At 40.1% G+C, this 72089-nt stretch overlaps 1 protein-coding gene across 1 annotated transcript; it reads right to left on the minus strand.

Moving 5' to 3' along the window:
• Window positions 1-8352: 8352 nt before the first annotated feature.
• On the minus strand, window positions 8353-50958 carry LOC113906253 (membrane cofactor protein-like). Its single transcript, XM_027564132.1, has 8 exons — window positions 50802-50958; window positions 47338-47526; window positions 46932-47034; window positions 28245-28330; window positions 27283-27477; window positions 15161-15346; window positions 8694-8803; window positions 8353-8385 (listed from the first exon to the last, which is right to left on the minus strand). Exons 1-8 carry the CDS (start codon window positions 50956-50958, stop codon window positions 8353-8355), a joined length of 1059 nt encoding a protein of 352 aa, XP_027419933.1.
• Window positions 50959-72089: the final 21131 nt, after the last annotated feature.

A 72089-nucleotide genomic window follows, 5' to 3' on the forward strand; every position in this document is an offset into this window, starting at 1 on the left:
AAGAAAAATGCTTTAATGTACCCTCTCTGGCCGTGTGGAAAATCTGTGCAGACAGGCAGTAACTATTGCAACAGCACCAACTACAAGAAACCAGGAAACACATAGCATATAACTGAAAAATCATTGCTTAACATTCAAAATCTAACATAAGGAAAAAATGTTGGTTAGATTTCCATGGTCAGAAAATGATATTTTATTTAACAACATATACATTTTTATTCTGTCTGGTCTCTTTACTATTTGAATCCAGTTCCCTGGAATCACTTAAACAGTTCACAGTAAGTCAGAGCAGTCCTTGGTTAATTTAGAAAATTACCCAAAGCATATTTGGGATGCAAACTCATATGGCTATGCATCTTGAGACAACATGTATGATTGTTTGTAGGTGGACATATAGAATATAAAAGAATATACGATCACCAACAAAAAGTAGTATATTATATAAAAGGCTATTTTTCATAAACTGCTTTACTTAATTTCACACTATTAAAATTAAAGAAACTGAAAAAACACTAAATAAGATAATGCACTTCACAGTAACATCTCGATTTAAGTTGTATCAAAGTTTGGAATACTTACATATAGAAAGAACAATTGTTGTAATGAGTGCTACATCTGGGGAAAATAAAAAAAATTGATGATAATTAAACACACACGTGTCTTCAAACAGCTGCTGCATTTTAATGATCTGATCATAGATCAGCTATAATTACAGCAAATAAAAACATTACCAATCTAGTTTTAGCATGACTGCTAGTGCATCCAGGTCATTTTGACCACAGAACACTTCAAAATATATTCCGGGGTTAGGATCTATCTCATGAAATTCTTAACAGGAACCTTACTTTTTACAGTGTGCAGTAGCGACCACACCAGGTTATTTAGTAAGGTAGCTGAAACAATTAGAATTCACTAGAAGAAAATTGTTTTAAAATATATTATCCTATTTTCAGTTCAGTTGCTCAGTCATGTCCAACTCTTTGTGACCCCATGAACTGCAGCATGCCAGACCTCCCTGTCCATCACCAACTCCTGGAGTCCACCCAAACCCATGTCCATCGAGTCGGTGATGCTATCCAACCATCTCATGCTCTGTCGTCCCCTTCTCCTATTACCCTCAATCTTTCCCAGCATCAGGGTCTTTTCAAATGCGTCAGCTCTTCGAATCAGGTGGCCAAAGTATTGGAGTTTCAGCTTCAACATCAGTCCCTCCAATGAACACCCAGGACTAATCTCCTTTAGGATGGACTGGTTGGATCTCCTTGCAGTCCAAGGGACTCTCAAGACTCTTCTCCAACACCACAGTTTAAAAGCATCAATTCTTAGGTGCTCAGCTTTCTTTGTAGTCCAACTCTCACATCCATACATGACCACTGGAAAAACCATAGCCTTGACTAGATGGACCTTTGTTGGCAAAGTAATGTATTTGCTTTTGAATATGCTATCTAGGTTGGTCATAACTTTCCTTCCAAGGAGTAAAAGTCTTTTAATTTCATGGCTGCAATCACCATCTGCAGTGATTTTAAAGGCCAGAAAAATAAAGTCAGCCACTGTTTCCATTGTTTCCCCATCTATTTCCCATGAAATGATGGGACCAGATGCCATGATCTTAGTTTTCTGAATGTTGAGCTTTAAGCCAACTTTTTCACTCTCCTCTTTCACTTTCATCAAGAGGCTTTTTAGCTCGTCTTCACTTTCTGCCATAAGGGTGGTGTCATCTGCATATCTGAGGTTATTGATATTTCTCCCAGCAATCTTGATTCCAGCTTGTGCTTCTTCCAGCCCAGCATTTCTCATGATGTACTCTGCATATAAGTTACATAAGCAGGGCGACAATATACAGCCTTAACGTACTCCTTTTGCTATTTGGAACCAGTCTGTTGTTCCATGTCCAATTCTAACTGTTGCTTCCTGACCTGCATACAGGTTTCTCAAGAGGCGGGTCAGGTCGTCTGGTATGCCCATCTCTTTAAGAATTTTCCATAGTTTATTGTGATCCACACAGTCAAAGGCTTTGGCATAGTCAATAAAGCACAAATAGATATTTTTCTGGAAACTCTCTTGCTTTTTCGATGATCCAGCGGATGTTGGCAATTTGATCTCTGGTTCTTCTGCCTTTTCTAAAACCAGCTTGAACATCTGGAAGTTCACGGTTCATGCATTGCTGAAGCCTGGCTTGGAAAATTTTGAGTGTTACTTTACTAACATGTGAGATGAGTGCAGTTGTGAGGTAGTTTGAGCATTCTTTGGCATTGCCTTTCTTTGGGATTGGAATGAAGACTGACCTTTTCCAGTCCTGTGGCCACTGCTGAGTTTTCCATATTTGCTGGCATATTGAGTGCAGCACTTTCACAGCATAATCTTTCAGGATTTGAAGTCGCTCAACTGGAATCCCATCACGTCCACTAGCTTTGTTCGTAGTGATGCTTCCTAAGGCCCACTTGACTTCACATTCCAGGATGTCTGGCTCTAGGTCAGTGATCACACCATCATGATTATCTGGGTCATGAAGATCTTTTTTGTACAGTTCTTCTGTGTATTCTTGCCACCTCTTAATATCTTCTGCTTATGTTATTATTATAGTTTGGTATTCAATCTAGTCCTTATGATTTTATTAAGAATTTAACACACTATTCCAATAGTGTGATTTTTTAATAAATGACAATAAAGCTCTATAACTCTTATCACACAAATGCTATTTGCAGTCTTCACAAACAATGTTTTAACTTAGCATCAACCCTTCTTATTTCCCTGTCCCCAGATTAAGACACAGTCCTAATTACAAGAAGATTTTGTGTAATAATGCTAATGAGACATCAGGGCATGTGGATGAAAATTTTGTGCCAAAATGTAAACATGCATTTTTGACGATCCAGAGGGCAAGAAATAATACTAACATGTTTTTATAAATGTTCGTCAGTAGGACCTCTGCTTCTACCTTTAACTCAGAGTATAAAATGTCATCGTAGTTCTGCTCTTTTTATTTCATAAATGTTAACTGTAACCATCTTATGATGACACCAGGACTCCCCTGGTGGTGTAGTGGCTAAGAATCCGCCTGCCAATGCAGGGGACACAGGTTTGACCCCTGCTCTGGGAAGATTCCACATGTTGTAGGGCAGCTAAGCCCGGGTGCCACCTACTGAGCTCTAGAGCCTACGAACCTCAACTACTCAACCTGCGAGCCACAGCTACCAAGCCCGTGTGCCCAGAGCCTGCACCCTGCAATGAGAGAGGCCACCGCCACGAGAAGCCTGTATGCCGCAACGGAGGAGTGCCCGCTCGCTGCAACTAAAGAAAGTCTACATGCAGCAGTGAAGACCCAGTGCAACCAAAAATAAAAATACACAAATACATCTGAGAGAAGAAAAGCTCAAGCAGCTTTACCCCGCCACCAAAAAAAAAAAAAAAAAAAAAAAAGGCCCTGGGTTCACCTGGCAGACTGGCAACTGGACCACAGTTTTCAGAAGGAAACGTATCAAGCCTGAAGTGCATTTGATGAAAAGATAAACTTGACTACCTCACTCTGATACAAAGGAAAGTAATAGATCTTTTCTTATCAAGAAATCTTTATATTCCAACTAACTTCACCACTATACTTCACCATGTTCTTTAACACATATTGTGTGAACTACAGGAGACAATCTGAAGTGTGCTACCCCTGCCTGTTATAGAAAAACTATCCCAAAATATGGTACATAAGGCTTGTGAATACAACATACCAACAGAAAGAAAATTTATCTACAAATCTCCAGGATAAAAGAACACTATCACATGATAAACCAGTTACATTTTATATATTTTAACCTGCACGTGACCAAAGCATTTAAGAAAGTTATCTCACTCCACTGGGAATCCTCAGTAGGGGCACTTCTTGAAAATCGTGTTAGTTACAAGTCTACACAGGAGAAGGAAATGGCAACCCACTCCAGTATTCTTGCCAGGAGAATCCCATGGACAGAGGAGCCTCGTGGGCTGCAGTCCTTGAGGTCGCAAAGACTCAAACACAACTGAGCAACTAACACTTTCCACTTTACATACCACCACTTAAATTTATCATGGGATCTACACTATTAAAATAACATGATTGCCAATTAACACCAATTTGTGATATGTTATTTCTTCTCTAGTTATTGCAATAGTTCCATGTAGAACTCTGGAGTTTCATAATGCAGGGCTACTTATAACCAAAATAATACCTAAATCTTCAAAACCTTCAGGCTGTAAATCATCACTTGGATTGGGATATGCTGGAAAAAGAAAAAAAAAAAATGGAAATAAGAATAAAAGGTAGAAAAAGAAAATAATAAAGCTTAAAGACCTATACATTTATGGGTTTTGATATTTTTTTTGTTGCCTTTGTACAAAACCCCTGATAATTTCCCTTTCCCTACATGCATTATCTCAATGCATCTCTTTAAAAGTAGTATCATAAAAAGCCAAGGCTGAGCGCCTGAGGCAGGGAACAAAATGGCAGTCTCAGAGGTTGCAGCTGTCAGCAAGCCAGGAACAGGCCCAGGTTATGACGCACAGTTTCCTGGAGCCTGTGCAGCTTGGCTTTGCCAAGGGACACCAGACCCGTGCCCAATCCTCCTGGGAGACCACACGGCCCGCCTCAGACTGTAGCAACTTCCCGCGGGCCTCGGCTGCAGCAGGCACCCTCAGCTGTAGCCTCCACACCCCAGCTGTAGCCTCCACACCCCTTCCTCTCCCCAGGCCGACTGAGCAAGTGGACCTTAATAAGTCTGCTCTGGTCTGGGTGGGGAACAGGCGCCGGAGGGAGGCCTACAAACAGAGGCAGGCGCCAAAGCAGAGCAGAGCGCCAGGGGCTGCGCAAGCGCAAGGAAGGGAACTCACCCCGGCAGCCGCAGGTGCAGCTGACAAGATCCCCGTAATTAGCGAGGCTGTGGACTCTGGGGGCAATTGTGGGCTTTGAGAGCAAGTACAAGCTGGAGTGAGGCCAGATCTGAGTCAGAGCTGACCCCACAGAGCCCACAGCAGGTCCAGAGACCTTCCTAGAAATATTGGAGGAATTTCTGGATAGGTAGATTGGCTGGTGCTCACTGTGCAGATTGGACAATGGAGGACTCAGGAGGACATTCTTCATACTACTGGTCTCTCTCTCTATATATATTTTTTGTATTGTTCTAATGTGGTTCTTTATTATTCCTTTAGTTTTCATTTGTTTTAAATTACATATTTTTAATGTCTTTTAAAAATTACATACAGTTTAGTTTTTTTTTTAAATTACATATATACAATGGAATATTACTCAGCCATAAAAGAATGGATTCCAGTGAGGTGGATGAACCTAGAGCCTGTTACACAGAGTGAAGAAAGTCAGCAAGAGAAAGGCAAATATCATATATTAATGCATATCTATGGAATCTATAAAAATGTTATTGATGAGCCTATTTTCAGGGAAGGAATGGAGATGCATATATAGAGAATGGATTTGTGGACACAGTAGGGGAAGGAATGAGAGAGTGGAAGGAAGGGGGAAATACTATTGCACAGCCGTAAGAACACCACCATGTGTAAAATAGCTAGCTGGTGAGAAGCTGCCGTATAGCACAGGGAGCCCAGCCTGCTGCTCTGTGATCACCTAGAGTCACCTAGATCACCCACCTAGATCACCCACCTAGAGGGTGGGATGGGGAGAGGGGAGGGAGGTGATACATGCATAATTATGGCTGATATATGTTGTTATACGGCTTCCCTGGTGGTTCAGACAGTAAAGCATCTGTCTGCAAAGAGGGAGACCTGGCTTCAATCCCTGGGTCTGGAAGATACCCTGGAGAAGGAAACAGCAACCCACTCTAGTCTTCTTGCCTAGAAAATCCCATGAACGGAGGAGCCTGGTGGGCTACAGTCCACGGGGTCTCAAAGGGTCGGACACAACTGAGCAACTTCACTATGGCAGAAACCAATACAATATTATAAAGCAATTTTCCTTCCAATCAAAACACACAAGAAGATTGAAAAACAAAAGACATACAATGGCCTAAAACCATTTAAGAGCTTATCTGCAATAGAACAAAATTCAACATAATAAAGGCCACTTATTTTAAAAAAAGCATAGATAACATCATACTCAATAGTGAAGGACTGAATTTATTTTCCTTAAGTCAGGAGCCATACTGGATGTTCACATTTGTCACTTCAATCAATACAACAAAATATTTTAACTTATAACTTGGCTAGTGAGAGCAGTGGTAAGAGAAAAAAATTAAAAATCATCCAAACTGAGAAAGAAGAAATAAAACTCTCTCTGTCCCAGATTATATAATCTTTTAAATGGAAAACTCTAAAGATTATGCATGTTCACACACCAAAACACACACACACACACACACATACACACACAGGAACCTATTAAATAGAACTAATAAATTAATTCAACAAAGTCAGAGGTTACAAAATCAACAAAGATCAGCTGCATTTCTATACACTACCTATGAACAGTCTAAAGAGAAAATTTAAAAAACCAACTCCACACACAGTAGCAGCAAAGAGGATAAAGTACTTAGGAATAAACATTAACTAACGAAGCGAAAGACTTACTCCCTGAAAACCACAAAGCACTGCATAAAGAAATTGAAGAAGACATAAGAAAATGAAAGGACATCCTGCATTCACGGATTGAAAGATAATGCTGTTAAGACGTCAATACCGCATAAAGCAATCCACAGATTAAATGCAGCCCTTTGACTATATTGAAAATGTGTTTTGCAAAATAGACAAATTAAACCTAATATGGAATCTGAAGGGAGTAATCTTAATAAAGAAATGGAAAGTTGAGAGGACTCACACTTCCCAATTCTGAAACTTACTAAAAAGCTACAATAAGGATATACTGTACACCACAGGGAAATATAGTTATTATTTTGTAATAGCTTTACCTGGAGTTAAACTTTAAAAATATTGAATCTCTATGTTTGGAAATAATAGAATATTGTAAAACAACTGTATTTCTATTAAAAAAAAATAAAAGAGCAGAGAGACCAGAAATAAACTTTCACTAATATGGTCAAATGATTGTTCATAAGGGTTCTAAGAACATTTAATGGGGAATGGACAATCTTTTCAACAAATGATTTTTGGAAAATTGGATATCCATATGCAAAAGAATGAATTTTGACACCTACCTGACACCATACAGAAAAATTAATTTAAAAGATCAGGAGCTAAACTTAAGGCCTAGGGAAGTTGTTAAGTCAGTAGAGTAGAAAGACTCTGAGTTTGCATCCTTCCTTGGGCACATGAACATCTCCACTATTTGCAGAACAGTGGATGAGAATGACCTGAAAACTAGCATAAATGATCTTCTACAACCAGAGATATGAAGAAGGAACCAACATGAGACAGGAAAGAAGACCAGAGACATGGCACACACAAGACCCATAACACCAGGCAGGTGACCCACAAACTAGGGGGATCATGACAATCGCACAAGTCCTCCCCAAGGAAGGCAGGGTCTGAGATTCACATCAGATTCCCCAGCGCAGGGGCCCCGCAGGAGACAAGCTCCTAGAATGCTGGGCTTTGAAAGCCAACATGGCATATTTTTGGGAGATCCAAGGGGCTGTAGGAAAAAATCTGCTCTTAAGGGGGACGGACAAAATGTCACACACTCTTGAGACCCAGTGCAGAAGCAGTCGTTTGAAAGGAGTTTTGGTCAGACTGACTTGCTCATCTTGGAGAGGCGGAGGACAACGTGGACTCACTCTGCGGACAGAGATTCTGGCAGTAGCCACTGGTGGGAGTGCATACCCAAAAGGAGTCTGGGGCTGGCGAGTGGCAATTTGGAATCCTCCCTCTAGCTTATTAGCACCACGATATGACCTTGCCCCCCAGCAGGTGGGCACAAGTTCTGGGACACCCCAGGCCCAGCAGTTATTGGAGCAGGGACAGAGCCTGACCCACAAGCAGGCTGACTGCCTTAAATCCCCTCATCCTCCAGGTGCCTGGACCTATCCCTGTCCACTAGAAGGCCCAATACACCACAACCAGACCCCCCAGCACCCAGCTCTGCTCACCAGTGGGCCAACATCAGCCCGAGAAGCCCACGGGCCCAAGCCCAGCAGTCAGATTTCAGCTCCAGGAACACTGGGCCCCTCAACCAGCCTCCCCAAGGCAGACCCATCCACCCGTGGGCCAACACCACCTCCAGGACCCCCTGGACACTACGATCAGCCAAGTCAGAAAATGACCTTGCCTGCCAGCAGGGTGACACCAGCCTTCGGATCCCTCAGGCCATAGCCCCACGTACCAGTAGGCCGACACTTGCTGAGACCACAGCGGCTGCCCCAGGACCCAGCTCCAGCAGCCAGGTGGTCAGCACGGGCCACCCTAGTAGCGCACATCTATAACCACAGGAAGTAGCTAAAGGATGAAAACACAGCAAGTGGTAAAATATGATGCTATGAACGTTAAATGTGGGGGTATGGAGAAAAAGTGCTGAGCTGTTAGAATGTGTACAAAATAGAGATGAGCAACCTAAAATAATCATGTGTATATATATATATAGCTACATATAGACCTCATGAGAAGGACAAAACTCTAAAATAGATATCCCACAAGAAAGAGTAAGGAATCCAACATAACATTAAAGATAGTCATTACACCACAAGTGAAGAGAGGAAAAAAAGAAAGGAACAAAAATGAACCATAAACGTAAGAGCTAAAATTACGAAACTCTTAAAGAGAACACGGAGGACAGCTTCAGGGTGTGGGGTCTGCAGGGATTTCGCGGATGTGACACCAAAAGCACAGACATGCCGGGTTTCATCAAAACCAAACACTGATGTTTAAGAAGGGACACTGTCATCAGAGAGAGAGCAGTCCACGGAATGGGAGGGAACTGCATTATATATCTGATCAGGGATTAACCTTCAACATATATTTTGAGCGTTTAAAAATGGAAAAAAATTACATTAAAAAATGGGCAGAGGACTTGAACAGATATTTCTCCAAAGAACATATACAAAAGACCAATAATATGCACATGAAAAGATGATCAATCACTAATAATTGTAGAAACGCAAAGAAAAACCATGATGAGTTAGTACTTCACATATACTGGTATGGCTTTTATCCAAAAAAAAGAAATAAATAAAGACAAGTGCTGGCAAAAAGGTGGAGAAATTGAAACTTTTGTGCATCGCTGGAGGGAAGGTAACATTGTGTAGCCACTGGGGAAGATTCTCTGGAAGATTCCCTGGTTGTTCCTCAAAAAAATAAACATAGTAATACTATGAGGAAAAAGTGAAAGTGTTATTTACTCAGTCATGTCAGACTTTTTGCCATCCCTGGATGGTAGCCCACAAGACTCCTCTGTCCATGGAATTCTCCAGGCAAGAATACTGGAGTGGGTATCCATTCTGTGCTTTAGGGGATCTTCCTGACCCAGGGATCAAACCTGGGTCTCCTACATTGCAGGCAGACTCTTTACCATCTAAGCCATCAGAGAAGCCCAACATACTATTACATAACACAGCAATTCTATTCCTAAGCATGTAACCACCAAAATTAAAAATAGGGACTCAGATAGCTGAATGCCACTGTTCAGAGTAGCGTTATTCAGAATAGCCAAAAGGTGGAAACAAACCAAGGGTCTTTCAAACAAATGAGTGAATTAAGGAATTGTGGTTTATATGAAGATATTCAGTTCAGTTCAGTTCAGTCGCTCAGTTGTGTCCAACTCTTTGCAACCCCATGGACTGCAGCACGCCAGGCCTCCCTGTCCATCATCAACTCCCAGAGCTTACACAAACTTATATCCATTGAGTTGGTGATGCCATCCAACCAGCTCATCCTCTGTCGTCCCCTTCTCCCACTTTCAATCTTTCCCAGCATCAGGGTCTTTTCCAATGAGTCAGTTCTTCACATCAAGTGGCCAATGTACTGGCGTTTCTGCTTCAGCATCAGTCCTTCCAATGAATATTCAGGACTGATTTCCTTTAGGAGGGACTGGTTGGATCTCCTTGCTGTCCAAGGGACCCTCGAGAGTCTTCCCCAACACCACAGTTCAAAAGTATCAATTCTTCGGCACTCCGCTTTCTTTATAATCCAACTCTCACATCCATACATGACTACTGGAAAAACCATAGCTTTGACTAGATGGACCTTTGTTGGCAAAATAATGTCTCTGCTTTTTAATATGCTATCTAGGTTGGCCATGACTTTTCTTCCAAGGAGCAAGCGTCTTTTAATTTCATGGCTGCAGTCACTGTCTGCAGCGATTTTGGACCCCCCTAAAAATAAAGCCTGTCACTGTTTCCACTGTCTCCCCATCTATTTGCCATGAAGTGATGGGACCAGGTACCATGATCTTAGTTTTCTGAATGATGAATTTTAAGCCAACTTTTTCACTCTCCTCTTTCGCTTTCATCAAGAGGCTCTTTAGTTCTTCTTTGCTTTCTGCCATAAGGGTGGTGTCATCTGCATATCTGAGGTTATTGATATGTCTCCCGGCAATCTTGATTCTAGCTTGTGCTTCTTCCAGTCCAGCGTTTCTCATGATGTACTCTGCATATAAGTTAAATAAGCAGGGTGACAATATACAGTCTTGATGTGCTCCTTTCCCGATTTGGAATCAGTCTATTGTTCCATGTCCAGTTCTAAATGTTGCTTCTTGACCTGCATACAGATTTCTCAGGAGGCAGGTCAGGTGGTCTGGTATTCCCATCTCTTTAAGAATTTTCCACAGTTTGTTGTGATTCACACAGTCAAAGGCTTTGGCATAGTCAAAGGGTCTTCCAACAAATGAATGAATTAAGGAATTGTGGTATATATGAAGAAATATTACCAAGTCATAAGTGAAATAAAGTTCTTATACATGTTACAAGGTGGATGAACCTTGAAAACAGTATGCTAAGTGAAATAATCCAGAAGTGATCCAAGTCTATGCAGTATGTAGAACAGTCAAATTAATCAACATAGAAAATAGGTAGTGGTTAGCATGGCTGGGAGGAGGGAGAATGGAGAGTTATTGTTTCACAGGTATAATGTTCATTTTGAGGTGATTAAAGGTTTTAGAGATAGATAGTAGTAATGGCTGCACAAAAATGTGAATATACTTAATGCCACTGAAATGTACAATTAAATTAGCTAAAATTGTCAGTTAAATAAAATAGAAGTTGGTCTAGAAGAATTAGCACAGAGAGTAGCCTGAGCATCTGAAAAGGAAGTGTTCTGCCAGATATTAAAACATATCATCATTCTGTAATCAAAGCGTTGATTTGGTGTTGGGGCAGGAATGGGCAGAATTCAAGGGAACAGAAAGATCAGATCATGTATGAATTTAATGTGTGATAAAAACTGACAGTTCAAAAAAGCTGGAAAGAGAAGGACTTACTCAACAAATGGAGCTACTTCATACTGGACATAAATAAGTGGAGTAAAGAGAAACCCAACCGCATTTCAGATACCCTAAAGAAATGAGATGAATCAATGATTTGATGCAATCACAAAAGCACTATGATGGCAACGTTTACATGATTTCAGCACGGAGAAGACCTGAAGCTTTTATAAGAAAAACACAACACTCCTGGCCTTTAGGGAAAACATCAACACATCCAACTTCCTATTAATATAAATATTCTGTACATTTAAATGGCCAGTGATAGAAAAATCAGGTGAAATATGGTACATATTAAAATCATATAAAAAGATGGGAATAAATCTAACTGCAGCTCCAATTCAAGACATTAAGTGGAAAAAGTGCAAGTTTCAGAAAAATATGAACAGCATGATTACATTTTTGGATAAGAATAAAGCCAAATATGTAAACCTACACAAATAAGGATGTTTATGTGTAGAAGCAGATTAAAAAGACTCCCTAAACTACAAAGATATTAACTTTAGTAATTAGATGAGAGAAAGAAGTAGAGAACCAATCTTTTCACTATTTACGCTTTTGTAACACCTGAACTTTTAAAAATTCACATTAGTATGTGTGCATGTTCAGTCACTCAGTCGTATATAGCTCTTTGCTACCCTATGGACCGTAGCCCGCCAGGTTCCTCTGTCCATGGGATTTTCCAGGCAAGAATACTGGCGTGGGTTGCCATTTCCTCTTCCAGGGGATCTTCCTGATCCAGGCATTGAATTCACATCTCCTGCAGTGGCAGGTGGATTCTTCACTGCTGGGAGCCACCTGGGAAGCCCCTCAGATTAGTATACTAATATAGTTAAAAGGTATAGAAAGCAATCAATTTTTAATAGTGTAAAATCTTCAAAGAAAACTGACTTTTAATAATGACAAACTAGAGAAAAATTCTGCTTCCTGATAAAAGGATTTTAACTTATAATGAGCTTTGTTAAATCAACATGAAAAATATTTCAGAAATCACATAGAAAAGTGAACAAAAGACCAATATAAATGACTGCAAACCAAAAAATTTCAGCTTCACTGATAATTTCAATATACAATTAGTACATGACATTACTTTTCACCCATCATCTTATTAAGTTCTAAACAATGTTGGCAAGATAAAGAGGCACTGAATCTGTAGGACTTGACTCTGGAGCTGTAGTTGTTTGAGGACCTGGAAAAATTAATTTTGATTCAATTTACCAGTCTTACCAATACAAAATTGTAGAATTAACTTTGATTATTTTCATTTTTGAAGAAAATTATTTCTCGCAATGAATTACTTCTCAGAATGAAAATATACATACTTTCCAAATGGTGCTATTCTATTTCTGGGGAGTTAACCTAAATATATATTTATACAAGTACATTAGCATGTATGCATAAGAATATGCACTATGGCTCCGTATTACATAGTGGAAACCCTGGAAATTAATCAATAATAAATCATAGAAGTTATGTGTCCAGAGTAAGTTCACAAATCTTAAAAAAACACCACCCACACAGTGTCATATTACATAATTTGTATTCTTAGTTTGTCACTTTGTATTTGCCCCAATTTTTTCACATTCACATAATTAGATCTATCTTATCAGCAGTATATGTCACTAATGATGCTCTTGATACTCGCTTACTGACAAAAAATGACTGAAAACCTCACAAGGAACTTTGATTTATGATATTTAAAACAAAATCCCTATAGTTTATCACCTGTATAAACTTGTCCTCACAATTCTCCTGTTACTTCCTGTTATTTCTAAAACTGAATACATGTTTTAGAAAATCGTTATGAGATGCTTATGGTCAACTCTCAAAAGAGCACATCAATAAGCATAACATACCACAGTGCACGTTCCCACTAGGGCCATGTGAGCAAACATGAGTGAGTCAGCGAGTGTAGATTTCATATGCAATCTTTATGTATCATCCATAGACATTGCTTTCTTCACAGAACTTCACAGCACCCCCAAGATACTCGAGGAAGTTACGGAGTACCAGATTTACAGGAATTATAAACAGGTATTCTAATTACCATCCTAATATGAATAATTCCCCTCAATCCTTAAAATTACAGGACAATAGGAAGTAAACAAATTGGAAGGCAGTGATTGGCATTCGTTTGAGTCATTCAACAGTGAGAAACTAGAAACCACTGAAATGATGTTACTTGAGTAAGCAGAGCGGTCTGCTCAGGCTAATGCTCTTGCCACTCTTCTCTTGCTTCTGTTGCATCCAAAAAGAAGAAGCCAAAGATAACAGCCTGGACGCAGGAAGATAATCCCTTTCACCGTATCAAGATAGTCTCTCAAGTCTTAGGCAGAGCGGCTGCTCAGTAAACCCTGCCAGAGATCCTCCATTTCATTTCCACAAATAAGGACTTTTGCTGCCCTTCCATTGTTATGCAATTCCCTTTCTGTTGCCAAAAATAAATAAATAAATAAAAGCCAGTAAAGAGAAAAAAATAATTGTATGAGGTGGTTAGGTTGGGATGGGGAGTAGAAATACAAATCTTGTTCTGGAGACAGTAGAAATTTCCCAGTTAAAATTGTACTCTATAAAAAGAACCAAACTGGCTGTTGGCAGGAAAATGAAACATTCCTGGACCCAGATGATACCCTGTACAGATGTCAACAGATCACTTTTACAATGAATAAATTATCAATGTTGATGACACAGAAAACATGCATATTAAAAAACAGAAGCCGTGGACCTTAATTAATATTGATTTCTACATTAATATTGACTCCAATGAAACTGTAAATTAGGTGAGCTACCTTTAAGACCTTTCTAGACACCAGACACTGTGCTCAGAGCTTTAAATGCATCCCGCTGTTAACTTTACTATCACACAGTGAGGGAGGCATTCAATCATTACACACGTATGTAAAGAAGTTTACATAAATTACCTAAGTTTACAAACCTTTTTACATCTGTGGACTATGACCTATAATTTTAGATTCACTAAGTATAATAGCAAAAATGGCTATAAATGCATTCTTCCTCCTTTTATTACTAAAAGTTCTAGTGAGTGTAAATCACCAGACATTTAAAGGATTTTAAAACATCACAAGGAATTTAAAGGATATTGACAAATATAAGCAGGACTTTATGAAACCTGAGGCATTGGAAGTTGCAGACGCCGTAGTGGTAGCAATTGCTTCTGGAAAACAAACAGACAAAAAATATATATAAACTCATTTAATTACTTGGGATTTATTGCTTTCTACTAATATTCACTTACATGAATTATGTTTTTCATACTTATTTAGGTAAAAATGCACATGTGTTAATTTGGGCTTCCCTGGTGGCTCAGATGGTCAAGAATCTGCTTGTAATGCAAACCCAGGTTCAATCCCTGGATAGGAAAGATCCCCTGGAGAAGGGAATGGCAACCCACTCCTGTATTCTTACTTGGAGTATTCCATGGACAGAGGAGCCTGGTGGGCTACAGTCCATCATGGGGTTGCAAAAAGTTGGACACAACTGAGCTACTAACACTTTAATTTACACTAAAAAATGTTTGTGATCTATTTTACATGTAAAGATGTTGAACAAGAGAAATTTATGCATCTGTGTGATGTATGCAATATGCTAAGAGTCTATAAAAGGAAAATCAAAACAAGTTTCTTTGTGAATTAGAAGTCAAACATGTAACATGGAAATGAATATAAGACAGACAAAAGTACTAAAACTGTTTCTTTCCAATTGCTCCATATCATTGAAATCTATTGTGGAAAAAATAAAATCTTTTAAAAAAGAAAAAGGAAACCGACACCTTCATACCTTTTGCAGAGCACTTTGGTAGCTTGGGCTCCCAGGTCCCATTTGCACCACAGACAATTGTGCTACTCCCGTGAAGGTGAAAACCATCATGGCACTGAAATACAACTTGCATATTGTAGTAATATTTTCCTCTAAATCCTGATACTATTGCTCCATTTTCGACGATTGGATAGTCACATTTGACCACTGAAAAGTGGAGAAATTCCATAATTACTGAAAGCTTGCTTTCATATAAGACCAAATATCTAGTGCAAATAATAACTTCCAGTAAAGAGGAAGAAATGAGGAATGAAAGGCAAGATGTTAATTGAAAAAAAGTAAATAAAACAACACAAGACTCTGTGCATTGGAATTCCAGGGAAACAGATGTAGAGAAATCTAATAATGTTTTTCTACCAAAACAGTCTATCATAATAGTTTTTGGCTTTCCTACATTTTTTTTCCAGTACTGACATGTATTGCAAAAGGTCTGACTATCAGATACAAACTCAGGGTAAGTTCAAAAATGACTTTTGATGCTCTTTAGCTCTAGGATTTTTTTCAGGTCATGCTGACACTAATTACAGTACCATGTTCTTTTAGAAAGATAGTAAAGATGTTTTTGAGAAGGAAATACTTGAGTACAAATTTAAAACCTGAAAAGAAGCTAGCCATTAAAAAAAAAAAAAAGGAAATAGTTCTCAGGTGGCAAAAACATACAGGAACTGACGTGCTCAAGAAATACAAAGGTCAGTAGAGTTAGGGCAGTGTTTTCCAAATATTTTCGATTGTAAACCCAGAGATCAACACGTTTTAAGTTTTAAAACACATTTTAAGTGTTAAACCAGTATGCAAACACATGCATAATGCTAGAAGTTAATATTTAGCACCCACAACAGTGTACTGTGGTATATTCCATTCTATCTACCTCTCCAGAAGTAAATTAAAGGTCAGGGCCCTCTAGATTGACTTCAGATCTACTAATGGGTTTTGCAGAATTTGGAAACAAAACAAATCTGTAAAAATGCTGGGCAGGGAAGTGAGTTCAAGAGAACATTTTATGAGATTAATCTGAGCAATAGGCGAGGGCCAAAAATATAGCCTTTTAAGCCAGAAAGATGTTTTCTCCTTTCCTGTGGATCTGAATTTTCATTAGGTCTAATTTTTGTTCAGCCAGGAGAACTTATCAATTCTTTTAGTTCAGGTGGTCTAATGACAAATTCTCTTAGCTCTTCTTTATCTGAAACAGTTTTCCTTTATTTCAGCTTCAGTTTTGAAAGATTTCTCTTTGAGAGGGAATTCTAGGGTATTCTTTCAGCACATTAGCAGAAGTTATTGTCTTCTGTTCTTCACAGTGTCTTGAGAGAAGTCAGCTGTTACTCTTTCTTTGAGGTGAGGAAGAATGTAACATGCTCTTTGCCTCTCTTACTGGCAGCTTTTTCTTTTGTTTTTAGTCTAATGGGGATTCTTTGGTACATTTTTAGAATTTATTTATCCTGCTAGGGTCAATAAATTCCCTGGGGTGAATCTCTGGGGTGAATGTTGTGGCTCAAATTCAAATAATACAGAATAAAATAAATAGAGAATAAAAAATAAATAGAGAACAAACTTACGGGTACCAGAGGGAAAACAGGGGTGGGATGAATTGGGAGATTGGGATTGACATGTATACTCTACTACGCTTACAATAGATAACTAATGAGAGACTACTGTATAACAAAGGGAGCTCTACTCAATGCTCTGGGTGATGTAAATGGGAAGAATACCTGAAAAATCATGGATATATATGTGTGTGTATATATATCTCTCTATACACACACACACACACACACACACACATATATATATACATCTGATTCACACTGCCATACAGTAGAAACTAACACAACATTATAAAGCAACTATACTCCAATATAAAACAGACAAATAAGTGTCTATACTGTACTTTTTCTATGACACTCCAATTACATGTACATTTACTGCTTGCTACTCTTCCACAGGTGTATACATTTCTCTCTCTCTCTTATGTAATATTTCTTTTGAAATCAGGTTACATTTGTATTGTATTGATTTCAGGTTCACTGATCTTTTCTCTGTTGTGCAACACTGCTGATACTTGTGCTAATGATTTTCTTTAAGTTAGGTTTCAGTTCAGTTGCTGAGTCATGTCCGACTCTTTGTGACTCCTTGGACTGCAGCATGCCAGACGTCCCTGTCCATCACCAACTCCCAGAGCTTACGCAAACTAACTTATGTCCGTTGAGTCTGTGATGCCATCCAACCATCTCATCCTCTGTCATCCCCTTCTCCTCATGCCCTCAATCTTTCCCAGCATCAGGGTCTTTTCCAATGAGTCAGTTCTTCGCATCAGGTGGCCAAAATTTTGGACTTTCAGCTTCAGCATCAGTCTTTCCAACGAATGCTGCTGCTGCTGCTAAGTCGCTTCAGTCGTGTCCGACTCTGTGCGACCCCATAGACAGCAGCCCACCAGGCTCTCCTGTCCCTGGGATTCTCCAGGCAAGAACACTGGAGTGGGTTGCCATTTCCTTCTCCAATACATGGAAGTGAAAAGTGAAAGGGAAGTCGCTCAGTCGTGTCCGACTCTTCACTACCCCATGCATGGACTGCAGCCCACCAGGCTCCTCCATTCATGGGATTTTCCAGGCAAGAGTACTGGAGTGCGTTGCATTGTCTTCTCCGTTTCAATGAATATTCAGGACTAATTTCCCTTAGGATGGACTGGTTGCCTCTCCTTGCAGTCCAAGGGACTCTCAAGAATCTTCTCCAACACCACAGTTCAAAAGCATCAATTTTTCTGCACTCAGTCTTCTTTATAGTCCAACTCTCACATCCATACATACTACTAGAAAAACCATAGCTTTGACTAGATGGACCTTTGTTGGCAAAGTAATGTCTCTGCTTTTTAATATGTTGTCTAGGTTGGTCATAGCTTTTCTTCCAAGGAGCAAGCGTCTTTTAAATTCATGGCTGCAGTCACCAGGTGCAGTGATTTTGGAGCCCCCCAAAATAAATTCTCTCACTGTTTCCATTGTTTCCCATCTATTTGCCATGAAGTGATGGGGCCAGATGCCATGGTCTTAGTTTTCTGAATGTTGAGTTTTAACTGTATTACATACAGTTAAACAGTAAAAGTGTACAACTGCTTGCTGTTTAATACATGCAAATAATCATGTATTAACAATACAATAAAGACATAGAAAGTTTCCATATCCCCCCAAATTTCCTCATGCCACTTTGTAAACAATGCCCACCAACAACTCTGCCTTCCTCACCCAGCCTACCACTAATCAATTTTCAATCCCTATAGTGTTGTTTGGTCATCAGGTGCCCAATATATTACTGGAGAAAAACAGAAATGCTCCAGAAGGAATGAAGAGGCTGAGGCAAAGCAGAAACAATGCCCAGTAGTGGATGTGACTGGTGCTGAAAGTGAAGTCCAGTGCTATAAGAACAATACTGCATAGGAACCTGGAATGTTAGGCCCATGATCAAGGTAAACTGGAAGTGGTCAAACAGGAGATGGCAAGAGTGAACATCGACAATTTAGGAATCAGTGAACTAAAATGGACTGTAACGGGCAAATTTAATTCAGAAGAACATTGTATCTACTACTGTAGGCAAGAATCTCTTAGAAGAAGTGGAGTGGTCCTCACAGTCAACAAAAGAGTCTGAAATGCAGTACTTGGGTGCAACGACAGAATGATCTCTGTTCGTTTCCAAGGCAAACCATCCAATATCACAGTAATCCAAGTCTATGCCCCAACCACTAATGCTGAAGAAGCTGAAGTTGAATGGTTCTATGAAGACCTACAAGACCTTCTAGAACTAACACCAAAAAAAGATATGTCCTTTTCATCATAGGGAACTGGAATGCAAAAGTAGGCAGTCAAGAGATACCTAGAGTAACAGGCAAGCTTGGGCTTGGAGTACAGAATGAAGCAGGGCAAAGTCTAACAGAGTTTGGCCAAGAGAATGCACTGGTCATGGCAAACACCCTCTTCCAACAACACAAGAGACGACTCTACACATGGACATCAACAGATAGTCAATACTGATTGATTATATTATTTGCAGCCAAAGATGGAGAAGCTCTATACAGTCAGCAAAAAAAAAAAAAAAAAAAAAGACCAGGAGCTGACTGTGGCTCAGGTCATGAACTCCTTATTGCAAAATTCAGAGCTAAACTGAAGAAAGTAGGGAAAACCACTAGGTCATTAAGGTATGACCTAAATCAAATACCTTACGATTATACAGTGGAAGTGACAAATAGATTCAAGGAATCATATCTGATAGAGTGCCTGAAGAACTACAGTTCATGACGTTGTACAGGAGGTGGTGATCAAAACCATCCCCAAGGAAAAGAAATGCAAAAAGGCAAAATGGCTGTCTGAGGAGGCCTTACAAATAGCTGAGAAAAGAAGAGAAGCAAAAAGCAAAGGAGACAAGGAAAGATATACCCATCTGAATGCAGAGTTCCAAAGACTAGCAAGGAGAGATAAGAAAGCCTTCCTCAGTGATCAATGCAAAGAAATAGAAGAAAACAATAGAATGGGAAAGACTAGAGATCTCTTCAAGAAAATTAGAGATACCAAGGGAATATTTCATGCAAAGATGGGCACAATAAAGGACAGAAACAGTATGGACCTAACAGAAGCAGAAGATATTAAGAAGAGGTGGCAAGAATACGCAGAAGACCTGTACTAAAAAGATCTTAATGACCCAGATAATCATGATGGTGTGATCACTCACCTAGAGCCAGACATCCTGGAGTGTGAAGTGAAGTGGGCTTTAGGAAGCATCACTTCGAACAAAGCTAGTGGAGGTGATGGAATTCCAGTTGAGCTATTTCAAATACTAAAAGATGATGCTGTTAAGTGCTGCACTCAATATGCCAGCAAATTTTGGAAAACTCAGCAGTGGCCACAGGACTGGAAAAGATCAGTTTTCATTCCAATACCAAAGAAGGGAAATGCCAAAGAATGTTCAAATTGATGCACAATTGCACTCATTTCACAGGCTAGCAAAGTAATGCTCATTATTCTCCAAACGAGCCTTCAACAGTACATGAACCGAGAACTTCCAGATGTTCAAGCTGGATTTAGAAAAGGCAAATGAAACAATGATCAAATTGCCAAGATCCATTGGATCATTGAAAAAGGACAAAAGTTCCAGAAAAACATCTACTTCGGCTTTATTGTCTACACCAAAGCCTTTGACTGTGTGGATCACAACAAACTGTGAAAAATTCTTAAAGAGATGGGAATACCAGACCACCTTACCTGCCTCCTGAGAAACCTGCATGCAGGTCAAAGGGGAACAGTTAGAACTGGACATGGAACAACAGACTGGTTCCAAATAGGAAAGGAGTACGTCAAGGCTGTATATTATCACCGTGCTCATTTAATTTATATGCAGAGGACATCATGAGAAATGCTGGGCTGAATGAAGCACAAACTGGAATCAAGATTGCTGGGAGAAATATCAATAACCTCAGATATCCAGATGATACCACCCTTAAGGCAGAAAGTAAAGAGGAACCAAAGAGCCTCTTGATGAAGGTGAAAGTGGAGAGTGAAAAAAATAGCTTAAAACTCAACACTTATAAAATGAACATCATGGCATCCGGTCCCATCACTTCATGGCAAATAGATGGAGAAACAATGGAAACAGTGATGGGATTTATCTTCTTGGGCTCCAAAATCACTGCAGATGGTGACTGCAGCCATGAAATTAAAAGATGCTCCTCCTTGGAAGAAAAGTTATGACACACCTAGACCATGTATTAAAAAGCAGAGACATTACTTTGCAACAAAGGTCCGTCTAGTCAAAGGTATGGTTTTTCAAGTAGTCATATATAGATGTGAGAGTTGGACCATAAAGAAGGCTGAGCACCAAAGAATTATGCTTTCGAACTGTATGGTGTTGGAATAGACTCTTGAGAGTCCTTTGGACAGCAAAGAGATCAAACCAGTCATCCTAAAGAACTCAATCCTGAATATTCATTAGAAGGACTGATGCTGAAGCTGAAGCTCAATACTTTGGCCACCTGATGCAAAGCGCCGGCTCATTGGAAACAACCCTGATGCTCAGAAAGATTGAAGGCAGGCCGAATAGGGGATGGACAACAGAGGACAAGATGATTGAATAGCATCACTGACTCAATGGACATGAGTCTGAGCAAGCTCCAGAAGACGGTGAAGGACAGGGAAGCCTAGCGTGTTGCAGTCCATGGGGTCTCACAGAGTCGGACAACTGAGTGACTACAGTAGTGTCGGTTTTCCAGAATGTCATACGGAATCACATCCTCTGAGTTTACTTACTTAGGACAATGCGTTTCAGATTCATTCCTGTTGTCTGAATTAAAAGCTCATCATCCTTTCCTGCAGAGTATTATAACTATCTGTATGTACCAATGATGTTCCTCCATTTACCAGTTCAAGGACATAAGAGTTGTTTCCAGTATAGGATGATTATGACTAAGGATACTATGAATATTCTCATGCAGATTTTATGTGTACATGTTATCATTTTACCCTGGGTAGCTGAATTATACCTTAAGTATACGTTTAATTGTATAAGAAGTTGCTAAATTGTGTTCCAAATGGTCATACCACTTGCATTTTCATCAGCAGTGCTATCAGAGTCCCAAATATAACACATCCTCTCCAAAACATGGAACTGTTAATTTTTTCTTTTTAATTTCATGCATTCTAATAAGTTCTTAGTGGTTTCTCATCATGGTTTTCAACTACATTTCTGTTATTACTAATGATACTGAGCAATGTTTCATGTACTTTTTTTTTAACATCCACATTCTTCTTCGGTGGGAAAAATTCTATCCAAATATGTTACCCCTTTTTTTGTAAACTGGGCTGCTTTCTTCTTACTGTGTCTTGAGAATTCTTTATCATCATAGCTAGAAGTCCATTCAGAAATGTTCCTGACAAATATTTTCTCCCAGTCTATGACAAGTTTTTTCTTTCTTCAAACAGTGTGTTTGAGAGAAGTTCTCAGTTTTTAAGAAATCCAGTCTTTTTTTTGTTTTTTGTTTTTTTTTTTCTTTAAAGAATAATGCTTTTAAGGCTTTTGAAGAAATCTCTGCTAACTACAAATATTTTGTCTTCTCATAAGTCTTACAGTTTAGGTTTTACATTTGAATCTGTGATCCAACACCTCTTCCAGCCATGATAGTATGAAACTGCAAATCCACCACCAGAAGAAAAATGGCTAAAAACACGTGGAGACCAAAAGAAACATGTTACTAAACGATCAGTAGTTGACTGAAGAAATTAAAAAGGAAATAAAAGATATCTTAAGACTAAGGAAAATAGAGACAATCCATCCCAAATCTATGTAACACAGGAAAAACAGTTCTAAGACAGAAATTTGTAGCTATACAGGCCTACCTTAAGAACAAGAATAATCTCAAGTAAACAATCTAAATTTACACCTTTATACAAAAAATAGAACAACCCTCTCTGCAAGTTTGTGGAAGGTTAAAATAATAAAGAAAAGAGTGGAAATAAATGAAATTGAGACTGAAAATCAATGAAAATAAGAGCTGGTTCATTGAAAAGATAAAATTGACAAACACATAGCCATACTCATCAAGAAACAAAAGAAAGGATCCGAATAAATAAAAAGTAAAAGAGAAGTTACTATCAATACCACAGAAATACAAAGGATCATAGAGAATACTATGAATAATTATATATCCAAAATTGGAAAACCTGGAATAAGTGGATAAATTCCTAAAAAGATATTATCTGCTAATGCTGAGTCCAGAAAAAATAGAAAATGCTGCTGCTGCTGCTAAGTCGCTTCAGTCGTGTCCGACTCTGTGCGACCCCATAGACGGCAGCCCACCAGGCTCCCCTGTCCCTGGGATTCTCCAGGCAAGAACACTGGAGTGGGTTGACATTTCCTTCTCCAATGCATGAAAGTGAAAAGTGAAAGTGAAGTTGCTCAATCATGTCCCGACTCTCAGCAACCCCTTGGGCTACAGCCTACCAGGCTCCTCCGTCCATAGGATTTTCCAGGCAAGAGTACTGGAGTGGGGTGCCATTGCCATCTCCAAATAGAAAATGGGGATAGAACAATTACTAGTAATGAAATTGAATTAGTAAATAATTTCCAGCAAACAAAATCTAGGACTCCGTGGGTTCGCAGATGAATTCTATTACACATTTAAAGAATAGGTAAATTTTGCTTCAAAAGACACTCTATAGGAATAAATAAAATGAGCCAAAGACTGAGGAAAATAGAACTACCATATGATCCAGCAATTTTACTTCTGGGTACTAACCCAAAGAAAACAAAACACTAATTCGAAAAGATTTGTGCAGCCCTTTTTTCATTACAGCATTTTTGTTTTCAATACCTAAGATATGAGAAGACTCTTGAGAACAACCAGTCCATTCTGAAGGAGATCAGCCCTGGGATTTCTTTGGAAGGAATGATGCTAAAGCTGAAACTCCAGTACTTTGGCCACCTCATGCGAAGAGTTGACTCATTGGAAAACACTCTGATGCTGGGAGGGATTAGCGGCAGGAGGAGAAGGGGACGACAGAGGATGAGATGGCTGGATGGCATCACGGACTCGATGGACGTGAGTTTGAGTGAACTCCGGGAGTTGGTGATGGACAGGGAGGCCTGGCGTGCTGCGATTCATGGGGTTGCAAAGAGTCGGACACAACTGAGCGACTGAACTGAACTGAACTGAAGATATGAAAGCAACCTAAGTGTCCTGATAGAATAATGAATAAAGAAGATATGGTGTATATAAAATGGAGTATTACCTAGTCATAAAAAGAATGAAATCTTGCCACTTGCAATAGCGTTGATGGACATAGTGGGAATTATGCAACGTGAAATAAGTCAGTCAGAGAAACACCATGTGATTTCAGTTATATGTGGGATCTACAAAATAAAAAAAAAATAAACTAATAAAACAAAAAGGAAACAGATTCATGAATACAGAGAACTAGTGATTGGCAGAGAGGAGGTGGCTGGCAAGAGGAGGAAAATAAGTGGATTAAAATGCAAAATCTTCTAGTTATAAAATAAGTTACGAGGTTATGATACACAGACTAGACAGTACAGTCAACAATTCTGTACTTATTTTAAATGGTGACAGATGGGAACTAGACATCATGGTGATCATCTTGTTATGTATGTAAATGTGGAATCATTATGTTGTACATCTGGTTTTTGCATTAGGGCAATGCTGTCCTTGAAATGAATTGTGAAAGATTCTCTCCTCTTGTATTTTTTTAAGGCTTTGTGTGTGTGTGTGTGTGTGTATGCATGCTAAGTCATTTCAGTCGTGTCCAACTCTTTGTGACCCTATGGTCTGTAGCCCCTCAGGCTCCTTTGTCCATAGGATTCTCCAGGCAAGAATACTAGAGTGAGTTGCCATGCCTCCTCAAGGGGATCTTCCCAACCCAGGGATGGAACCCGTGGCCCCTGACACTTCTGCAATCCAGGTGGATGCTTTACTGCTGAGCCACTGGGGAGGCCCAGTGGCTTTGTGTAGAACTGCCATTATTTATTGCTTAAATGTTTGGTAGAGTTCACCAGTAAGGATACCCGGTTTGCAGTACTCTTTGTTGAGAAGGTTTAAGTTGTCAAATTTATAGGCATACAGTGGTTTGTTTTTTTCCTTATTATTCTTTTTTTTTAAATTTAAATTTATTTATTATAGTTAGTGGCTAATTACTTTACAATATTGTATTGGTTTTGCCATACATCAACATGAATCTGCCACAGGTGTACAGGTGTTCCCAATCCTGAAACCCCCTCCTGCTTCCCTCCCCATACCATCCCTCTGGGTCATCCCGGTGCACCAACCCCAAGCATCCTGTATCCTGCATCAAACCTGGACTGGCGATTCGTTTCTTATATGATACTATACATGTTTCAATGCCATTCTCCCAAATCATCCCCCCCACCTCCCTCTCCCACAGAGTCCTAAGACCAGAAACTATAAAACTCTTAGAGGAGAACATAGGCAAAACACTCTCCAACATACATCACAGCAGGATCCTCTATGACCCACCTCCCAGAATATTGGAAATAAAAGCAAAAATAAACAAATGGGATCTAATTAAAATTAAAAGCTTCTGCACAACAAAAGAAACTATAAGCAAGGTGAAAAGACAGCCTTCAGAATGGGAGAAAATAATAGCAAATGAAGCAACTGACAAACAACTAATCTCAAAAATATACAAGCAACTCCTGCAGCTCAATTCCAGAAAAATAAACAACCCAATCAAAAAATGGGCCAAAGAACTAAATAGACATTTCTCCAAAGAAGACATACAGATGGCTAACAAACACATGAAAAGATTCTCAACATCACTCATTATCAGAGAAATGCAAATCAAAACCACTATGAGGTACCATTTCACCCCAGTCAGAGTGGCTGTGATCCAAAAGTTTACAAGCAATAAATGCTGGAGAGGATGTGGAGAAAAGGGAACCCTCTTACACTGTTGGTGGGAATGCAAACTAGTACAGCCACTATGGAGAACAGTGTGGAGATTCCTTAAAAAACTGGAAATAGAACTGCCATACAACCCAGCAATCCCACTGCTGGGCATACACATCGAGGAAACCAGAATTGAAAGAGACACGTGTACCCCAATGTTCATCACAGCACTGTTTATAATAGCCAGGACACGGAAGCAACCTAGATTTCCATCAGCAGATGAATGGATAAGAAAGCTGTGGTACATATACACAATGGAGTATTACTCAGCCATTAAAAAGAATACATTTGAATCAGTTCTAATGAGGTGGATGAAACTGGAGCCGATTATACAGAGTGAAGTAAGCCAGGAAGAAAAACACCAATACAGTATACTAACACATATATATGGAATTTAGAAAGATGGTAATGATAACCCTGTATGCGAGACAGCAAAAGAGACATAGATGTATAGACCAGTCTTTTGGACTCCTTATTATTCTTTAAACGTCTACAGGATATTTTATGATGTTCTCCTTTTCAATATTGATATCGGTGATTTTGTCTTTGTTTTCCTGTCAGACTGTCTATGGATTTATCTATTTTATCCATATTCTCCAAAAACCAGGCTGATTTCTTTGATTATCTCTGTTTTGTTTCTCTTTTCAATTTCATGGCTCTCAAATTTTATTATTTCCTTTTGTTTTCTTATTTTAGATTTAATTTGCTCTTCTTTTTAAATTTCTAATGGTAGAAGCATAGATGACTGATTTGAGAAACCAGGTGACTGATTTCTGTTTTTCCAACATAAGTATTTCATATTATAAATATCCTCTGAGCAAAACTTTTGCAAAACTTTTGCTGTATCCCACAAATTTTGGTATGTAAATATGCTGTTCATTTTTAATCAATTAAAAACAGTTTATATTTCCCTTGTGACTGCTTCTTTGACTCATGGGCTACTTAAAAGTGTCTTGCACGCTTTTCAAGTATTTGGTTTGATTTCTACATTCATCCCATTGTGATCAGGTTAATGTACTGGTACTAGTTTCAATGTTTTGGAAATAAATATGTTAAAAATATTACCTAAAAATGATATTACAGAATGTCCCATTGTACACTGGGAGAAACTAAATATTTTGCTATCATTCAGTGGATCCTTCATCAAGAGCCACATCCCCTCCAGTGTCTCCCCACTTTTAGCTAACGTGAAGTTGTTAAAATAAGCTTTATCCAGAGTTTAATAATCTTATCAGTGAGAAGGTTAGTCTTTTAATGCTCCTGAAGCCCGAGCTCTCAGAGGTCTTATTCTACACGATAAAACTTGCTTGTTTTTTAAGCCACAGTGTGTTCAGTTTTCTGATGCTTGCAAACAAACAACAACAACAACAAATCCAAAAGCTCTAGCTCATGCACATACACAGTAGTTCATAACATATAAGTTGAAATGCCAAGAACATGTTGAGTGACTGGTGGGGAACTCTACAATTAGAACTTTTTAAATTTGATTTGAGCAATATTAAATTAAATTAGAGGTCAATTTAGTAGGAAGAGCAATTACATGGGAATCTTTTGTTTACTTGTAGATAAACATATTTTTGAAGTGTTTCCACAGTATTTAGATTCAGGAGGAAATACATGGAAATATTATTACCTTTACACTCTGGTGGGTCACTGCTCCATCTGTTATGATCAACACAAATAAGGGTGGTTTCCCCAATAAGAGAATATTCATCTGGTCCATTAGAAGGATCACACCTGTATATTACCACTTCACTGTATCGATATACTTCCTTATACTGGGTGAATCTTCCGTTTGTTATATTTCCAGGTGTTGCACACAGAATTACTTAAAAAGGGAGGAAAAAGGACATGAAGTAAAAGTAAAATATTAAGACAGCATTAGCAAAGTCCTCTGAATTGCCTTCATATAATTCATTAACATATGATTAATATACTCCAGTTTTGAATTCAATATCTGTTTAGAAGAAAGCCTCTATATGAATATGAGTTATCCCAAATTCAAGCCATTAATGTAGAAAAAACTTATTTTCTGAAATATGAAATACATATTTATCTGCAAGACCATGCTAAGTTTTGCGCTTATCATCATGAAAGATGCTGACAATTTAATGCTAAAATATACTTGTGATTAAAAAGGTAACTCAGTGCTAGCTGAACAATACTTTATGATTTACAAATATCTCCATTCACAAATTGGTTGTTCACATTAATATTGAGTATTACTATCATTTTTCACTTTCATTCCGATGATGTATGCTTAAATTTTTCATATATAGCTGTTAAACCAGATATTGAAGTAACTTGCAAAAATATAAAACAATGACACAATTCCTACTATTTGTTTTGGAAAATCTTGACTTTTCATAAAAATATGTATATATGTATATTTATATGTATTGCAGCTAACACTTCTTAAAAATGAATTAATAATTATTTTTAAAACTTTTCATTTTTAATTGCAATATAATAAATATCAATTGACATAATCCATATGAAGAGAAGTTCTTTGGTGTCTATGTTAATTTAAAAGCATAAAGAGGTCATAAAGTTTGAGAACTGCTGCTCTATATCCTAAAGAGAAGACATACATACTTTCACAAATTGGGAGATTATCACTCCAGTTCACATTATCTCCAGAAATTTCACAATATATAACTTTTGCTCCAATCAGATAAAAACTAAATGAGAGAAAAAAGTTAGCATGTCCTTTAAGCAATTACAAGATGTATATAATAATAAAAAATGTTTTATATGATGGTTTTTCTGTACTATAGTAATTTGAGTGATAAATTTCTTAATATAATGGATGTCCTAAATCTGCAACTCAAAGAGTTTCTGCATGTAGACCCACTTTGGCCTACAGTAAAATGTGTAAATTACTGTCACGCTGGTCAGTGCAGCCCCTCTGCTCCCTCTGGCAAGTGTGTTACACACTGACTTCTACTCTTTGCTCACACCATTTTGCTCAGTAAGGGCTGAGCAGAGAGATCGGGGCCCTAGAACTTGCCTGCCTGGATTCAAGTTCCAGTTCCATGACTGCCTTGAGCTTGGGAAATCCCTTGCTGCTGCTGCTGCTGCTAAGTCGCTTCAGTTGTGTCCGACTCTGTGCGACCCCATGGACAGCATCCCACCAGGCTCCTCTGTCCACAGGATTCTCTGGGCAAGAATACTGGAGTGGGTTGCCATTTCCTTCTCTGGGAAATCCCTTAATGCTTCCTTAAAGCTTCCCCTACATAACTAGTGGGATTGTTCTGAGGATTGGATGAGTTAGTCTCTGGCACATAGTGAGTACTAGGTAAATTTTAACTTTTATTAATATTTTTTTTAGATCAGAATACAAACCCACCTTATTTTATTGCTCTTAAGTTTTTGAGATTTTAACAAACTGAAGGTGTGTGGCAACCCTGCATCAAGCAAGTTTCTTTGTGCCATTTTCCCAACAATGTTTGCTCACTTTATTTCTCTTGTCACATTTTGATAAATATCACATATTTAAAACTTTATTACTACTATTATATTTGTTGTGGTCATCTGTGATCAATGGTATTTAATGTTATGACTCACTGAAGGTTCAGATTATGACCATTCCCTTCTCCAGGGATCTTCCCAACCCACGGATTGAACCTGGGTCTCCCACATTGCAGATAGATTCTTTACCATCTGAGTCACCAGGGAAGCCCTAACAATTTTGGCAATATGCCATTTTAAAATTAAGATATGTACACTTTTTAGACATAATTCCATTACATACTTAGTAGTCTATGGTATAGTGTAAACATATGTAAAAAATTCATTTGACTTGCTCTATTGCAGTGGTCTGGAACTGAAGCTGTAATATCTCCGAGGTATGTCTTCACCTTCCTAGGAGTAGCACAGGAATACTCCTACTTGATGCAATCTTCTCTGATGATTTAAATTCACAGTATGCTCTCCTCCTTCTGGAAGTTCACTGTAATAATTGTGAGTGATTCTATGTATTTGATACTACTTCTTACTTACTATTATGCTTTGATGCCTCTCTGTATATGCTGTATTTCTCAAAAAGGATACAACCTCTTTAGGAAGAACCTATGTATTAAACTTTTGGCATTCCTCAAAGTACCTAGCAGGGTCTCTCTCTATAAATACTCACTGAATGTTCCTTTATTTCTAATTGATTAAATTAAATATACCCTATCTGCTTCCAGCTGACTCTTCTACAAGACTCACTCATTGATTTTAGATTATAATGTTTATTTCTGGTATGATGGCAATTTAAGAGGCATCAGGAATCTGTCTCCCCACCTTGATAACAATTGCACCGGTAGAATCTGCCTGGTGTCACTATTTTGGAACTCTGACTTCTGCTGATGGTTTACAACGTCCAGGTGAAGACTTAGGTAAATTGGCTTATTTTGGTCCATTTCAACTCTTACCTTAGCACAGTGGTAGCTACCCATTCTCACCCATAGCCGTGTGGCAGGGTTCTCTGCATGTGTTCCCAGAGCAGCTTACAAGTTACTTGTGGGAGCCAAGGTCCTCCCAAATATGAGGATCTGTGTTCTTATCACTAATAGCTGCTTCTGATCACAGATAATTAGACAAAGAAACAGGTAGTCACTTTTGACACACCTCCCCCTACTCTTGTAATCCCCTTCTGCCCTGGCTGAAGTAACCTTCAAGGGGCTTAAATATCAAGTGCCCTTTATTCCCCACTTACTTTTTAGTTTTCCCCTTATAGGGGCCAGACATTAACTACTAGGACATTCAAAAGCAACTGCACATGCAGGAAAATGAGAAAGTGACAGTGTGTGCCTAGGGGATGGCTCAGGAAAGACCGGAAATATGTCTCAGTTTGTACATCAGGCTGATATTCAGCACAGAGCCATTAATCAACAATTAAAAAAATTAATCCACCTTGCATTTGGTGCTTTGCCTGTGGGGTGGCATCATTGAGAACTTCCTTCTGCAAGGTTGCCCCAAAATATACTGCTGCAAATGATCTCCCACAAGTGTATGCTCACCTAAATCTTCATGCCGCCACCTGCCACAAGAACAAACGTGGCCGTACCAACAAACTGCCTCCAGAAGGAGGTCAAATAATGCCTCTCCACCAGCGCCTGCTTTGACTTCACAGAGGCCTCCCGCCTAACCCCCAAGGGTAGGCCCTCAGTAATATTTGAAAAATAAAAACAAAATGACTAGCTTAAAGATGTTTAAAGAAGTAAAAGAAGAAATCATGAAGTCAAGAGAATATGTGTGAAACATGGAAATCTCAAACAGGAGGCAGAAGAACTAGAAAGAAAGCTCAAGGAACTTCTGGAGTTGAAAAGCACAATAATGGACTTTAAAAATCCATGGGAGGCACATTTGACCAAAAAGAAGAAAGGATCAGAGAACTCGAATACAGGATGATGGAATTAGTGTCTCTGAGGAACAGAAAGAGAAAAGACTGAAGAAAAATGAACAGAGCCTAAAAAATCTTTGGAACTGTGGAACACCAACAGATTTACCAACATATACAATGTAGGACTCTCAGAAAGACAATGTAGAGAAGACAGCAGAGAGAGAGAGAGAACATTTGAAAAAATAAGGGCAGAAAACTATCCAAATTTGATTAAAGATGTGAATATAAACATGACAAAATCTCAATTCACCCTAAGATGAACTCAAAGAAATCCATAATACTCATGCTTTCAAAAGACAAAGACAAAGAGAGAATATTGAAAGTTGCAAGAAAGAGAGAGAATAATCACATAGAGAGGATTCTAAACAAGATTATGAAATTTCTCATTAGGAACTCAGAACCCCAAGACAGTGAGAATATATACTCAAAGTACTAAAAGAAAAATAAACAAACAAACAAACAAAAAACAACTATCAAACAAAAATCCTCTATCCAGAAAAAAACTGTTCTTCGAAAGTTATGGAGAAAGTAGGACCTTTCCAGGAATAAAAACGGAGAGACCGTGACCACTAGGTCACTGTTGACCCACACCTTCACTGGAGACTCCTGGACATGCACAGACTTCTGGGGAAAAGAGGTGTGTGTGGTGCTGGCCGTGCTTTGGAACAGAGAACCTGGACATGTCTCAGAATTTCTGACCTTTTAAGAATATTTTGGGTTATAGCTGTTGAACATAACAACAAATGTAATGAACACTCATTCTCATGCTCTTAAGTTCAGTTCAGTCGCTCAGTCATGTCCGACTCTTTGCGACCTCATGAACCGCAGCAAGCCAGGCCTCCCTGTCCATCACCAACTCCCAGAGTCCACCCAAACCCATGTCCATTGAGTCAGTGATGCCATCCAACCATCCCATCCTCTGTTGTTCCCTTCTCCTCCTGCCCTCAATCTTTCCCAGCATTAAGGTCTTTTCAAATGAGTCAGCTCTTTGCATCAGGTGGCCAAAGTACTGGAGTTTCAGCTTCAACATCAGTCCCTCCAATGAACACCTAGGACTGATCTCCTTTAGGATGGACTGGTTGGATCTCCTTGAAGTCCAAGGGACTCTCAAGAGTCTTCTCCAACACCACACTTCAAAAGTATCAATTCTTCAGCCCTCAGCCTTCTTTATAGTCCAACTCTCACATCTATACGTGACCACTGGAAAAACCATAGCCTTGACTAGACGGACCTTTGTTGGCAAAGTAATGTCTCTGCTTTTTAATATGCTGCCTAGGTTCGTCATAGCTTTACTTCCAAGGAGTAAATGTCTTTTAATTTCATGGCTGCAATCACCATTACAGTGATTTTGGAGCCCAGAAAAATAAAGTCAGCCACTGTTTCCACTGTTTCCCCATCTGCTTCCCATGAAGTGATGGGACCAAATACCATGATCTTAGTTTTCTGAATGCTGAGCTTTAAGCCAACTTTTTCACTCTCCTCTTTCACTTTCATCAAGAGGTTCTTTAATTCTTCTTCACTTTCTGCTATAAGGGTGGTGTCATCTGCATATCTGAGATTATTGATATTTCTCCCGGCAATCTTGATTCCAGCTTGTGCTTCATCCAGCCCAGTGTTTCTCATGATGTACTCTGCATATAACTTAAATAAGCAGGGTGACAATATACAGCCTTGACGTACTCCTTTTCCTATTTGGAACCAGTCTGTTGTTCCATGTCCAGTTCTAACTGTTGTTTCTTGACCTGCATATAGGTTTCTCAAGAGGCAAGTCAGGTGGTCTGGTATTCCCATCTCTTGAAGAATTTTCCACAGTTTATTGTGATCCACACAGTCAAAGGCTTTGCCATAGTCAATAAAGCAGAAGTAGATGTTTTTCTGGAACTCTCTTGCTTTTTCGATGATCCAGCGGAATTTGGAAATTTGATCTCTGGTTCTTCTGCCTTTTCTAAAACCAGCTTGAACATCTGGAATTTCATGGTTCACGTATTGCTGAAGCCTGGCTTGGAGAATTTTAAGCATTACTTTATTAGCATGTAAGATGAGTGCAATTGTGTGGTAGTTTGAGCATTCTTTGGCATTGCCTTTCTTTGGGATTGGAATGAAAACTAGAAGTGTGATTTATATTTGACTCCAAGATGGCAGAGTAGAAGGATGTGCACTCCTCTTCTCCTCTGAGAACTCCAAAATTACAACTCACTGCTGAACAACCATCAACAGGAGAATGTTGGGTCCCACCAAAAAAAGATACCCCGCATCCAAGGGCAAAGGAGAAACCTAAGTAAGACAATAGGAGGGGTGAAAATGCGTTTAGAATCAAACCCCACACCTGCCAAAGATGCTCAGAGGGCTCAAACAAACCTTGTGCACACCAGGACCCAGAGACCTCACAGAGACTGAGCCAGAACTGTGTTTGAGTGTCTCCTGAGGAGGTATGGGTCAGCAGTGGCCTGCTGCAGGGGTAGGGGCTCTGGGTGTAGTAGACCTGGGTGTGGCATAAGCCCTCTTGGAGGAGGTCGCTATCAACCCCACCATAGAGCCTCCAGAACTTACATAGGACTGGGGAAACAGGCTCTTGGAGGGCACAAACAAAAGCTTGTGCACACAAGACCCAGGAGAAAGGAGCAGTGACCCCACGAGAAACTGACCCAGACTTGTCCGTGAGTGTCCAGGAGTCTCCAGCAGAAGTGTGGGTCAGCCGTGGACTGCTGCAGTGCTGAGGGCACTGAGTGCAGCAGTGTGTGCATGGGACCTTTGGAAGGAGGTGGCCATTATCCTCATTACCTCCACCATAGTTTGGCCTCAGGTCAAACAACAGGGAGGGAACACAGCCCCACCCATCAACAGAAAATTGGATTAAAAGGTTTACTGAGCATGGCCCCACCCATCAGAACAAGACCCAGTTTCCCCCACAGTCAATCTCTCCCAGCAGGAAGCTTCCACAAGCCTCTTATCCTTCTCCATCAGAGGGGAGACAGAATGAAAACCACAATCACAGAAAACTAACCAATCTGATCACATGGACCACAGCCTTGTCTAATTCAGTGAAACTATGAGCCATGTCATGTAGGGCCACCCAAGACGGATGGGTCATGATGGAGAGTTCTGACAAAACGTGGTCCACTGGAGAAGGAAATGGAAAACCACTTAATTATTCTTGCCTTGAGAACCCCATGAACAGTGTGAAAAGGCAAAAAGAGAGGACACTGAAAGATCAACTCCCCAGGCCAGTAGGTGCCCAATATGCTACTGGAGATCAGTGGAGAAATAACTCCAAAGAATGAAGAGATGGAGCCAAAGCAAAAACAACACTCAGTTGTGGATGTGACCGGTGATGGAAGTAAAGTCCAATGCTGTAAAGAGCAATATTGCATAGGAACCTGGAATGTTAGGTCCATGAATCAAGGCAAATTGGAAGTGGTCAAATGGGAGATGGCAAGAGTGAACATCAACATTTCAGGAATCAGCAAACTAAAATGGACTGGATGGATGAATTTAACTTAGATGATCATTATATCTACTACTGTGGGCAAGAATCCCTTAGAAGAAATGGAGTAGCCATTATAGTAAACAAACAAGTCCAAAATGCAGAACATGGATGCAATCTCAGAAATGACAGCATGATCTCTGTTCATTTCCAAGGCAAACCATTCAATACCACAGTAATCCAAGTCTATGCCCCAACCACTAATGCTGAAGAAGCTGAAGTTGAATGGTTCTATGAAGACTTACAAGACCTTCTAGAACTAACACCCAAAAAAGATGTCCTTTTCATTACAGGGGACTGGATGCAAAGGTAGGAAGTCAAGAGATATCTGGAGTAACAGGAAAATTTGGCCTCAGAGTACAAAACAAAGCAGGGCAAAGTCTAATAGAGCTTTGCCAGGAGAATGCACTGGTCATGGCAAACACCCTCTTCCTACAACACAAGAGAAGACTCTACACATGGACATCACCAGATAGTCAATACCAAAATCAGACTGATTATATTCTTTGCAGCCAAAGATGGAGAAGCTCTATACAGTCAGCAAAAACAAGACTGGGAGCTGATTGTGGCTCTGATCATGAACTCCTTATTGCCAAATTCAGACTTAATTTGAAGAAAGTAGGGAAAACCACTAGGCCATTCAGGTATGACCTAAATCAAATCCCTTATGATTATACAGTGGAAGTGACAGATAGATTCAAGGGATCTGATAGACAGAGTGCCTGAAAACTATGGATGGAGGTTCATGACATTGTACAGGTGGCAGGGATCAAGAGCATCTCCAAGAAAAAGAAATGCAAAAAGGCAAAATGATTGTCTGTGGAGGCCTTACAAGTATCTGAGAAAAGAAAAGATGCAAAAGGCAAAGGAGAAAAGGAAAGATATACCCATCTGAATACAGATTTCCAAAAAATAGAAAGGAGAGATAAGAAAGCCTTCCTCAGTGATCAATGCAAAGAAATAGAGGAAAACAGTAGAATGGGAAAGACTAGAGATCTCTTCAAGAAAATTAGAGATACCAAGGGAACATTTCATTCAAAGATGGGCAAAATAAAGGACAGAAATGGTATGGACCTAATAGAGGCAAAGATATTAAGAAGAGGTGGCAAGAATACACAGAAGAACTATACAAAAAAGATCTTCATGACTCAGATAACCATGATGGTGTGATCACTCACGTAGAGCCAGACATCCTGGAATGCAAAGTCAAGTGGGCCTTAGGAAGCATCACTACAAACAAAGCTAGTGGAGGTGATGGAATTCCAGTTGAGCTATTCCAAATCCTGCAAGATGATGCTGTGAAAGTGCTGCACTCAATATGCCAGCAAATATGGAAAACTCAGCAGTGGCCACAGGACTGAAAAAGGTCAGTTTTCATTTCAATCCCAAAGAAAGGCAATGCCAAAGAATGCTCAGACTACTGCACAATTGCACTCATCTCACATGCTAGTAAAGTTATGCTCAAAATTTTCCAATTCGGACTTCAACAGTACGTGAACTGTGAGCTTCCAGATGTTCAAGTTGGATTTAGAACTTGAATTTAGAACCAACTCAGAGGAACCAGAGATCAAATTGCCAACATCTGTTGTATCATGATAAAGCTAGAGAGTTCCAGAAAAACATCTACTTCTGCTTTATTGACTATGGCAAAGCCTTTGACTGTGTGGATCATAACAAACTGTGGAAAATTCTTAAAGATATAGGAATACCAGACCACCTGACTTGCCTCCTGAGAAATCTGTATGCAGGTCAAGAAGCAACAGTTAGAACTGGAGATGGAACAATGGACTGGTTCCAAATCAGGCAAGGAGTATGTCAAGGCTGTATATTGTCACCCTGCTTATTTAACTTATATGCAGAAGACTTCAAGAGAAATGCTGGGCTGGATGAAGCACAAGCTGGAATCAAGATTGTGGAGAGAAATAGCAATAACCTCAGTTATGCAGATGACACCACGCTTATGGCAGAAAGCAAAGAAGGATAAAGAGCCTCTTGATGAATTGAAAGAGGAGAGTGAAAAAACTTAAAACTCATCATTCAGAAAACTAAGATCATGGCATCTGGTCCCATCACTTCATGGCAAATAGATGGGGAAACAATGGAAACAGTGAAAGACTTTATCTTTTGGGGCTCGAAAATCACTACAGATAGTGACTGCAGCCATGAAATTAAAAGATGCTTGCTCCTTGGAAGGAAAGTTATGACCAACCTAGACAGCATATTAAAAAGCAGAGACATTACTTTGCCAACAAAGGTCCATCTAGTCAAAGCTATGGTTTTTCCACAGCCATGTGTGAATGTGAGAGTTGGACTATAAAGAAGGCTGAGTGCTGAAGAATTGATGGTTTTGAACTATGTTGTTGGAGAGGACTCTTGAGAGTCCCTTGGATTGCAAGGAGATCCAACTAGTCAATCCTAAAGGAAATCAATCCTGAATATTTATCAGAAGGACTGATGCTGAAGCTGAAACTCCAATACTTTGGCCACCTGATGAGTCACTGGCTCATTGGAAAAGACCCTGATTCTGGGAATGATTGAAGGCAGAAGGGTAGGAGAAGGGGATGACAAAGGATGAGATGGTTGAATTGCATCACCGACTCTATGGACATGACTTTGAGTAAGCTCTGGCAGTTGGTGATGGACAGGGAAGTCTGGCATGTTGTAGTCCATGGGTTGCAAAGAGTTGGACACAACTGAGTGACTGAACTTACTGAGACCTCTACTGTAAGAAACACTTAAGGGAGTCTTGCAAGGTGAAATAATAGGAAACTAGACAGTAACTCAAATTGTTGTGGAAAAATAAAGATCTCACTAAAAGTAAATTCATAGGCAATTTTAAAAGTTAGCATTGGATTACAGGTGGTTTGCTAGTACAGTTTTTGTAGTTAATTTGGCATTAATTCAACTTGAGTTTCTGTAACTGTAGGAAGTTAAATGTAATCCCAATGGTAACCATAAACAAAATAGCTATAGAATGTACAAAAAAGGAAATAATGCAGAAACTATTCATTTCACTTTAAAAATCAACTAGAAACAAAAGAAAAAAGTAATGCTGGAAATTAGGAACAAAAAAGCTAAAAGAAAGCACAGAGAATTAGGTAAAATAAGGCAAGAAAAGTAGCCTTTAAGGCAAGGAAGTAGCCCAGAAAAAGAACTGCCTGGAGTGGAGACAAGCAATATACCTTATAAAAAGTTCAAGGTAATGATTATAAGAAAGTTCAAAAAAGTCAGAAGTAGAATGTATGAATATAGTAAGAAATTTAATAAGTGATGAAATATTTTAAAAACCTGAACAGAGCTGAAGAATACAGTAGTTGTAATAAAATGACACCAGAAGGATTCAACAGTAGATTACATGATTCAGAACAATGGATCAGCAACTAGAAGATGGAATAGTGGAAATCACTAAAGCTGATCAGAAAAAAAATGGAAAAAAAATGCAGATGGTTTAAGAGCTCTCTGAGACAATATCAAACATACTAAATAATTTGCATCATGGGGCCCCAGAAGAAGAAGAGGGAGAGAAAGAAGCAGAGAATTTAGTTAAAGAACAAATAACTGAAAATTTCCCTAACATGGGAAAGGAAATAGATTTCTAGGTCCAGAAAGCAGAGTCCCAAACACAGTGAACCCAAAGAGACCCACACCAAGATGCATTGCAATGAAACTTGCAGAAATTAAAGATAGAGAGATCTTAAAAGCAGCAAAAGAAAAGCAGCTGGCCGCATATAACAAATTCCCATACGATTATAAGCATTTTCAGAAGAAACTTGAAAATCAAAAGGCAGTAGCATGATAAGGTTAAAGGGATGAAAGCTAAAAATTTATATATAAAAATCCTGTACCTGGCAAAGATATCATTTAGATTTGAAAGAATGTTACAGACAAGCAAAACTAAAAGAATTCAGCACCACTAAATGGGCTTTACAAAAAAATGTTAAATGGATTTTTTTTAAGTAAAAAAGAAAAGACCACAACTAAAAAATATGAAGATTATGAAGGAATTATCTTATTTGTAAAGCGAAACATATAGGAAAGGTAGTAGATAAACCATTTATAAAACTAGTAGGAAGGTTAAAAGACGAAAGTAGTCGAATCATACACACCCACACACATACACACACACACAGATATAAAATAAGGTAAGGGATGCACAAAACAATGAACTATAAAATATGATGTCAAAAACATTAAACATGAGAGGAGAAGAGTAAAAATAAGTGTAGTTAGAATGCATTTGAACTTAAGAAATCAGCAATGTTAAGCAATCATCAAGTTTTATATAAAAATCTCATGATAATCACAAACCAAAAACCTATAATACACACACACACACACACACACAAAAGAAACAAATCCAAACTCAGCATTAAAGATACTCATCAAATCACAAAGAAAGATAGCAAAAGAAGAATGAAGGAGAACTGCAGTAACAAATGATTAAGAAAATCATTAACGATTAACGATTAAGTAAATGATTAAGAAAATGACAAAACATGGATACCTACCAATTATTATTTTAAATGTAAAAGAAACAATGGTCAAAAGACATGGAGTGGGTAAAGGGGTAAAAAAGAAGATCTAATGATATGCTGCATCAAAGAGACTCACTTCAGATATAAAGACACAAAGTCTGAAAATGGAGGAATAAAAAAATGTATTCCATGTAAATGGAAAGCAAAAGAAAGTTATAATACAAATACTTATCCCAGACAAAATAGAGTTAAAACAAAGACTGTAGAAGAGACAAAGTAGAACCATACATAATGATCAAGGGATCAGTCCAAGAAGAAGATATCAGATCAGATCAGTCGCTCAGTCGTGTCCGACTCTTTGCGACCCCATGAATTGCAGCACGCCAGGCCTCCTTGTCCATCACCAACTCCCGGAGTTCACTCAGACTCACGTCCATCGAGTCAGTGATGCCACCCAGCCATCTCATCCTCTGTCGTCCCCTTCTCCTCTTGCCCCCAATCCCTCCCAGCATCAGAGTCTTTTCCAATGAGTCAACTCTTCGCATGAGGTGGCCAAAGGACTGGAGTTTCAGCTTTAGCATCATTCCTTCCAAAGAAATCCCAGGACTTATCTCCTTCAGAATGGACTGGTTGGATCTCCTTGTAGTCCAAGGGACTCTGAAGAGTCTTCTCCAACACCACAGTTCAAAAGCATCAATTCTTCGGTGCTCAGCCTTTTTCACAGTCCAACTCTCACATCCATACATGACCACAGGAAAAACCATAGCCTTGACTAGACGAACCTTTGTTGGCAAAGTAATGTCTCTGCTTTTGAATATGCTATCTAGGTTGGTCCTAACTTTCCTTCCAAGGAGTAAGCATCTTTTAATTTCATGGCTGCAGTCACCATCTGCAGTGATTTTGGAGCCCAGAAAATGGCAATTGTAAATATATATGTATACAATAGACAATCCGCTAAATATATAAGGGAAATACAACAGATACAAAGGGAGAAATTGACAGCAACATAACAATTGAACAGGACTTTAACAACACACATACATCAAAGGACATATAGACAGAAAATCAGTAAGGAAGCATTAGCTTTAAATGATACATTATATCAGATGAACTTAATAAATATGTATGGAACATAGATCCAAAAGCAAAAGAATATATATTCTTTTGAAGGACACATGGAACTTCCTCCAGGATAGGTCATATTCTAGGCCACAAAACAAGCTTTGGTAAAGAAAATTGAAATCACATCAAGCATTCTTTCTGACAACAAAGACATGGGACCAGAAATCAGCTATAAACACTAACAAGGCTCAACATTATGCTAATAAACAATGAACGGACCACTCATGTAACCAAAGAACAATTTTTTTAAAAACTGGAGACAAATGAAAACAAAAATACAATGACTTAAAGTCTATGAGATGCAGCAAAAGCAGTTCCAGGAGGAAACTTTATAGCAATAGAAGCTTACCTTAGGAAACAAGAAAAATCTCAATTAAACAAACCAACTTATACCTCAAGAAAGTAGGAAATGAAGAACAAACAAAATCAAAAGTTAGTAGAAGGAAAAAAATATCATAAAGATCAAGGCAGAAATAAATGAAATAGAAAAAAAAAGATGAAAGAAAAAAAGACCTGGTACTTGGAAAACATTAAAAAAAATGTTAAAACATTAAGTCTGACTCATCAATTTAAAAAAAAAGAGGGTCTAAATCAGTAACATCAGAAATCAAAATGGAAAACTTACAACCAACAGTAAAGAAACAAAGAGGATCATAAAAGGTTACCATGAACAACTATACGGCAATAAAATGAACAGCTAAGAAGAAATGCACAAATTCCTAGAAAGGCACAATCTCCTAAGACTCTACCAGGAAGAAAGAGAAAATATTAACTAATTCATTATCAGTAATGAAATTAAGTCACTAACAAAAAAACTCTCAACAAACAAAAGTCACATGAGGTGACTTCTAACAAACACTGTGAGAAGAGTTGACACTTATCCTTCTCAAACTAACAATATATTGTATAACCCAGGTAATATGGCCAATATTTTATAATAATGATAAATCAAGTCTAATCTATAAAAGTTTTGAATTACATTATTGTACAGGAGATCCAACCAGTCCCATTCTAAAGGAGATCAGTCCTGGGTGTTCTTTGGAAGGAATGATGCTAAAGCTGAAACTCCAGTACTTTGGCCACCTCATGCGAAGAGCTGACTCGTTGGAAAAGACTCTGATGCTGGGAGGGATTGGGGGCAGGAGGAGAAGGGGACGACAGAGGATGAGATGGCTGGATGGCATCACTGACTCGACGGACGTGAGTTTGAGTGAACTCCGGGAGTTGGTGATGGACAGGGAGGCCTGATGTGCTACGGTTCATGGGGTCGCAAAGAGTCAGACATGACTGAGTGACTGAACTGAACTGAACCCCTGAAACTAATAGAATACTGCAAACTAACTATGCCTTATTGAATTGAAAGAGAACACCTATCCTTCTGAAACTATTTCAAAAAATTTAAATGAAAGAAACACTTTCAAATGCATTGTAAAAAGCTGGAATCACTCTAATACTTAAGCCAGACAAAGACACCAAAAGAAAATTACAGACCAATATCCTTGATGAACTTAGATACAAAAATGCTTAGTAAAATATTAGCAAATAAATAAAAAAATACTTTAAAAGGGTCATACACCATGATTAAGTGGGATTTATCTGAGGGGTGCATGTGCTGTGCTTAGTCGCTCTGTCATGTCTGACTCTTTGTGACCCCATGGACTGTCACCCTATAGGTTCCTCTGTCCATGGGGATTCTCCAGGCAAGAATACTGGAGTGTATTAACATGCCCTCCTTCAGGGGATCTTCTCCACCCAGGAATCCAACTGGGGTCTCCTGCATTGCAGGTGGATTCCTTAATAGCTGAGCTACCAGGAAAGCCCTATCAGGACAGCATGGATGGTTCAAAGTCACAAATCAGTCAATGTGATACACTATAATAACACACTGAAGAATAAAAATCATAGATTATCTCACAGATGCAAAAAGCTTTTAACAGATTCCAGATCCATCTATGATAAAAACTCTCAACAACATGGATATAGAGGGAAGGAAGAAAGCACTGCATGCATGCTCAGGTGTGTCCCACTCTTTGTGACTGTATGGACTGTAGCCAACCAGGCTCATCTGTCCATGGGTTTCTCTAGGCAAGAATACTGGAGTGGGCTGTCATTTCCTTCTTCAGTGTATCTTCCCAACCCAGGGATTGAGCCTTCGTCTCCTATGGCTCCTGCATTGAGGCAGATTCTTTACCACTGAACCACCTGGGACATTCCCCATAAAGGGAACATACCTCAGTATAATATAGGTAATATTCAAGATAATATATTACTTAACTTATATGCAGAGTACCTCCTGTGAAATTCCAGGATGGATAAAGCACAAGCTGGAATCAAGATTGCCGGAGAAATATCAACAACCTCAGGTACACGGATGACACCTCCCTCGTGGTAGAAAGTGAAGAGGAATTAAAGATCCTCTTGATGAAGGTGAAAGAGAAGAGTGAAAAACCTGGCTTAAAACTCAACATTCAAAAACTGAAGTTCATGGCATCTGGTTCCCTCACTTCATGGCAAATAGATGGAGAAATAACGCAAAGAGTGACGGACTTTATTCTCTTGGGCTCCAAAATCACGGTGGACAGTGACTGCAACCATGAAATTAAAAGATGCTTTACCCATGGAAGAAAAGCAATGACAAACCTAGACAGTGTATTAAGAAGCAGAGACAGGACTTTGCCAACAAAGGTCCATCTAGTCAAAGCTACAGTTTTTCCAGTAGTCATGTATGGATGTGAGAGCCAGACAATAAAAAAGTCTGAGTGCTGAAGATTTGATACCTTTAAACTGTGATGCTGGAGAAGACTTTTGAGAGTCCCTTGGAGAGCAAGGAGATCAAACTAGTCAATCCTAAAGGAAATAAACCCTAAATATTCATTGGAAGGACTGGTGATGAAGCTGACACTCCAATACTTTGGTCACCTGATGCGAAAAACTGACTCACTGGAAAAGATCCCGATGCTGGGAAAGATTGAGGGCAGGCAAAGGGGATGACGGAGGATGAGATGGTTGGATGGCATCACTGACTCAATGGACATGAGTTTGGGCAAGCTCGGGAGTTGATGATGGACAGGGAACTCTGGCGTGCTGTAGTCCATGAGGTCGCAAAGAGTTGGAAATGCCTGAGTGACTGAACAGAACTGAATAAATTCAGTAAAGTTGAAGGATAAAAAACTAGTATTCAGAAATCTGTTGTGTTTCTATACACTGAAAAGAAGCTATCAGTAAGATAAATTAATACAACAATCCCATTTATAATTGCATCAAAGGAATAAAGTACCTAGCAATAAACTTAAGAAAGGAAGTAAAAGACCTCTACTTTACTTGGGGTACTGTAATGTACAATGAGAGAAATTGAAGATGACAGAAAAATATGGAAAGATATACCATGCTCATTGATTAGAAGAGTTAAACACTGTTAAAATGATTATATTCATTTTAGTAGGCTAACTAATATGAAGCACAGGCTTCCAAGAGAAATATCAATAACCTCAGATATGCAGATGACACCACCCTTATGGCAGAAAGTGAAGAAGAACTAAAGAGCCTCTTGATGAAAGTGAAAGAGGAGAGTGAAAAGGTTGGCTTAAAACTCGACATTCAGAAAACAAAGATCATGGCATCTTGTCCCATCACTTCATGGGAAATAGATGGGGAAACAGTAGAAACAGTGGCAGACTTTATTTTTTGGGCTCCAAAATCACTGCAGATGGTGACTGCAGCCATAAAATGAAAAGACGCTTGCTCCTTGGAAGAAAAGTTATAACCTACCTAGACAGCATATTAAAAAGCAGAGATATTACTTTGCAAAGAAAGGTCCATCTAGTCAAAGCTGTGGTTTTTCCAGTGAGAGTTGGACTATAAAGAAAGCTGAGTGCTGAAGAATTGATGCTTTTGAACTGTGGTGTTGGAGAAGACTCTTGAGAGTCTCTTGGACGGCAAGGAGATCCAACCAGTCCATCCTAAAGGAAATCAGTCCTGAATATTCATTGGAAGGACTGAGGCTGAAGCGGAAACTCTAATACTTTGGCCACCTAATGCAAAGAACTGACTCATTTGAAAAGACCCCGATGCTGGGAAATATTGAAGGCAGGAGGAGAAGGGGACGACAGAGGATGAGATGGTTGGATGGCATCACCAACTCAATGGACATGAGTTTGAGTAAACTCTGGGAGCTGATGATGGACAGGGAGGCCTGGCGTGCTGAGGTCCATGGGGTCGAAAGGAGTAGGACACAACTGAGAGAGTGAATTGAACTGAACTAAACTAATATAAAATGATTATATTCATTTAAAGACCCTTCAATAGACTAACTGGATTAAGAACACACACACACACACAATGGATTATAGGTCAGCCATAAAAGCTGGGAAGTCTTGTCATTAGTGACAATGTGGATTGGCCTATAGAATATCATGTTAAGTGAGACAAGTCAGACAGAAAAATAGAATATTGCATGATATCGTTTATATTTGCAATTTAAATACAAAGCAAATGAAGAAACAAAAAAACAGAAACTGACTCCACCCTCAGTTCAGTTCCGTTCAGTCGCTCAGTCGTGTCCGACTCTTTGCGACCCCATGGACTACAGCATGCCAGGCCTCCCCCCATGAACAGTATGAAAAGACTCCAGTTACAAAAAACAAAACAGTGTTTGCCCTGGGAAGGGGTGGAGGGAGAAATTAATTAAATGAGTGATATTAAGAGGTACAAATTTCTAGTTACAAAAGAGATGTTGCAAGGATATAATGGGGAAAATAGTCAATAAAGTGTAATAACCTTGTATGGTGATAAATTGTATCTAGACTTATCATGTTAATCACTTTGAAATGTATAGAAATATCAAATCCCTATCTGATGCACCTGGACTAATTTAGTTTGTAGGTAAACTAGTCTTTAATTAAAAGTAAGAAGAGAGCTCTAAAATAATCAACCTAATGTTACAACTTAAGGGACTAGTGAACAAAGATATACACACAAAACCAGCAGAAAGAAGTAAACAATAAAGATTAGAGCAGAAGGGAAATTAGTAGAGAATACCAATGAATCCAAAAGTTGGTTTTCCAAAAGAGGAAGAAAACGGATATACCCTTAGCTAGATGGACTAAGACAAAAAGGAAGATCAAATTACCTAAATCAGAAATGGAAATGGTGATATTTCCCTTAGTTCTACAGAATTCAAAAATATTGTGAGACTTCTATGAACAATTTTATGACAACAAATGGACAGCCTAGATATAAAAGACAAATTCATGTAAACACAAACTCTACCAAGACTTCATTAAAAAATACAAAATCTGAATTGATTATGACAAGTGAGGAGATTGAATCAGTAATCAAAAATTTCCCAATAACGAAAAAAGTACTGGATCTGATGTCTTCACTGTTTAATTCTGCTAAACATTTAAAAGAGAAGTAATACCAATTCTTAGCTTAAAGTTTTACAAAAATTGAAGAGGAAGGCAGTCTTCTGAATTTATTCTGATACCAGCGTAATAATGACACCAAAGCTAGAATAAGACATTACAAGTAACCAAGCTACAGAACAGTATTCCTTATAAATACTGATGTAAACATCCTCAATGTGATACTAGCAAACAGTTCATCAGCATATAGAAAGGATTAAAAACCATGACCAAGAAGAAATTATTCCTGGAATGCTAGGATGGTTCAACATGAAGATCAATCAATGCAATATATCACATCAGCAGAAGGAAGAGGAAAAACCCACATGATCATCTCAACTGATGAAGAAGAATCATTTGACAAAATTCTACATTTTTCATGATAAAAAATATTCGACAATCTAGGAACAGATGGAAGCTCCTTCAGGGTAATCAATACCATACACGAGAAACACACAGCACAATATCATACTCAGTGGTGACAAACAAAATTTTTCCTCTAAGATGAACAAAGGCAAAGATGCTTAATATTAAGAAAACCTGTTGCATTCCAGTGTATTACATTTTAATTCTAAAATCATATTTTTCAAATAAATGCCCATTATCTCCAATATGTAATATTAAAGGAGCCCTATAGGGGGAAAAAAAGCTATTATTAAATGCTCAGTACCTCTTTTTGAGATATTTCACTCCTTTGTAGCAGCGTCAAAAATAAAGTTTTCCAATTAAGAGATTATGATCAACATTATCATCCAGGCTAAGCAAATCAATTTAGATCCTTAAAACTACAGATTATCTCAAAATAATAGTATCTTTGGTTGACAGTTCTACTTCCTAATTCCATAAGCCCCATTTCAACTCTAAGAATTGGCAATTTTAAATTATTGTCAAGAATAAAGTTACCATGATTACTACATTTTTAATTTATACAATAGGTTTGTTATTACATATAGTAAGTTATATGGGCTTCCCAGGTGATGCTAGTGTTAAAGAATCCCCTTGTCAACGCAGGAGACACAAAAGATGCAGGTTCGATCCCTGTGTTGGGAAGATCCCCTGCAGTAGGAAGTGGCAACCCATCCAGGTATTCTTGCCTGGAAAGCTCCTTGGACAGAGGAGCCTGGCAGAACCCTGGCAGTCCATGGGGTTTCAAAGAGTTGGAAACGACTGAGCGACTGAACACACACATAGTAAGTGTACAGTTTTGCTTTACTTCAATTTAAGCTTCTTTCTAATTACACATTTTTCAGGTCTTCATAAATAATGCAATAATTGTTTGGCTACAAGTACAACTTGTCACATAGAAAACAAAATGAAATCTAGTTTATAGAAATGTTTAAAAAGAGGAGCAAAACAAAAATGGAATTAGTAATACTGAACCTTAGGTTCTGTAATGAGCATCTTACTTACCCTGGATTACAAGAAACGTGAGCCTGTGAACCAAACAGAACACTTCCATTCACGAAGTTAACTTGGCCATTCGCAGGATCTCCTAGATTAGGACATGATTTTCCTAAAAGAAAATATTCAAATATGTTGGTTTATACTAATTTAAAAAATAGATTTAAATCTAATTCAAAAGTCTATATTGCTTGTTTGAATTCATGGGAATCTTATTATTCATTTAACTATTATTTTCTTTCCATATTATATGGCCAAACAAGATTCATATTTACCCAGGTAAACAATTACCAAGAAAAAGATTCCCTGGGGATTTTTCAAAGCCTGAACAAATGCACAGATATCTAAAAACATAGGCACACTAAGATGTGTATAAATATCCAGTGCTATAAAACATTTTTGTTTGTTTATTTACCTACACAGGCATCCTGGAGAGACGACCATGTATTATTATCTTGACAAACAGCAGATCTGGGGAGAGCAGGAAGCTTGGGCTTGAAACCTAGACGACACTCATATTGTACACATTCCCCAGGATGATAATTAGGTTTAGGCTCACCTTGGAGCATCATAGTTTTAAATCTTGGTGGATCACCACAAGCCTCTAGGAACAGAGAAAATAAGAACATGCAAGTGAAGTACTTTATCTCTTTCATCTGCTGGGGACTGCGGCCTGGCCTCAGGTAGGCACTACAGAATAGATTCAATGACTGTCCCATGCTTTCCCAGGTGGCTAAGTGGTAAAGAATTGCCTGAGGATGCAGGAGACGCAGGAGATCTGGGTCCGATCCCTCAGTTAGGAAGATCCCCTGGAAGAGGAAACGGCAATCCAAAATCCCATGGACAGAGGAGCCTGGAGTCCATGGGGTCGAAAAGAATTGGACACAACTGAGCACGCATACATGCCCATGCTTTTACCCAAGCGGTAGTAGTAGCAAAGGATGCGCCTTGCTTACTTTAAATAACCATCTAGGAGCTTTTTTGGTTTGTTGAGGAATAAGGTGAACTTTTTTTTTAAGGTTTCAACACGATTGAAAAGATAGCATTCAACACGATTGAAAAGACAGCATCTATGTTTTGGGTTTTAAAATGTATTTATAGGTATGTGTCCTTCCCTCTTCTTTCTAAATTCATCATTTCAAAACTCACCTCTCCCTAAGAAGTCTTGTAAGGTATATGGCTCTCTGATCAGATTACTCTTCCATAGTTTGGGCTCAGTTTCCTCTCAGAAGGCAATGTCCTAGAGGGCAGAGATCATATGCCTTCTTTCTGTACTACACTCTGTCCACACTGGGTTAGAGGTAATATCAAATAAACATTGTGAATTTCATAGGTCAAAATCAATATGGACTAAAGTATTTAAAAATGTAACTTCTTTCTATTTGTTTTGTATTAGTGAATTGTTGTTGTTCAGTCACTCACGTCCAACTCTTTGTGACCCCATGGACTGAAGCATGCTAGGCTTCCCTGCCCTTCACCATATCCCAGAGCTTGCTCAAACTGATGTCCACTGAGCTGGTAATGCCGTCCAACCATCTCATCCTCTGTCGTCACCTTTACTTCCTGCCTTCAGTCTTTCCCAGCATCATTTCTAATGAGTCACTCTTCGCATCAGGTGGCCAAAATATTGGAGCTTCAGCTTCAGCATCAATCCTTCCAATGAATATTTGGGACTGATTTCCTTTAGGATTGACCGGTTTGATCTCCTTGCAATCCAAGGGACTCTCAAGAGTCTTCTCCAACATCACAGTTCAAAAGCATCAATTCTTTGGTGCTCAGCTTTCTTTATAGTCCAACTCTCACATCCATACATGACTACTGGAAAAACCATAGCTTTGACTATAAGGACCTTTGTCAGCAAAGTAATGTGTCTGCTTTTTAATACGCTGTCTAGGTTAGTGAATTGAACATTTTATAAATAAATGGATACCCTTTAAATACCAAATTTTATTACTTTGAATAACCTCACATAAAAAATTGGTTTCTTGGATGTTACTGTAAACATGATTTAATCTTCATCCACTGATTAATGGATTGTACATGCCCTTAAAATCTTCCTGCAGTGGCTGTTTATCCAATGTATCCTGACAGTAAACTATATTGCTATGATTTTAGAATTTTTTACCTCTGGCCTTTTTATGTGAGGGGTTCTTCCCTAGAACAGTGTTATTCCTGCTTCAGGAAGTCCTCTTCCTTTTAATTATCTGTGCTCTTGGAAATCTTATGAATCTTCTAGAAATGATGTAAAATATTATGATATTTAAAGTCCTAAAGTGCTAAAAGAATGCAGAGGCCTCTCCTATAAGGTTAAGGACCTAAAGGAGAAGGGAGATAGATCTATTTTGATCCCTGAGGAAACTTTACTGTAATTACTTCTTGGATCTAGGTCTTCAGATTGACAGACTAATCAAGAGAGAACTCTAAACAAGTGAAGTATTATTCTCCTTTGTTATCATTTTCTAAATTCCATATTCCTCTCTTGATACTCTGTCCGACATTTCATTTACACCATGTGCTGAAATCCACCTATCGGCAAAATGTTTTCAACATTTCCAGTATTTTGATCTGAATATATGAATGCACCTCCATCAACTGCCCAAAACAAACGCAAAAAACAAATAAACAAAAAGGATGCAGTTATTAAAAATAGAGTTGGATTTTACTAATAACAGTAAATTTACTCAATTTGAGCTATACGTTCTCATTTTACATCAGGGGAAAAAATGGACTAGAAATGCTATGCAATTCCATTCTAGATAGAAATGTATAACATCGTTCAGAGCTTCCTGGAACCAAGAAAGAAATCAAGTTAATAGCATGCCCATAATTAAATTATACAAGTGTTGTTTGTTTCATGTATTTGATTTGCTTTATGTATCTGAATAATTTCTTCTCTTATTCAAAATACTGGATTCTTTATTCCTGTGAGGATTTTCAAAGTAAACATATCTTGACTAAGACTTTTTTCCAGGTGGTTTACAGTACAATTATTATTGGCCTGCAATGCTATACTTTTACAAGAAGCATTATATAGTATGCCATTATAGAATATGATAGATTTGCATTCAGAAAATCCCCAGTTTTTCAATTTTCCAGATGAGTTTAAAGAAGATGAAACAGTCTCTATACGTATCAAGAGAACTGTTCATCTTCTGTACACTTGCAAAAGTCGGGCAAGGACTCTCTACCTGCTTGCAAAATTTAAAATAATTCTCATACTCAAGCACAAACCCAGATCCATGCCCAGATGGTAACTTCAGGATAATTACGGTCTCTGATCAAAGTGGGACCTCAATGAAACTTGACCATCCTGCCCCTTCTCTCACTGTCCACACAAACTACTTTTTAAAAGGAATACCAAAATCAATTTCACTGAAACTTAAGTCCATGTTTGTATAAACTAACATTCTAAAAGGCGGATAGAATGCTCGTAAGCAAGAACATCTATATCCTACAACACATTTTCTTTTAATCAAACTTGAAAAAAGTGCCACATGAAGAAGATTCTAGTTGGTGGGGAAGATGAAACCGTATTGCAGACACATCATCAGTTGTAAAGGAAAGGTACTGAATGCCAAGCCATATCTTGTCTTCAGAAATCGTAGGTTGGGCTGTCCGAACACCTCTGCTGTAGTGGTCTGACTACTGTGTGCACAACTGTAGGAATGCCGGGCTCCTGGTCTGGATGACTGCCAGGCTCTGTTCTGTGTTGAGGCTGCTAGTCACTGGTGTGTAGGTGTGGATCTTCGTATGATTTGCTGCAAGGTCAGGGGAATCCCAGTCCTGGAGCCAGCCCTTTGATAGGTAGGACCAGGTCACAAAGTGGCTGGATGTGGAGACGTGTGTGGGTGTTTTTGTTTGGGGGGAGGGGAATAGAACCTGGTCTCAGGGTGGCAGCTGCAGGGTTAGGGGCCCCAGAACTGGTGTCAGCCTGCTGGTGGCTGGGGTCACGGCACAGGTGGGTTCCATAGCTGGTGTTGACCAGTTGATGGGTAAGGTCAGATCCCAACATGGCTGGCTGAGGGGCACAAGGCATCTTGGAGGTTGTGTCAGCTTGCTAGTGGGCTGGGGCTCTGTGGGTCTTGGTATTGGTGCTGGTGAGCAGTACCAGGCTCAAGGTGGGCAGGGACAGGGTCCTGGAGTTGGGGTTAACACACAGTGGGTGGGCTGAGGCTCAGGGGCTCTTGGGGCTGGTGTCCATCTTTTCATGGATTAGGCCAGGTCAGGGATCTATGTTGACCTCCTGGCAGACAAGACCCTGTTCTACACCTGGTTTTGGGGTACCAGGGATCCTAGGGTTAATGTGGGCCCACTCTTGGGTAAGGCTGTGTCTTCAGCCTTCTGGTGGGCAAGACTGGGTCTTGGGGTGGCTGGGGGCTCTGGGTTACCTATGACAGTCCGCTTGACGTTATGTGCGTGCATGCTAGGCCACTTCAGTCGTGTCCAACTCCTTGCGACGCTATGGGCTGTAGCCTGCCAGGCTCCTCTGTCCGTGGGATTCTCCAGGCAAGAATGCTGGAGTCGGTTGTCATGCCTTTCTCCAGGAGATCTTCCCCACTCGGGGATAGAGTGGCGTCTCCTGTATCGCAGGCAGATTCTTTACCGCTGAGTCAGCTGGATGGTCCAGCGCCGCCTCTGGCAATCAAGGCAAGTGAGCACTTTTCACCCCCCACTGCCTCTGTCAGGATAATATGCCCAGTGGCCACCTTATCACTTCTTATGCCTCTGTGGTCACTGGCGCCTTGCTGCTGCCAGTGTCAATGGCATGAGCACCCGGGGCACAAGGATGGTGACTTCTTATGCTGCCTCCTGGATTCTGAGCCCACAGCCTCCATCACCAAGCGGGGCTGGGAACGTGGGGGTGTAGGCAGAGTACACAGCGACTTCTCCCACCTGACCATTATATGCACCACACGAGGTTCCCAACTTGGCACCGCTGGGTGGCCACTTCTACAAAAGTCACACTAGAGAACACCCTACACGGACACCGCCCCCCCTCCCCAGCCCAGGGAGCAGGATGCAAATACTCACTCCTGTTAGAAACCTGCCCAGAGTACAGACAGCAAACCTCCCCGCCCACCCTCTCCCCTCCCTCCACACATACACAGGCACAGAACCAGTCTACCAATATCCCCAGGCACCTGAGAACTCAAAAGCAAGCCATCACCACCACCAACAGGCCAGCAGGCCCGTCCCCAAGTGGCTCAGTCGCAGAAACCCTGCAAGCTTTTGCTAGTGACCCAGTTTGCCCCTTGGTAAATCCCGGCTGCGCGCATCACCCCGCACCGCTGAGTGCGCACCAACAAGCAAGGCGTCTCTTCTAGCGCTACGTGGTCCCCTTTGGTCACGCTTTCTACCGCAATTCCTTATGACCCCGGAGTGGACGCAGCCCCACGACTCTCCCGAGAGACTAAAAGCAAATCTCCTCCCACCCTCGGTTCCAGTCGGCCGGCCTCGCGAGCCGCTCCGGTTCCCCACCCTCGCGCACACTCTGCAGGCTCCTACCGGAGACTGCGGGCAGCAGGAGCACGAGGACCGCCAAAAGCATCCCTACGAGGCACCAGCAAAAAGGGGACTCTCGGGGCGACCAGGAGGGGGCTTGCGCGATATGAAAGCCTCTGTCACTTTCGGGGAGACCAGCGGGAAAGCTGAGCCCAGCCGGGCGGAGATCAGCTCGGTTGTCAGACGCAACAATCCCCAAACTCACAAGGTGTCCAGAGCGGTAACGCGGAGGGGCGTGGCTGGGCCGTGCCGGGGGCGGGGTGAGGGTCTAGCGGGGCCAGTGGGCGGGCTGCAAGGCGGGGCCTCGGCGCGGGGGGCGGTCCCCGCTCCCGGAGGGGAGCTCCGTGAGCCTGGAGGGGCGGCCCCAGGCCGGAGGGGAGGTTCCAGAGCCCGGAGGGGCGGTCCCCGCACCCGGGTGGGCGGTTCCCGCGCTGGAGGGGCGGTCCCTGGTCCCGGGCGGCGGTCCGTGAGCCCGGAGGGGAGCTTCCAGTGCCCGGAGGGGCGATCTGTGTGCCCGGAGGGGCGGTCCGTGCGGCTGGACGGGAGGCCCCCGCTCCCGGAGGGGAGGTTCCAGCGCCCGGAGGGGCGGTCCCCGCACCCGGGGGGGGGGCGGTTCCCGCGCTGGAGGGGAGGTCTCCGCGCCCGGAGGGGAGGTTCCAGTGCCCGGAGGGGCGATCTGTGTGCCCGGAGGGGCGGTCTGTGCGCCTGGACTGGTGGCGCCCGCGCCTGGAGGGGCGGGGCGCGGCGCTGCAGAGGGTTCCCGGTGGGCTCGCAGACGTCTGTGCGCCTCCGCCGACACACGGGATGTCTCTGGTTCCTCTCCCTGCAGACCTGAAGGAGAGCCGCGGCGACTCGACCGGAATATCTGGTTCACCGCCTCTTGGTGAACAGACTGTTATCACCCTACGCAGGGAGGGTGGAAAGGAATCAAGGGCTGGCGGGGTCATTATTGTCCCTTTTCTGGAAGTCTGGATTAAAGAATCAAGTGCAGAATCAACCTGATTCAAAGAATCAACCTGAGGATAAAAACCTAAGCCCAGACAGCGTGTCACGGTCAGCCAGACACCCCTCAGGACTGCAGTCTGGACCTGGGGCATTCCAGACTGTCCGGACACCTGGGTCCTTTGTTCAGTCTTTGGCATTAGTTAGGAATAATTCAGGAAACTATTATAGTTGTGGTTGAGCGTCTACTACTGAAATCTCTCATGGCCTGATAGATTTCAGAATCAGAAAAGATTTGCCCATTCCTCTCCCAATTGCTAGGATCAGTCAGTCTCCCACATATTTCCGAGAGAGTGCCCTGGGAAGGTAAATTATTAAATAACATAGGCCGTTAGCATCAGTTCAGTTCAGTTTCAGTTCAGTTGCTCAGTCGTGTCCGACTCTTTGCAACCCCATGAATTGCAGCACGCCAGGCCTCCCTGTCCATCACCAACTCCCAGAGTTCACTCAAACTCAGGTCCATCGAGTCCGTGATGCCATCCAGCCATCTCATCCTCTGTCGTCCCCTTCTCCTCCCGCCCCCAATCCCTCCCAGCATCAGAGTCTTTTCCAATGAGTCAACTCTTCGCATGAGGTGGCCAAAGTATTGGAGTTTCAGTTTTAGCAACAGTCCTTCAAAGAACACCCAAGACTGATCTCCTTTAGAATGGACTGATTGGATCTCCTTGCAGTCCAAGGGACTCTCAAGAGTCTTCTCCAACACCACAGTTCAAAAGCATCAATTCTTCGGCGCTCAGCTTTCTTTACAGTCCAACTCTCACATCCATACATGACCACTGGAAAAACTATAGCCTTGACTAGACGGACCTTTGTTGGTAATGTCTCTGTTTTTGAATGTGCTATCTAGGTTGGTTATAACTTTCCTTCAAAGGAGTAAGCGTCTTTTAATTTCATGGCTGCAATCACCATCTGCAGTGACTTTGGAGCCCCTGCAAAATAAAATCTGACACTGTTTCCACTGTTTCCCCATCCATTTCCCATGAAGTGATGGGACCAGATGCCATGATCTTATGGGTTTCTACTCTCAGGAACCCTTGTCATTGAATGACTAAATGTTTTATTAAAGATGAAATACACTTTTATTGAAAAGGTGAAGACAAGGATGCATTAAGTGCAAAATTCTTGGAAGCAATGAATGTCATTAGAGTTGGGAGGGGTAGGAATTGGTTAGGTGAAGTGGCAAGGGGGAGAACTTTTCTGTTGAAACAGTCTTGCAAAGATGCTGCAAAATCAAGAGTGAGCACAATTTATTTGTAAAGTTATAAGTAAACCTGTATGCTTAGTAGAAGAAAGACAAAAGTAACATGACTGGCAGTAAAGAACAGACAAAAGGAGTTGACAGTTTCTTATTCTTAGTTGAGAAAAACTAAAAAGGGCAACCAATGTGAGTAAACATATTGGGAGACCAGTACTCTCAAATTTTTATATTTAACATAACATTTTATATGCCACAAGTTTTAAAATGAACATGACTTCTTAACAATTTAGCCATCCCATTTAGAGTTTATCCCAAAGAATCATCTATGAGCAAAGATTTATAGTTTTGGGAAAAAATTTAAGCCCTATGTACTTAGCAGAAGTCTTAAGGATTCTATGATAGGTAATTTAAAGGATGGAATTCTGTGCAGCAGCTTAAAAAATATCAATGTGGGAAACTATGATATATTTTAAGTGGACAAAACAGACTCCAAACCACTTCATAACGTTTGTCATTCCTTCCATTAAAACAAAAGTACTACTTGATACACATAAAGGGATTAGCTGGAAATATTCCAAAATTAAGTAATAGTTGATAGGATTATGGATATTTCATTTTCCTTGTGCTTTTCAGCTTTCTATATTGACCCTATGTTACATTCGAACCAGGTAAAGAAAAAAATTTACATGTAACCTGCATTTCAAATGTTACTTTGTTCATAGAATGGCTGGGACAGAGCCTGTATCACAGAGTAAAGGTTTGAGAGGATTGTGAGGAAATGAAAATTCTCCTTATAAAGTCAAATGTATCAGGTGGAACTATTATACTTTATAAACATTTAAGCAATTTTATATCAAATATGCTAAAGATATTCTGGGATACACAAACCATGGAATTTCTTCTTCCTCCCAGACCAACACAATTTTTTGAATTCTTGGAAGAGCATATAAAACCCAAAGTGTTGGTGTGATGTATAAAAGAAATACCTTAGTGTCTTGGGTTGTAAAAGCCAGATATTTCATCCATGATAATGCAATTAATGGAGTTATAATTATAAAGACAATGAAAGGAAACACAATGAGAGAGAACTGAAATTTCTTTTAATTCTTGTATTTGTGGAAGAGTGATATAACAGAAATAATCTGTGGTTTATTGTTGGCAATTATTTGTGAAAGGAGAATCCATTTAATTATATTTCAATAAAACTGAGAACAGTTTCCTGTGTATTTTTAGGTTTGTAAGTAAGTTGTGTGTTTCCTCATCCGATTTTTAAAAGGTACATGTATGCAACATACATATGTTACATACATATGTTACATGGTACATATACACAATGGAGTATTACTCAGCCATTAAAAAGAATACATTTGAATCAGTTCTAATGCGATGGATGAAACTGGAACCTATTATACAGAGTGAAGTAAGCCAGAAAGAAAAACACCAATACAGTATACTAACGCATATATATGGAATTTAGAAAGATGGAAACAATAACCCTGTGTACAAGACAGCAAAAGAGACACCGATGTATAGATCAGTCTTATGGACTCTGTGGGAGAGGGAGAGGGTGGGGAGATTTGGGAAAATAGCATTGAAACATGTATAATATCATGTATGAAACGAGTCGCCAGTCCAGGTTCGATGCATGGTACTGGATGCTTGGGGCTGGTGCACTGGGACGACCCAGAGGGAGGGGAGGAGAGGGAGGAGGGTGGAGGGTTCAGGATGGGGAACGAGGGTATACCTGTGGTGGATTCATTTCAATATTTGGCAAAACTAATACAATATTGTAAAGTTTAAAAATAAAATAAAATTTAAAAAAAGTAAAACAGAAAAAAAAAAAAGGTAGGAAAGAGATAAGGCTATTTTTTGGTTTCCTAGTTTCAGTTGGTATATCAGATTTAAAGGTTGGGTTTTACTGAAATGTTCTTATGATCTCTAAAATTTCTACACCTGGGATCCATCAAATTATTCTAGATTAAAAACTTTCACATGGATTTCTTCAGCTTATTTTGATTTGACAAAAAGGAGGTTCCATTTGCAAGGTTTTGAGTCTTGTTTTCTATTTTTCTGTATGAGTTCCATTGGGCAGAGATAGTTTTCTTGCTGTATCTCCAATACTGAGACAGTTCTGGACCTATATTAGGTGCATAATACATACCATTAAATGCTGAATAAAATAAATGGGTGTTGCTGTCAGATGCATTTAACATGTCTCTACTATTCCTCCCCCAGTGTGGATTTACCCAAATCTTGGGAAGGTTATGAGAGATTTTAATAATGTTAGGTTCTGGGAACAAAGCAGGATTTGCCTCTGAAAAGAATGACCTACAAGTGTCTGCACAGAAAACTTTCCTAAATCAGGCAGACAAGCTGACCTATGAAGTGGATCTGTTCACTGTCTAACCCTTAGCTTTGAGATCATTTTAGTGACAGAGTTCAAAGGGGTGGGGGGTTATTGACTGTGAACTTCCTAAGGTCCTGAGAGGAATAGAACTTAAGAGTCAAGGCTCTGAGTGAAGTAGGGGCTTAAACACTAGTGGTTCCTCCAAATCCCCCTAAAGATTTTGTGAAAGTGCCAATGAGAAAATGAGGAGAGAACGGAGAGTATAGGCTTTGAGCTCTGTAGTAGCTCTCCTGCAAACTTTAGGAATGATGACAGGGTAGAGGGAGGTGTCTGGGGATGTCATTAAATGAAGAGTTGCAGCGACTTCCCTGGAGGTCCCGTGGTTAAGACTCTGTGCTTCCACCAGGGAGCATGGGTTCTATCCCTGGCCAGGGAACTAACTAAGCTCTTGTATGCGACTAAGTGCAACCAAAGAATAAAAATAAATGAACCGATGGGGACTTCATTAAATGAACAATGTTAGATGATCCTTTGCCTCCTCAATGGGTATATTTGCATTCTGCTTTTCAGAAGTGGGCACAGCAGCATGAAGGGACCTGTGAACGCTCTCAGAAGGGGCTTGCCCCCCTCTCTACAGGTTGGGTGTTTGCGGAAACCTGAAAGAGAATGGCTTAACGAAGCATAGTTAAGCCGCCTTCTGATGTTGGTCCTGGGAGCCCCGCCACCTCTGCTTGCACCTGGTAGGCACCTGCCAGACCTCAGGAGGATCCCTGTGGAGCCACACCCGACACAGGGATCCGGAACCGCCAGGCGCAGGGAGGAGGGCCTTGCAGAAGGACCACGCACTCGCTTTCTTTCCTCTTGGTTTTTGGAAGCTTCACACTGTAAATATGTTACGTTACAAACCGTATTCCAGAAGTAGCCTTGCAAAGATAGTATCTTTTATTCCTTTCTCATTATAATGCTGGAGACAGTACATTTAAACATCGTAGACTTAAACTGACTTACATCTCACGCTTAACCACACAAAAAAGCAAATGAAACAAAATTAGAATGCTGTCACTAGGGATAGCTTCCAGACCAATTGTTGCAGTTCCTGCTTTTCAGATAAAAAATGTAAGGCCAGAGGTGAACAGAGTTGCTCAACACTACAAGTAAAGTTAGGCAATATAGTATTTCATCCATAGTTAATACAGTATTTCCATAGATAACTGAAGTTTTAAAAAAATCATGGATCTCTTGCAATTACCTTTTTTCCCTTAAGAAAGGAAAAAACTGATACACTATATATATTACTTTAGTCTGTCTACAGGAAACATATTATAAATCTATAAAATAATAATAACTTTAAGAATAATAACTATAAAAATAATAGCTATTTTAAAAAGGTATATGTGTATAAAGAAATATAAAGAAAGATTACAAGAAAATTAAAGAATTAATAATGGTTATCATTGAGTAGTATAAGTACATGTGACTGATACGTGTTACATATTATCTTCCTGCATTTTCTAAATTCTCCTTGATGACTCCCTTCTATATTATAAACATTTGAACATAAGAAAGATGACAAAGATGTAAGCAGAAACCCTACGAGACATCTTTCTTTTAAGTAATTGAGATTACTTATAAGTCCCAACGGAGAAGGCAATGGCACCCCACTCCAGTACTTTTGCCTGGAAAATCCCATGGACGCAGGAGCCTGGTGGGCTGCAGTCCATGGGGTCGCTGAGGGTCGGACACGACTGAGTGACTTCACTTTCACTCTTCACCTTCCTGCATTGGAGAAGGAAATGGCAACCCACTCCAGTGTTCTTGCCTGGAGAATCCCAGGGACGGGGGAGCCCGGTGGGCTGCCGTCTATGAGGTCTCACAGAGTCGGACACGACTGAAGCAATTTAGCAGCAGCAGCAGACTAGTGTGTCTACATTTTGGGGCAGTTTGAGAGTTTTCCTTGAACACAAGGAACGTATGCTTTGTGTCTATTCTAATGTGAGTCTGTCCTACCCACCTTCCCATCACAATCACCCAAGGGGCCGTCAGAGTAGCGGTTTTCAGGTCCCACCCCTACAGTTCTGATTTGTGAGTTGCCCAGGTTATGCTGCTGTGCGGTCAGCGGCGAGAGCCCCTCTGTCTTAGCTTTTCTGTGGCTGCTTTCACAAAGTACAGCAAACCTGGTGTTTGTCGTAGTGGCTTCGGGCGGCTATAACAAACACTCCAGACAAGGCAGCCTGGAAACAACAGATTTGTTTCTCTCAGTTTGGAATCTGGGAAGACCAAGATCAAGGCCCTGGCGGAGGTGGTGTCTGGGGAGAACCGGCTTTCTGGTTTGCAGACAGTGCCCTCTAGCGGTAACTTCCTGGGGCAGCAGGGTGAGCAAATTTTACTGGGTCTTTTTCCATAAGGACACTAACCCCAGTCATCAGGCCTCCACCCTCGTGACCTAATCACTTCTCAGTGGCTCCCACTGGCTAATGCTGTCACCTCTGGAGTAGTATTTTAACAGAAATTTCGATGTGATGCAAACACTCACACAATTACTGTTTAAAACAACGCATCTGTGTTCTTTGAGTTCTGGAGGTCGGAGTCTGAGATCAGGTTACAGGCAGGGCCACATTCCCCGCAAGATGTACTGGAAGGGAATCCGTTTCCACGCCTTCTTCAGCTTCCAGAGCGGCATGCTGTGGCTTGCGGCCCCTCCTGCGTCCTCCAAGCCAGCACCCTGGCACGCGGCCTCAGCGGTCTCACCACCTTTCTGCTGTTCTCAGGTCTCCCTCTGCATGCTTCTCGTGAGGATTAAATGTGGTTACATTTAGGGCCCCACCTGGGGGTGGGGGGATAATCTTCTCATCCAAGATCTTTTCTTCAAAGACCTTTTTTTTTAATTACAAGAAAACATTCCCAGTTTGCAGGCATTAGGACTCAGATACCTCTGGAGGCTGTTAGACATCCTCCACAAACAGTGTATGGAACACAAAGAAATACAGAACCCCAGCAATCTCAAAAACGATGAGTGATTTCTGTTTTTTGTCAAGGCAAACCATTCAATATCACGGTAATCCAAGTCCCTGACCTGTAATGCTGAAGAAGCTGAAGTTGAGCAGTTTTATGAAGACCTATAAGACCTTCTAGAGTTAAAACCCCCCAAAAGATGTCCTTTTAATTATAGGGGACAGGAATTCAAAAGTAGGAAGTCAAGAAACACCTGGAGTAACACGCAAATTTGGCCATGGAGTACAGAATGAAGCAGGGCAAAGGCTAATAGAGTTCTGCCAAGAGAATGCACTGGTCATAGCAAACACCCTCTTCCAACAACACAAGAGAAGACTCTACACATGGACATCACCAGATGGTCAACACTGAAATCAGAATGATTATATTATTTGCAGCCAAAGATGGAGAAGCTCTGTACAGTCAGCAAAAACAAGACTGGAGCTCACTGTGGCTCAGATCATGAACTCCTTATTGCCAACTTCTGCTGCTAAGAAGCTTCAGTCATGTCCAACTCTGTGCAACCCCATAGATGGCAGCCCACCAGGCTCCCCCGTCCCTGGGATTCTCCAGGCAAGAACACTGGAGTGGGTTGCCATTTCCTTCTCCAATGCATGAAAGTGAAAAGTGAAAGTGAAGTCGCTCAATTGTGTCTGACTCTAAGTGACCCCATGGACTGCAGCCTACCAGGCTCCTCTCTCCATGGGGTTTTCCAGGCAAGAGTACTGGAATGGGGTGCCATTGCCTTCTCCACCTTATTGTCAAATTCAGACTTAAATTGAAGAAAGTAGGGAAAACCACTAGACCACTCAGGTATGACCTAAATCAAATCGCTAATGATTATACAGTGGAAGTGAGAAATAGATTTAAGGGACTAGATCTGATAGAGTGCTTGATGAACTATAGACTGAGGTTTGTGACATGTACAGGAGACAGGGAGCAAGACCATCCCAAGAAAAAGAAATGCAAAACAGAAAAATGGCTGTCTGAGGAGGCCTTACAAATAGCTGTGAAAAGAGAAGCAAAAAGCAAAGGAGAAAAAGAAAGATATACCCATTTGAATGCAGAGTTCCAAAGACTAGCAAGGAGAGATAAGAAAGCCTTCCTCATGATCAGTGCAAAGAAATAGAGGAAAACAGTAGAATGGAAAAGACTAGAGATCTCTTCAAGAAAATTAGAGATACCAAGGGAACATTTCATGCAAAGATGGGCTCAATAAAGGACAGAAATGGCATGGACCTAACAGAAGCAGAAGATATTCAGAAGAGGTGGCAAGAATACACAGAAGAACTGTACAAAAAAGAGCTTCACGACCCAGATAATCACGATGGTGTGATCACTCATGTAGAGCCAGACATCCTGGAATGCAAAGTCAAGTGGGCCTTAGAAAGCATCACTACGAACAAAGCTAGTGGAGGTGATGGAATTCCAGTTGAGCTATTTCAAATCCTGAAGGATGATGCTGTGAAAGTGCTGCACTCAATAGGCCAACAAATTTGGAAAACTCAGCAGTGGCCACAGGACTGGAAAAGGTCAGTTTTCATTCTAATCCCAAAGAAAGGCAATGCCAAAGAATGCTCAAATACCACACAATTGCACTCATTTCACACGCTAGTAAAGTAATGCTCAAAATTCTCCAAGCCAGGCTTCAGTAATACATGAACCGGGAACTTCCTGATGTTCAAGCTGGTTTTAGAAAAGGCAGAGGAACCAGAGGTCAAATTGCCAACATCCGCTGGATCATGGAAAAAGCAAGAGAGTTCCAGAAAAACATCTATTTCTTGTTTATTGACTATGCCAAAGCCTTGGACTGTGTGGATCACAATAAACTGTGGAAAACTCTTCAAGAGATGGGAATACCAGACCACCTGACCTTTCTCCTGAGAAATCTGTATGCAGGTCAGGAAGCAACAGTTAGAACTAGACATGGAACAACAGACTGGTTCCAAATAGGAAAAGGAGTTCATCAAGGCTATATATTGTCATCCTGCTTATGTAACTTCTATGCAGAGTACATCATGAGAAATGCTGGGCTGGAAGAAGCACAAGCTGGAATCAAGATTGCCGGGAGAAATATCAATGACCTCAGATATGCAGATGACACCACCCTTATGGCAGAAAGTGAAGAGGAACTCAAAAGCCTCTTGATGAAAGTGAAAGTGGAGAGTGAAAAAGTTGGCTGAAAGCTCAACATTCAGAAAACGAAGATCATGGCATCTGGTCCCATCACTTCATGGCAAATAGATGGCGAATCAGTAGAAATAGTGTCAGACTTTATTTTGGGGGGCTCCAAAATCACTGCAGATGGTGACTGCAGCCATGAAATTAAAAGATGCTTACTCCTTGGAAGGAAAGTTATGACCAACCTAGACAGCATATTAAAAAGCAGAGACATTACTTTGCCAACCAAAGGTCCATCTAGTCAAAGCTATGGTTTTTCCAGTAGTCATGTATGGATGTGAGAGCTGGACAATAAAAAAGGCTGAGTGCCTAAGTTTGATGCCCAGCTAATATGAGTTTACTACCCCAAACAAGTTTGTTTTCTGGGAGGGTTGCGGGTGGCTAGCAAGTCAGGAATCAGGGAGGTTCCTTTCTCAGTGTGATTCATACTTAAGGCAATTTGGTCACTTTCTTTAGATTTTTAAGCCAGAGGGAAGGAAAAACAGTTGATTGACCACACAGATGTTAGTCTCTTTTCAAAAGTTAATTTCCAAAAAAAAAAAAAGTTAATTTCCTAGAAGGCAAGCAGAAAATAGATAATTAATTAAAACAAAATAAAAAATGGCTCTGGGAATCCGCAATGTCGGAAACCTGACCAATGTAAGGAAGGGACTGTCAAATACCTTAATAGTCCACATGAGGGCAGCAGCGCTAAGACTATAAAGCCGGACCATTCCAGGGTAAGCGTTTCTGAATGGATGAGCCTGGGAAGTGATGAAAGCAATGCAGGTTAGGGGAAAAAATGTGTGTGCTCACTCAGTTTTGCAATATTTCTGGAAGTCAATAGACGATGTTAAATTCTGCTCTTGAGTACAAATATATACACTTTTATTATACAAAATTATTCATTCTTGGTTACAATATTGCCAAGAATTAAAGTTTTAGAATGCCAGATTTGCCTATTTTCCTTAGGCCTAGAATGTTCTTCAACAATTTAAAAATTCCTGCCTACACCAGCTGTCTTCAGAATTCTTGTACAGGACTTTTATTATTCACTTTAAAAGAGCTTCCTGTGTATTTAATACCAACTTAAAAAATAAACTATAGTCTCAAGTTAAAGAAAAATTTTGATAAAACACATTTTAAAATTATAGCCAAACTAATGTTCATCCAGTGTGGATATTAGAAAGATTGCTTCTGTTTTATTTTGTTTTGCTTTTTAAACCACAGATAGTCTCCTTTGGTTAGGCAGGAAACAAGATTTTATTCACGTTTCAGATTTTTTTTAAAAAATTTCTTTAATAAGCTGAATTGCAAAACCATGGTTATATTTTGTAATTATAATCATTTTTACCATATGTCTTTATAAGTTCATATGCAGAAGTGGACTCTGGGACTTGAAAACCAAATAATGAGGACATTCTCACACTTAGCTACATGTTATAATCACTTGGGAAGCTTGTAATGATGCCTAGGTCACACTCCAGGTCAAGGACATGTCAAATCTCAGAGGGGTGGGATCTCAGAGGGGTGGGATCCAGGCATTAGTAAAACTTCCCAGGATATTCCAGGGCACAGCTGTGGTTCAGAAAGACTGAGGATGGATCTCAAGGTATAGCAACGAGATTCAAATCTGCCAAGAAAGCATTTTTTTTTTTTTTTTTGCATAATTTGAAAGAAATTCCATTATTAGTTCCATACAGAAACATGTTATGCTTTCATGGTTGGAACTTGGGATTTTACTCAGCTATAGGCATGCAATAATGTGAAGTGGAAGATAGGTCTTCTACCAAACACATGTACTTAGATACTAAAATGTGGTTCTCTCAAGGCCGGGTGATCATAGAGACTATGAGAGCTGGGTAGAATCCCGGAGCGCACTCCGTGAGCTGGGCCTTGAAGGATGCTCAGGATCAGACAGGAGAGGGGGCGCTTCGGACAACAGTGAGCTAGGATTACCGCGGAGAGCGGGGAGCAGATGGTCTAGCTGGACTGGGAACAGGTTATCTGAAGTGCAGCAGAAAGGCGGCTTGGAAGCGAAAAGCTGGGATTTAGTGGTTCAAAGTCTTCGAGCATCACGAAAGAAAGTTGAACGTCGTGCTGTAGGTAATGTGGCGGGACTGAACGCCTCTGAGCAGGGGAGACACAGGACCGACGCGGAGAGAAGGCTGAACATACTGCCGACTCTGAGACGGGAGGGACCGGAGTGGTGACGGGGCAGGGGGGGCGGGGGGCATGTTCAGAGAAGGTGGGCCCCGTTAGAAGCATTCTCTCATTTGAGTTAAAACGCATTAGAAACCAATGCACCATTCCAAACGTAACTTCTCCAAAAGGACATTTTATTTTTTAAATAGACTTGAAGATCCAATTCTCCAAAAAAAAAAAAAAAAATGAACAATACACAGACATTAGACCACGGGGGATACATTCTTGCAGTTTTAAGACACCTTTGAACTCAAATACATGTTTCCCCTCTCATTTAAACAAACTTTCCTAGAGAAAAAGTTTCACCATATATTTAGGTAATTGACAAATTATTTGACACATAGAACATAATTTATATTAATATACATATATCAATCTCACATATAAAACAAACAACTATGAAATTCAATTTACTTTGATTAGCATAAAACTTTTGTTTGAAGAACTCCCCAGTCAGGGTTAAAAAGATAAATCATACAGTCACCCCTTGCTTCTAAGCAAGTGCTCCGTTCTTGAAAAGGATGTGAAAATGGTTACAGTGCAACTTCAACTCTGTATTTATTTCAGAAATCCTGTTTATTTCTGCTCAAACTTATCTACCTAAAGTTCCTCACCAGAGATTACAAAGGGAAGGACCTCAAATATGTCCTTAAGGAGTAAAACAATATTTACTCTGGTCCACTCTTAATTTCTCATTTATATCCTTCTCAAGGCCCATTTCTTTGGCCCAGTTTATGCTACTACCTGTAAAAGTCTGAGACAACACCCATAAAAACATAATCTGAGTTAGAGCAGAGTCCCTCCTCTGTGGCCGCTGGCATGAGGACAGAGGAGAGGGCTGAGGTCTGTCCCACCCGACTGTCCAGACCCCCCTGAGCTGTTTCCTCTTTCCATTCCACTGCATGCATGCACACTCAGGCATGTCTGACTCTTTTGCAATGCCATGGACTGTAGCCCTCCAGGCTCCCCTGTCCCTGGGATTCTCCAGGCAAGAATACTGCAGTGGGTTGCCATTTCTTTCTCCACATTCTGTTGTATGACCTACAGCAAATCCGCAAAGCCTGCTTTTCTGAAATACGGGGCTTCATTTTCACTCCACCCTTTATAGATGAGGTGAGGAGCTCACAAAGACTCTCATGCAACTTGAGGTTATCTGATGTGGCCCTACAGACTGCTGACATTCAGGTAACATGTTTAAAGTAAGACATCACCTTTATTAAAGTGGGGAGAGAATACCATCTACAGCCAGAATTTAGACTGGATTCCAATTCTCTTAAAGAGTGGAATTCTTTGTTAAGAAAACATCAAGCCTGCTGTGTTCACTTTGGCCTGAGCTGGCATTCCTGCTATGAGTAGGAGCCCTCTGTTTACAGAAGCCTGAAACTGATGCTGAATTCTTTTTGATTTCTTAGACTGGTTTACTGTTATTAAAAGGGTGAAGAACAAATGCCAGACATAAATTTTATTGCTTTTCTAAATCATCAGGAAGTTACAACTAATTTTTAAACACAGAATTTTACCCTACTACTCTAAGCATATTTTCTAGCAATCTGCTTAGTTAAGGAAGTCAAACTTGTTCAAATTCCAAATCTGCAGTGTTGTCCTTTTTACTGTCTAAGGGCTGATGTGGTGTACATATATTTCTAAAGGCTTTTTATGATAAACATATAAAATACATTGTGTGGGTGTTAAATAATTACTCAATAGTCAGCATTCATCTTTGAACAAAAATCCTTTCAAAATCATTTTCTTTAAGAAACAAAATGCAGTTTCATTTTGAATTATATTTCTCTGAGTTTGGAGATTTTATTTCTTAAAAATTTCTTCACCTAATACTACCAGGGATGCTGTGTTGACTTGCCCTTATAAATTCAACTGTTATTTGAGGGAAAACACACACAACTTTCAATTCAAAATCCTACATGTTTCAGTTCAGTTCAGTCGCTCAGTCGTGTCCGACTCTTTGCGACCCCATGAATCGCAGCACGCCAGGCCTCCCTGTCCATCACCAGCTCCTGGAGTTCACTCAAACTACATGTTTCAGAAAAGTGTAAAGGATGGTGAGTATGTTCAAGCCACAGTAAAATACTAGCACTGTGACTTAACAGTTGCATTCATGAGACTAAAAAGAAACTGGAGAATAAACTTTGTGGATTGTTCTTCTCCTTCTGTTTTCACTGAGACATAACTGACATACAGGAATAACTTGGAGATATTGTGGGCTTGGTTCTAGACTAAAGTGTTAAAGTGGGCATCTCAATAAAGCGAGTAGTATAAATTGTTCTATTTCCCAGTTTTATGTTTAAACTGTCCTTCAGTCTATTATGTGTGCAGTTTTTTGTGTCTAACAAAAAAGTACAAGTCTTAACTAAAAATAAGTTATCACTAAGATTGCTAATCACCACCTGAGCCTTCAGTGAGTCATAGCAGTAACCGGAATGCTAACTGAACACAGATCACCATCACAAACAGAAAAATAATTTTAAAAATTTGAATTATTGCAAGAATTACCAAAATGTGAAACAGATACATGAAATGAGCAAATGCTATTGGAAAAATGGCACCAATAAACTTGTTCATAAAGGGCTGCCATAAACCTTCAATTTGTAAAAAAAAAAAAACAAAAAACAAAAATGCAGTATCTGCAAAGTGCAACAAAACAGGATAATGAGGTATGGCTATATAACACTGTACAAGTTCATGGTGTATAGCATGATTTGATAATGTATACATTATGAAATAGTTATGACAATACATTTCTTAACACCCAATCATTCTTATGATTAGAAATGTTAAGATCTACTCTCTTAGCAATTTGCCAGTGCCATCATTCCTTGGATCTGAGGCTGATTGGTTCTGGATCCCCCATTCCTTCCCCAGCAAATAAAAATCTGAATGCGCGAGTCCTTTAACATGGCACAGCACCGGCAGCTCTCTCTATCTGGGAATGAGCAACTGTCAGGATGTCAACTGTTGTACAATGTAGCGTCACTGATTACAGTCACTATGCTGAACTGTGGTGTTGGAGAAGACTCTTGAGAGTCCCTTGGACTGCAAGGAGATCCAACCAGTCCATCCTAAAGGATATCAGTCCTGGGTGTTCATTGGAAGGACTGATGCTGAAGCTGAAACTCCAGTACTTTAGCCACCTGACACAAAGAGCTGACTCATTTGAAAAGACCCTGATGCTGGGAAAGATTGAAGGCAGGAGGAGAAGGGGACGACAGAGGATGAGATGGTTGGATGGCATCACTGACTCAATGGACACGGGTTTGGGTGAACTCCAGGAGTTGGTGATGGACAGGGAGGCCTGGCATGCTGCGGTTCACGGGGTCACAAAGAGTCGGACACGACTGAGCGACTGAACTGAACTGAACAGATGCTGTACATTGTGTCTCAGTATTGTTTATCTTATAACTGGGATTTTGTACCTTTTGACACCCTTCACCCAGTTCCTCCATCATCCTTAGCCCCTGCCTCTGAAAACCAGAAATCTGGTTTCTTTTCCTATGAGTGTAGATTTTTGGATTCCATGTATCAGTGAGGTCATTCAGTATTTGTCTCTTTCTGTATGACTGATTCACTTAGTGTAATGCCCTAGAGTTCTACAAACGCTGTTGCAAATGACAGGATTTCCTTATTTTTTATGTTGAATGGTATTCCACTGTATGTGTATATATGTGTATGTACATACACACACATGTATGTGTGTGTGTATATATATATATATATAATCTATATATCTCACGTTTTATTTACCCATTCATCTGGCAGTGAACACTGATATTTCTTTCATGTCACAGTTATTATAAATAATTCTGCAACACACAGGGAGGTGTAGTTATCTTTTCCATACGGTGATTTTGCTTCCTTTGGGCATATACCTGCGGTGGAATTATGGAATCATATGGTGGTGCTATTTTTAACTTTTTGAGGAACCTGTATACTGTTTTCCATAGTTGATGTATGAGTTTACTGTAGATCTTAACATATTAGTATAATCAAAATATAAATTGATGCACGGGTTTGTGGAAAATAATTAGCGCTTCTGCACCACTGGACTGGTAGGTTTTTTCTGCTGAGTGGTGGGTCCAGCACCAACTCCCTTTTTCCTACAAGGAAAGACAAAAAGACAGCATCAGAGGTAAACATAGTTGAGTACAGAAATTAAACTCTAGCAGCCCATTTGGAAACAATGAAAAAAAAAATGCATTTTCAACACAAAAAGTCACTGAACTGGGAAATGATTTCTTTCTTAAAAATGATTTGGTTTCTTTAAAATGGTTCTTTTAAAGACATTTCAAATGTTCAATTAGTCTCACTCCAGAAATCCCCTTTCTATATCTGCATTATACTTTTGATTCCCTCTAAAACAAGAAATAGAGCAGTTGCATATACTCAGTAAATATTTCCCTATTTTAGTTTAGGACCAGTGGGAAAGGCTAGAGAGAAACATGCATTTTCCCTAAAATGCAATTTTAATTCTGGCTCTGAGATGAAACCTTTACAAAGGTAATGATATTGAGCATGTTAAAGTTCAGTAATGCCTCATTTATCCCTCACTGTAAGGAAAGCACATGTTCTGGTTAGAGCCTCCTAAGTAACTAAAACTCACATTACACTGTTTTGGGAAACAGTGGACAGCTTAATAATATCTATTATCCAAGACCATCATTGCCCAAAGAAATACAGTGCGAGTCATATAGGTAATTTTGAATTTTCTAGAAGCTACATTTAAAAAAACAAAAAGAAGCAGGAAAATTAGTTTTAATTATATCTTGCCTAATCCAGTATTCATGGAGTGTACATATTTTGTATTAGGTCTTTGAATCTTATGTGTACTGTGCACTCAAGCTCATTTTACATAGAATGAAACACTTTTGATGTCCTTGGCAGCCACTGGCTCTGGAGCTGGAAAACGCAGTTCCACTCCCTGCTTCGGAAACTGACTACAACAGACAAAGTGAATCGTGAAGCCGCTCAGTCGTGTCCAACTCTGTGACCCCATGGACTATACAGTCCATGAATTCTCCAGGCCAGAATACTGGAGTGCGTAGCTGTTCCCTTCTCCAGGGGATGTTCCCAACTCAGGGATCGAACTCAGGTCTCCTGCATTGCAGGAGGCTAATTATTTTACAATATTGTAGTGGTTTTTGCCATATATTGACATGAATCGGCCATAGGTGTACATGTGTTCCCCATCCTGAGCCCCCCCTCCCACCTTCCTCCCCATCCCATCCCTCAGGGTCATCCCAGTGCACCAGCCCTGAACACCCTGTCTCATGCATCAAACCTGAACTGACAATCTATTTCACATACAGTAATATACATGTTTCAATGTTATTCTTTCAAATCATCCCACCCTCACCTTCTCCCACAGAGTCCAAAAGTCTGTTCTTTATATCTGTGTTTCTTTTGCTGTCTCACATATAGGGTCATCGTTACCATCTTTCTAAATTCCATATATATGTGTTAGTATACTGTATTGGTGTTTTTCTTTCTGGCTTACTTCACCCTGTATAATAGGCTCCAGTTTCATCCACCTCATTAGCACTGATTCAAATGTATTCTTTTTAATGGCTGAGTAATACTCCATTGTGTATATGTACCACAGCTTTCTTATCCATTCATCTGCTGATGGACATCTAGGTTGCTTCCATGTCCTGACTATTATAAACAGTGCTGCGATGAACATTGGGGTACATGTGTCTCTTTCCCTTCTGGTTTCCTCAGTGTGTATGCCCAGCAGTGGGATTGCTGGATCATAAGGCAGTTCTATTTCCAGTTTTTTAAGGAATCTCCACACTGTTCTCCATAGTGGCTGTACTAGTTTGCATTCCCCCCAACAGTGAAAGAGGATTCCCTTTTCTCTGCACCCTCGCCAGCATTTATTGTCTGTAGACTTTTTGATAGCAGCCACTTTGACTGGTGTGAGATGGTACCTCACTGTGGTTTTGATTTGCATTTCTCTGATAATGAGTAATGTTGAGCATCTTTTCATGTGTTTGTTAGCCATCTGTATGTCTTCTTTGGAGAAATGTCTGTTTAGTTCTTTGGCCCATTTTTTGATTGGGTCGTTTGTTTTTCTGGAATTGAGCTGCAAGAGCTGCTTGTATATTTTTGAGATTAATTCTTTGTCAATTGCTTCATTTGCTATTATTTTCTCCCATTCTGAAGGCTGCCTTTTCACCATGCTTATAGTTTCCTTCATTGTGCAAAAACTTTTAAGTTTAATTAGGTCCCATTTGTTTATTTTTGCTTTTATTTCCATTACTCTGGGAGGTGGGTCACAGAGGATCCTGCTGTGATTTCTGTGAGAGACTGTTTTGCCTATGTATTCCTCTAGGAGTTTTATACTTTCTGGTCTTACATTTAGATCTTTAATCCAATTTGGGTTTATTTTTGTGTATGGTGTTAGAAAGTGTTCTAGTTTCATTCTTGAGCTATTTCAAATCCTGGAAGATGATGCTGTGAAAATGCTGCACTCAATATGCCAGCAAATTTGGAAAACTCAGCAGTGGCCACAGGACTGGAAAAGGTCAATTTTCATTCCAATCCCAAGGAAAGGCAATGCCAAAGAATGCTCAAACTACCGCACAACTGCTCTAATTTCACACACTAGTAATGTAATGCTGAAAATTCTCCAAGCCAGGCTTCAGCAATACATGAACCGTGAATTTCCAGATGTTCAAGCTGGTTTTAGAAAAGGCAGAGGAACCAGAGATCAAATTGCCAACATCTGCTGGATCATCAAAAAAGCAAGAGAGTTCCAGAAAAACATCTATTTCTGCTTTATGGACTATGCCAAAGCCTTTGACTGTGTGAATCACAATAAACTGTGGGAAATTCTTATAGAGATGGGCATACCAGACCACCTGACCTGCCTCTTGAGAAACCTGTATGCAGGTCAGGAAGCAATAGTTAGAACTGGACATGGAACAACAGACTGGTTCCAAATAGGAAAAGGAGTTCGTCAAGGCTGTATATTGTCACCCTGCTTATTTAACTTATATCCAGAGTACATCATGAGAAATGCTGGGCTGGAAGAAGCACAAGCTGGAATTAAGATTGCCGGGAGAAATATCAATAACCTCAGATATGCAGATGATAGCACCCTTATGGCAGAAAGTGAAGAGGAACTAAAAAGCCTCTTGATGAAAGTGAAAGAGGAGAGTGAAAAAGTTGGCTTAAAGCTCAACATTCATAAAACTAAGATCATGGCATCTGGTCCCGTCACTTCATGGCAAAGAGAGGGGGAAACAGTGGAAACAGTGTCAGACTTTATTTTTTTGGGCTCCAAAATCACTGCAGATGGTGACTGCAGCCATGAAATTAAAAGACGCTTACTCCTTGGAAGGAAAGTTATGACCAACCTAGATAGCACATTCAAAAGCAGAGACATTATGTTGCCAACAAAGGTCCGTCTAGTCAAGGCTATGGTTCTTCCAGTGGTCGTGTATGGATGTGAGAGTTGGACTGTGAAGAAAGCTGAGCACCGAAGAATTGATGCTTTTGAACTGTGGTGTTGGAGAAGACTCTTGAGAGTCCCTTGGACTGCAAGGATATCCAACCAGTCCATTTTAAAGGAGATCAGTCCTGGGTGTTCATCGAAAGGACTGATGCTAAAGCTGACACTCCAATACTTTGGCCACCTGATGCAAAGAGTTGACTCATTGGAAAAGACTCTGATGCTGGGAAGGATTGGGGGCAGGAGGAGAAGGGGACGACAGAGGATTAGATGGCTGGATGGCATCACCGACTC

This window comes from Bos indicus x Bos taurus, chromosome 16 (genome assembly GCF_003369695.1).
Source record: "Bos indicus x Bos taurus breed Angus x Brahman F1 hybrid chromosome 16, Bos_hybrid_MaternalHap_v2.0, whole genome shotgun sequence".
In the NCBI taxonomy this organism is placed as follows: Eukaryota; Metazoa; Chordata; class Mammalia; order Artiodactyla; family Bovidae; genus Bos; species Bos indicus x Bos taurus.

Excerpts from the sequence above, each read along its gene's own strand:
- LOC113906253 (XM_027564132.1), bottom strand. The coding sequence starts at position 50,958 with ATGCCTTGTGCCCCTCAGCCAGCCATGTTGGGATCTGACCTTACCCAT. Across the intron at positions 47,527-50,801 it reads AGCTGCCACCCTGAGACCAG|AGGCTTGTGGTGATCCACCA; the intron begins GTTCTATTCCCC and ends CTCTGTTCCTAG. Across the intron at positions 47,035-47,337 it reads TCTCCAGGATGCCTGTGTAG|GAAAATCATGTCCTAATCTA; the intron begins GTAAATAAACAA and ends ATTTTCTTTTAG.